The 72089-nt window shown below is 33.0% G+C and overlaps 1 protein-coding gene across 1 annotated transcript; it reads right to left on the reverse strand.

Moving 5' to 3' along the window:
* Positions 1 to 18689: 18689 nt before the first annotated feature.
* LOC107521742 (nuclear envelope pore membrane protein POM 121C-like) lies at positions 18690 to 21563 on the reverse strand. The gene is given in 9 exon segments (XM_036228335.1): positions 18690 to 18817; positions 18820 to 19009; positions 19011 to 19206; positions 19208 to 20265; positions 20268 to 20524; positions 20702 to 20815; positions 20818 to 21168; positions 21171 to 21296; positions 21299 to 21563. Coding segments are annotated over 9 exon segments (2685 nt in total).
* Positions 21564 to 72089: the final 50526 nt, after the last annotated feature.

Raw genomic sequence — 72089 nt, forward strand, 5'->3', positions numbered from 1 at the left:
TTTAACTTTTTGAGAAACCTCCAGACTGTTCTCCATGGTGCCTGCATCAATTCTCAATCCTACCAACAGCGTATGAGAGTTTCCTTTTCTCTGCATCTTCATCAATACTTGTTCTTTGATTTATTGATTATAGCCATTCTGACAGGTGTGTGGTAATATCTTTTTGTGGTTTTAATTTGCATTTCTCTGATAATTAGTGACCTTGATCATCTTTTTATTTCTATTGTCCATCTACGTTTTCTCTTTGGAGAAATGTCTGTTGAGGTCTTCTACCTATTTTTATGTTTGTTGTTGTTGTTGTTGAGTTGTATGAGTTCTTTATATATTTTGGATATTAACCTTTTATCAGATATAAGCATGTTTTTATACTTTTACAATTAGATCATTAATTAATTTAAATTTTTAGTGGCTGCTGTGAAAGGTTTTTAATATTTTATGTATGCTGAATCAATAACAAATTCTTAGGTACTACTTATGAGTCATTTTCTACTGATTTATATATATTTGTACAGTATATGTGTAATGTGAAAACACTGGGTTTTGAGTGAGGTGGTAAGCTTGTCTAATATAGAATTTAATTTTATTTAAAATAAACAGGGTTGAGGCGTTGTGATTCTTAGTATATTTTAAGGATTACACAAAACAGAATTTGCTGAGAGTTTGGCTATGGGGTAAAATCAAGAAAGAACTAATAGATGACTCCAAGGTGTTTGGTCTGAGCCAAACACACATGTAACAGAATATGGAATGTCATTTTAAATTATTGTTAATAGAAAATTTTCAATGACATTGTGATATAAACTCAATATAATTTTTAAATAACATATAGTATGACATTTATGAATACGGTTATCACCATGTTTATTATTTTGTAATAAAATAAAATGTAAAATGTAAATTTAAAAAATATTAGCAAGAGTTGTCTCTGGAATAGGGAACTGCGAATGAATTGTTTTGCTTATTTTTTATTTATTGATTGCTATTTTTAGAAGTGAAGGGCGTGGAAACTTGATATCTGAATATGCTTTTATATACATCAATATATTACTATAAAATATAAACAACAATGTGATCTTAATATGTTTCCATAGAATATACACACATGAATTTAGAAATGACATGCAAAAATACACTGAGAAATTATACTGTATACCTATCCAGTACGTTAGACAGATATGTCAATGCACGCACAAGTTTACTGTAAAAAGTATGTTTGTCTCATTGCTACTTTTTAGTATCTATTAAAGACATATTTTAATGCTATCAAAGGAAGATAAAGCTATCTCTTCACTTTTTGAAAGAAAAAATGACTACTAGTGACATTAGATACAACCTTGGAAAGAAGCAAACACAACATAACTTTTCATTAAATACAAGGAAAATGGCAATTGCAGCTTGAACTAGTTTGTGGCTTTAAGCTCTGAATTCACAAATAGTGAAAGTGACAGAATCAGAACTTTCTTTTATATTTTGAAATGAAGTGCTGAGGTATGGAAAACTTCATTCTGATAAAAAGTATATGACAACAAAATAAACCCAGAGTATCTAAAGCAATATTATACTTATTCATCTGTACCATTGACTTACACTAAATATATCCATTTAGAGTATAACTATCCTCCACATTAAATACATTATTTAAAGTATAAAATTATTTGTAATAGCACTTACTTGTTCATAGATCAGAAGCCGGCCTTAAGAAATGCTGAAAGTGAAAAATAAAATTTGTTGGGTCATGCAACTACAACAAAGGGACATTTAAGCCAGTAAGAACTTCAACACCATTAGCAGTAATGATACATGCAACCTTTATCATGTGTTTGCCATATACTATATTATATTACTCTGATTTTTCACATGTAAAATTTAATAATTAAAACAAACTTAAGGAATTGGTAGTGTCAGCATTGTTTTTAAATATTGATTTATTTATATTTCTTTATTTTATTTCTATTTTTTAAATATTTTTTAACATTTATAGTAGAACAATGTAGATGGGAATAGAACAGAAATAAAAGCAGATAATCACTGGGTTTTTCCTATGCTGTCATTTTTCTTAACTACAACATTTATTTTACAAAAAGAAAGATCTGTCAACCCCAAATATCTTCTGACTTAATAAGATATATTTCCATCATTTTAATTTCTATATGTGTATTAATAGTATAAACATATGTACCTTCTTAGAATTACTTTTTTAGCATCTTGAAAGAATGCTTGTCAATTTGCTTGATACTTATTTCAGTGGTTTTCATAGGTGAAACAGCTCACAGAACATGTGTTTCAAATGGCACACTTAACCACAGACTTGAATGCAAGTCTGTTAAACTGAGACAAAAAGAAATCAGAAAGAAAGAAAGAAAGAAAGAAAGAAAGAAAGAAAGAAAGAAAGAAAGAAAGAAAGAAAGAAAGAAAGAAAGAAGGAAGGAAGGAAGGAATGACATAAGAAGGAATTAAGCGGAAGGAATCTTCCTCCTGCCCTCCCCCTCCCTCCCTCCACTCCCCCCGCCCTCCCCCCCTCACCCTCCCTCCCTCCCCCCCTCCCTCCCAAAAGAAAAGAAAAAAGAAAGAAAGAAAGGTTTAATCCAGTATATCTAAAATGCCATACATTCTAAAACACTGAAAGCAAATGGGAGCACAATCTCCTCTGATGATATTTTTTACACACTATACCATGATATATGGGCCAAATGAAGGATACAGTAACTATCTGCACATTAGACACACATATTATATTCTTCTCTCTCTCTTTTTCTCCTTCCCTCCCTTCCTTCCTCTCCCTCCCTTTTCTCAATAATAAAAGTTTTATTACTTTATTCTCATTCACTATTGTATCACATTGTATCATCTTGGGCATATGTGGAATATGCACATTTCACGTTGCATTTCATCAATAGAAAATTGAGCTCATAGTTTATCGGGCATGAGATCAAGGTGTTTATTAAAGTGCAGATTCCTGTACCACACCCAGAGAGCTTATGATTTAGTAAAACTCTGGCATAACTTGGATTCTGAAAATTCAACAAGTCTCTCAGGGAGGCTCTGATACAGATTGTCTTTAGAATACAGGATATCAAATTCTGGGACAGAGACTCAATTTCCCACCATCCACTGGAGTTCAATGAGATCTGTTAGAATTACCATTTCCGACCCCATTTTCAACCTTTCTCTCATGCAACCCATAGTTTGTAATTCACTCACACATCAATCTCTTTCTCACCTTCCTTTGCCCTTTCTGTTTCCTCTACTGGAATATTCTTATCTTACCTACCTAGTGAACCTACTTAGTCTTCAATATCAATTCAAATGTCATCTCCTTTTTGAAGATGAATGGTAGTTCTTCACACTCAACCAGCCTTTTTACTTATATTGCTAGAATATCTTTCAAATAACATTTTATTTCTCTACAGTTTCTAATATCTATCCTTCTAGGTGAAGTCCTTTGTATTTTCACATAAACAGAAGGTACTCAATAAATGTTTGCCATCATGTTTGTAAGAAAAAGGTAAATTCTCAAACTCATATTTTGAAAATAATGGTTCAAAATGTAGAAAAATAGATGGAAAACTAGAGATTTTCAGACTCCCAAATTATTTTCTCTAAATATATTCTGTATTAAAGATATGTTTTTCTTTTGTTCTTTTGTTGTGCTTAAAGTGGAGAGTTTACCCAGCATGGATGAGCCAATCCAGAATTTGATTATATCTAGATTTTCTCAAGAGTAATGTCCTGTCTTTTCTTATCACCACCATTAGGAGTGCACAACTTCTTATTAGCCTTATCACCCATTGTTATGATAAACAAAGTGCAAAACCATTCAGCCAAAGCAGTTATCTTCAGAGTAATAGCTTCTTTATCTACCCGCAACAAGACTCCCAATTTTGGCTAGTCCAAGACTGAAATTTTAGTCTTACCACTATCAGACTAAGCAATTGCAAAGATATTCTTTAATTGGTTGCTTTTTTAAACTTCTAAATTCTCTTAGGAAAACTCATTTTGTAGAAGAAATGCTAATATTAAAAATACTGAATATTGTGGGTAGCCGAATATTAAAATATTGCCCAAATATTTAAGGCATCTACATATTGCACTTCTTTTGATCATGGTTTAGTGTGATTGATTGTGTCAAACCTTTTAATAAAGTTAATTAAAAATGAACACCCAAGAAGTGTTGTCATAAGTTGTTAAACTGAAGTTAAAGCTTTTATTTGTTGTATGCATGTTGAGTATATATTCACATATGTTAATTTTAATATATTCATTTATAATCTGATTTGTTTCAAAATAATTTTTCTAGTGGTAATATACTTTATTTTTTAAACATATTATGGTTGTGCTCGTAAAGAATCATTTCTAAAACCACAGAACAGAGATAATATATATTTAAAGATAGCATTTAAAGAAAGAAAACCCTATCAAAAATACATTGTTATAAATTACACAGCATGGCATAAAGGTGCAGAATAATTAGGTTATTGTTTTTACATGCCTAATAGTATATTTTATGATTTCCATTTGAATTAATAAAAATTTTAGCCAGCAGAAAAAAAATTATAAGCTGGAAAAAATATGAATAAGTCACAAGGCATTCTATTATATCAATGGTAACTCATATTTCTTAATAGCAACATATTTTATAATCTAGCCATATAAAACTTAAAATGTCAGAGTAATAAAATGAAGAGAAAATGTAGATGAAGAACTAGAAAATAGTCCAAAACTTTGGAAACAATGCCAGGTTTGGAAACAGAGTGTGTATTGAAATAGTATAGAATACAATTAGTGGAGGTAATAGCTTTGTACAGATAAAGGCAATATTCTCAGTGGTTAATGATGGAAAGTGGAAAAAAGTGGTTCAGTCAACAAAAAATATTTTTTAATAAATATTATTTTTCATTCATGAAACTTTCAATGATATGTTGAGAGTATATAAAGAACTTAGACTGTAACACAGGGTAGTTCTGAAGTACAAATTTATTTTTTCCTCTTCCTTTCCAGTGTTTCTGGGAGGAGCAGTTAAAAAGTAACCAGATCATTTTAAATAATATACCTCATAATTAGGCCGCTGGAAGTTTTTGTTTATTAACCTCATTAAACAAAAGATGTATTCTATTAAAGCTATAACACTTTTCCTTTTGGGGTAAGATTTTAGAACCTCTCTTTGTTTTTTACTTTTTATTTAATATTGAGCACATTTATAATTTTATGTATATCATAAATATAATATGCAAGGAAAAATAAAGTGAACATCAGTAATCCCAGAGGTGATTATTCTGAAGATATATATGTGTGTGTAGTATTTAGATATTTTTTTCTTGGTATAATGCCTGTAATTCTCATTACTTTCAATAGTACCAATAACAATTGGTTATTTCTAGTAAAAATAATGTATTCATTGTGTTCCAAACTTTTTTAAAAAAATGAAGTTAAAGCATTTTTATTTATACTATAATAGTCCATATTGGAGTTGCATAAAATAATTTATTTTTGTTTTTTTTTTTAAAAAAAAAACATACCATAAGTTATAATAAACAGTATACGACATTAGAAGTAAGGCACTGGATTTATGCTATTATTGCAATCATTCAAAATATGCAATTTCTTAATATATATAATAAATGCAACAGAAGGCATATATGTTAAAAAAGTCAGCATCTGGAATTAAAGACTGCTTGCTGATCTTCTATAATAACCACTTTGCACACTAGGGGAGTAAATTAAACTTATTTTTGACTTACATATCACACCCTGTGTATCATGTTAATATGGTCCAAGACATAATAACAAAACAAAGAAAACAAAACTCATAGGTACAGATAACAGGCTGGTGGTTCTCAGAAGGGAAGGAAGCTGGGGCATGAGCGAAATGGATGAAGGTGGTCAAGAGGTACGAACTTGCTGATGCCATCTTGCACTACATCACAGCAGGGATAAGTTCTGAGAAATGTGTTAGGTGATTTCATCATTGTGTAAATGTCACAGAGTATACTAACCCAAACCTAGATGGTATAACCTACTACACACCTAGACTATGTGGTGTAGCTTATTGCTCCCAGGCTACAGCCTATATAGCAGGCTGCTGCACCAAACAATACAAGATTAAATTGAGCACAAGAGAAAATGATTCAGTCAAGAGACTAGTAAATATGAACTCTATGAGGCCACAGCTGGTATAACATGGCATACTCTTTTACAGCAAACTTTTTTTTGATAAGTAAAAGAATACACTCTAAAATAATGGTGAAAAGTATAGTAAATACATAAAATAGTAACAGTCATTTATTATTATTATGTACTGTACACTATTATACATGCTATACTTTTATATGACTAGCAGCACAGTAGGTTTGTTTACACCAGCATCACCAAAAATGCACAAGTAGCGCATTGCACTACTACTCTAGGAAGGCTATGACAACACTAGGTGACATAATTTTTTCATATTCATGATAATCTTGTGGTACCCCCCTTATATATGCAGTTCCTCATTGACTAAAACATTGTTATGTGGCACACGACTGTGTAAAATAAATAAATCCTGGGGATGTAATGCAGAACATGGTAGTCATAGGCAATAATATTGTATTGCATATTTGAAGGTTGCCAAAAGAATAAATCTTAAAAGTTCCATCACAAGGAAGAAGAAGAAATTGTAACTGTCTATGGTGACAAAGGATAACTAGATTTATTTTGGTGGTCACTTTACAGTGTATCCAAATATTGAATTAATATGCTGTACACCTGAAACTAATATGTCATGTGTCAATTTTATTTCAATTTAAAATAATAATAACAAAAACTTCCAAATGATTTTAAGCAAAGCAAAATAATCACCTTGAAAAGCACATCCTTGGGCATTGGTTTACATACATGAAAAAGGAAAAGTGCCCCGATTTCAATGTTACTAATCTTCAGCATGTCAGAGGATGGTGATGGAGAGACAGTGCTGAAATGTGTGCCATACCTATGGAGTTCGGCGCATGAAGTCAATCTTACTTTCTTTGTGTTGGTTTTATCAGAGTCTTGCCTCAATATAACAATATTAGAAACTCAGAAGACACGTTTTTAAAAATTATATAGTTATTGTTTTCTACATTTTACCTGTGAACAATTTGATGGCTCAGGTATGTTATTTCTTTTTGTATAATTGTGTTGACAATTGACTCTTTTCTATTTTATTCTACACCTGAAAGGGACATTAAAACAACTTTACCTCTTGAAAGAGTGAGAAAGGGCCTAAGTATCATTAGTCTGAATCATTGTGTCAGCTTCAGGGATACTCTAGAAAGGCAGAAGTAAGGGTAAACAAAGTATTATTTTAAGAATTAGAATTGCCAATAGAGACAACCAAAGGAGTGATTTCAGCAGTGTCTGCTGGCATGAATCCATATTCTACTCATTTCTTTTTAGACCTGCAGGGCAAAATGGCTTTTGTAAGAGCTGACAACATTGTTTGAAGAAAATAAGGAGAGGAGTCCTGAGTCATAGAGGAGAAATATCTATTAAATTATAACTGTTAGAAAACAATATGATGGCTGTTTGTAAAAAGATGAATTGATCTCTCAGTATTTCTAAGGAGATACAGAGAGGTTTGGAAATAGCTTAATATCAACTAGTTGATGGTTAAAACTAGATATCAAGCCAAAATATATTTAGTTTTAGGAGTAAGACAGGAAAGTTAAAGAGAATTTAAAACAAGTAAAAGAAAAAAAATAAAGCATTAAGATGAACTGTATATACAAAACTATGTAAAATTTCATTTAAGAGCATGAAAACAATTTAAAGAAATACTCTGGGAATACAATGGTTCATAAATAGAACACATTAGAAGAATTGAGGCTAATTTTAAGATTATACTATTGTTTGAGTAAGTTTGTATATACAATTCAACCATTGATTTATTAGAATATGTATGTGATTGATCTATTGTTTAAAGAACTACAAGGTGATTGTGAAAATTTTCTGCCTCCAAGTATTATAAGCATTAATGTGAATACAGCTTCATCTCTTACTAGTCTGGTATTAAACTCAATCACATGTTCTCTGTCTATAAAAGTGAAATAATTTGCCTTGTGAATATGATTACTGTGAGAATAAAAAAATTGAAATAAATATAAAACACTCGGCATAGTGAATATCACTATAGGAAGCATAGTGTTTGCTATTATTCTTCTCTTATTTTATTCTTTCAATAGTAATTATAATAATTGATAACAGTTGTTAACACAGTGAGTTAATCAAATAGCATTTGCATTTACATTTGGAACTATTTCAGATGAGATTGATAAAAGTCATAGTATACAGTGAAAAATGACTTAAAATTGAAAAAAAAATGTGGTACAAGAAAATGTCACCTGTGCATTCTGTCCTAAATCTTGAAATCAAGGTGCATATCCAGAAGTAGGATCCATGCAAGTCTCTCAGGGTAATCTGTTTTTTTCATCCAGACCAATATTCTTTTTTATTTGATCTCTATGCAGTGTAAGTTCTTTGTTCCTATAACTCTAAGGTTGATTTCTGGTGCAAGAAATATGTCTTGAGGTAACCGTTGCCTGAATCTATTCCCTCTCATTCCCTCCAAAACTCACATCTAACCACAGGAACTTAACAAAGAACTTGGGTCAGGCCAATCCTACCCTAATTATGTTCTATAAAGCAAATGCAGAGCAGGAATTAAAATACCCACAAAATAAAGTAGTATGAGCAAGAGAATCACTTTTAAGATAATAATAATTGATTTTTTTCACCTTTAAGTGGCATGTGATTTGATCATAAAAAATACTTTAATAGTTTGCAGGCTCTGTTTATGATCGAGTCTTGCCTATTTCTTTCTATTTATTTTATATTTATTGAATGTTAAATATTATTCAAAAGTTTCACATTTGTTTATATTTATTGTTATTGAAACTTCTATAATATACAATAATAATTTAATATTTTTGCTTTTTAGTTAAAGAAGACTATAAAAACTAGACTGATAAGAATTTAATATTCTCTTTTAAAAATTATCCCAGTTTAAGCCATGGGAATTTCTTAGGCAACAAAACAGTGAGGTAGCTTTAGTAGAAATATAATCAGGGAAATGATATAATGATTAAATGTAACTTGCATCCCGGGTAAACAGTGATGATGCTTTTATTATCCTCAACAATAAACATGACTTTTTTTCCATATATGTATATATGTGTGTGTATGTGTATATAAATATATATATATATATATATATATAGAGAGAGAGAGAGAGAGAGACATGAATATATGAATATACTTATAATTACGAAACACACACACAAAGAACAAGAAGATTAAGACTAAGCTTTGAGCAAGAAGACCATATGTATATGGCTCCATAGTCTAAAAATGTTTGAACACTAATACACAATATATTATGTAAAGTTAAATCTACTGAAATATATGAGATCTATGTAATCACACATAAGTTACAAAAGTGTTGTTAACACTGATTGGTATTTTTATATAAGACTTTTAGAGAAAAGTGCCAGTAGAACAACCAAACAGAAATAACCTGAGGAGTTTACAAAAATAAGCATGATAGAACAATCTATACCATTTTTTTAAATTCAATATGGTGCCAACCACAATTCATAACTTTGGAGAAATATTCTTTGATAAAGATCCATTCAGTCTATAGTTCATTTATTCAAACAATATTTATAACAGCCCTGTTATATTAAGGACAAGACCAAGAAGACTGAAAGACAATCTTACATGGATGAATTTTACATTCTATTTGAAGTAAAAGAATACACTCACACACACACACACACACATGTATATGTATACATACATACATAAGCATACATTTACATATGTAAATAAGAATTGTTCAATAGTGTTAGATAATAAGAACAAAAATAAAATAAGGTAAGGACATTTTACATTGACAAGATGACTAAAATGAGGGAGCAACCAATGTAAACAACATAATGTTAATTAAAGTTTTCCTCAGATGGGAGTACACTTAGCATTATAGATGGCCTACACGGTAATAAAATGTTGTAGAAAAAATTTTAGGAAATTCTGAAGACTTTTAGGAAATTCTGTAATTTGGAGTTGAAAGACTTGAAGATAAGGCTTTAGTAAGAACAGAGATATTTTAAATTGAACCCACTTCTGCCACTATGTGTCAACAGCATTTATCACCATCACACTGGATGCAAAAGATCCAAAACAATCGCACCAAGCAAAATTTCAGGGTGTGGCAGTTTTCTCATTTGCATTCTCATATCATGGTAGGCACCTTTCACCATCAGAGGGGCCATGTAGAAGACAGCAGAGAGAGACTAAAGAGCAACTAAAATGTGTTTCACTTTGAAATAGTTTTGTGCCATGTTAGAGTCAGTTGGACTTGAAATGGGAACAAATTAAGGTCACATAAAAGCAAAAGCCTGCAATTAGAATGACTTGCCTTTGATAAAGATTCTGAACAAAGGAACGAGTTTCATTTTGGGGGATCACTTTCCTAAACACTCCTCAAATTCCAGAGCAAAAGCACTGTAATTATTCCATGTAACCAAAATAAATAGTGTTTTACAAAAATCCAGATGGAGAAAACTGTTGCTTGATACAGCAATTTTTCATATATATAGATATTTCATATATACATATACATATATAATTGGAAACACGTTCATAGTCTATTTTTAACAACAATATAAAAGTGTTGTCATAATAATACTGAAGCTTATTAACATACTTTTAAAAAATTTATTATATTTCAATTCACTTTGGGCCTCAATGAAAAATATGGGAATGCTTTTTCTGAGATAATACAAGTAGAAAAAAAACCAACAATCTATCATTATTTTTATAGTTTCCAAAAACTTGTACAGACTTTGCATCACTTAATTATAATGAAGACGTATAATGATAATATGAGATTATGAAGCTGGGAATTCTTGCAAACATAAGAGACAGTGTTCAGCATTTGGGAGCTCTCAGTGTAGACTGGGTATGAAACAAATTTATAGGTCACAGAGTTGAATAATAGATTCTTGTTGAACGATTAGAATAATCCACTCTTGCCCTAAACAAAAAAACAAAATCCTCTTTATTTTGAAAATAGTGTCCAGTTACCTCCTGTTTGTAATAGAAAGATTAAGAACTGTCATGGCATTGATGACTGATTTGTGAGTGGATGGATTCTAGCATTGCTCCATTTCCTTCATCATCCTCATCAAAATATAGTGGCATATGATGAAGAATGCAATGTAATTTTGGAAATTTTACTTGATACATATCAATTGCTTGGTAGGTTTGGAAATGATTACTATAAATCAAAAATTAGTCTTCAATTTCTTTGACAAATCTCAGTTTATGAATTTATTACAATTGCATTTTACCCAAAACCTACAATGATAATAATATTTTTGCTAAAATAGCCAAGTGTTATGAGTGTTGTGTCAAAATATTTTCAAATATATAAAACACAGAAATTTAGGAACTATTTATATTCTCATGGCCACAGGAGGGGTATGAACAAAGAAAATACCTAGGTGGAATAAAGGCATTATTTAAGATTAAATACTTAAATATTTCTTTCTTGATTACACTTGAGCTTTTTAATATTTCAGACTAACTAGGAACTTTTATTTTAATTTCCCAGGTATGTAACCTTTATCAGCAAGAATGGCAACCGCAGAACTGATAAAATACATCTGTGTAAAGATTTTGGATTAGATTGAACCAACTGAAATTTCTGATATCAAACTGCTTCCTATAAAATTGACTAAAAGGTTTAAATCAAATTATTTTTTTTAAAATTTAGCAATAGAATATATTTGTTTATGGTAGGTGAAGTTTCTTATTTAAGATGTAATAATTGAACTATTTTCTGAAAAATCAAACTGTGTGTGTGTGCATGTACACAAGTTTGGATAGTTGTCTCTTATAACTTTCATTAAAAATAAATTTGCCTCCCACTAATCTAAATAAACACACAGAACAATGTTTTTTGGTCAATAATAACATTTACATTTTTAAATATGTGTTTTAAATTTATTTCCTCCCCAGGAAATAAAATAAACCATAATATTTTTTAAAAATCAATAAATTATTCAATATTCTTTATTTTTAAATGTATTAATAAATAAATACATTCTTAAAATATGCTTAAAATATTTAAATACACAGTAAATATCTTCAAATTGTATTTCTATAAACAAGAAAACATTAAAATAAAGATGAACTAGCAAAAAGTAAAAAGAAGCCTGTTAGGGAATACTTATGTATTATTGAATAAGTTATCAAGGCAATGTAAAACCCAAGAACATAAAATATAGCTTTAATAGCTAACAGATATTTTGTTGTTTGGAAAAAAATACATATTTTCATTGAAATACAGATTATATCTTTACAAATCAAGTTTCTCTGGCATATAAAATATTAAGTGAAAACATAAAATACATGTATGTATATGTATATTTATTAATTACAAAACACAGTGTCATGATTATGTAATTAATTTATTTAACACAAAATTTGGTAAAACTAATCAAGTTAGAAGCTTTATTTTGTGGGCAGCTTTCTAGAAGCCAAGACATTAATAAAAACCAAAACTTGAAAAGATGTTTAGCTCTTGTGTTATATACAAAAATGTTTTAATGTTTTAACTATGTTTTCTATGATTTTTTTCTTGTAGAAACAAATTCTCCTGGCACTGAATTCTCTAAAAATATGTAGCACATGGGTCACTTTATGGAAGTCATAAAGTAACATAATAAACATTCTCCTTAATTTTATTTCTGTAGTGCATGCATAAAATGGACTTGCTTTATAATGAAGTCCATTGATTCAAATATATATTATGTATATGAAGTAGCAGCCATGCCAACAGATTGCTATAGAAAGCTACAGAGTATTAAACCAAATGCAGAGTTTTAAGAGATTAAACCTGATAGAAACATAATAGTTAAATACATTTAAAAGTTTAAAAATATTCCTTGCATCATCTTTTATGTCTTGTAGGTAGCTTGTAAGTAAATTTAAGAATTGTAACAATGCAATTTTAATTCTACCTTATGCATCTGCATGAGCTAATTATATTTAGCATGTTATTCTAATAGCAGTATGGATAAAATTAAAAGAAAAAAATAGATATTTACCATATTTCTTGCTCCTTATTCTTCTATTCTAAGCCACAGCCCCCAATTCTTTTATGTTCTAGTCGTGTCACCTTTAGAATGAACGTGCTTTTCAGTTTATGCATAGTTTGTTTCTATTATTAAGCCATTAATTGGTCTTGCGAATTCTTTTACAGTGTCTCCCCAGGAAATAAAATGGTTTCAATTTGATATTATGGCTTGAGCAAATCAGGACTAATGTGCTAGTTACTAATAATTCCACCTCTTATACAATGATCTTACATCTCTTACCTTTTTGTTTTGTTTTTTTTTTTTTTTAGAATAGATATACTCTTAATAGCTACTAATGTTCTTTAGTAGTTCTAAAGATAATGCAATTATGTTGGTTTGAAATATATAATTTGATCCATCATAAAAGAATAAGAGAGACCTTCTTACAATAGATTATGTTTTAAAAGATATGTTAAATAGAGAAGTGTCTGAGGTATAAATATTCTTTACTGTAGGCTGACAAATTTATATCTGCTTAAGAAATAAATGATCAAAGCTCATAATTACAATATTTTAGCAAGAGCTAAGAATGCCGATATATCTTTGTTTTGGTAGATAGTCAACATATCTCCTCCAGGATATAAACCAAATATTTCTTTAAAAATAGTAAAAATATCTGTGAATCTGCTCAAGAACATGTACTAATATCCATTTGAAACTTGCAATTAAATGGAAAGAGTAACTAACAATAATACCAATTAAGGTCTTAGTCATTAAAGACACTTACTTACAATATCAGATTTTGAATAGTATTACCACCATTTGTGGAATTGGCTGAAAGTATATTTCACCTGCTGGATGTAAATATTGTTTATTTTTTAATATAATGTTTAATAACATTTACCAAACCATAATTCATTTTTTAAGAAAATTTGTGATTATAATAACTAAAATGTTACATAATACATTTGTAGATTTATCAACCTTCTTCTAATTTATCTAATTATAGAAATAATAAATATGAAATTCATGAGCTGCATGTGTTTTAGACCCCTTCCTTGTATTAGAGAATTTGCCTAAATAACCCTAGCAAATAAATGAGACTCCTCTATAGGGTTTAATGCAAAGGAACCCTATTGAATGCACACTCTCTTAATATTATTGTTTAATGAAATGCATCGTGTCATGAACGATGTCCTTTAATACAGTGACCCTTCACATTTTTTTTATTATAAGTGGTCATTTGAAATAATTGACACAGGATGAAAAATAGGCAAGGGCTCTAACAATAATATTCAAAATAGATTTTAAGTTATCTGAAGGATTTCATGTAACCATTGAGAAAGTCAATTTTGCATCCTTTTTTGATATAATACATCCTCAGAACACTGTTTAGCTCACTATGCTAAATTTTCTCAACCTCTTAGCTTTGTGAGTTTTTAAGGGTGTTATTTGTCATTCTCTCTCTGCTATAAGTCTGTCAGCTGTTATTTTTCATTGCTGTCAGTGTGACGTCCCATTATAAACTTCCCTATTCGCATTTAACATACATGGTCTTGAAAACTGGATAGTTTGGTTTGTTAAAATTGGTGTGCGTGTGTGTATATATATGCATATATATGTACATATATATGTGTATATATATGCACACTAATAATATATGTAGGTTCTGAAGATAGCATATAAGGCCTAAGTTAAGGAATACATAATTTAGAAAAATACTTCATAAAGCATCATATACAGGGCATTATATATAAAAATGCTAAAGCAGTCCTTACACATTCTAAAATTTGACATGTTCTTACTAAATTAAATTTTAAAATACAAAAAAATTAAATGCTAATATCGGGGCTTTTATTCGTTTCTTCTTTTGTTCATCTATTAATGCCTTTTAGGATAACACACTCAAACCTAAGTAAATGGAAAATAAATGCAAAATTCTAGGGTACTTCCACTGGATGAAAGACTTTATTAAGAATATGCCTCCATCGGTATCATCTTCAAATAAATTTCTCTTCTTCTAAGATTATAATATATATCAGAGGTAGGGATAAAATGTGTAAGTTCTCAGGAAAGCTTTATGTATCAGAAAGTATACCAAATGAAAAGAAGCTATTGTTAGACCTTCAACATTCTACTGGCAAGAAATCAGTCTGAGAAAACTACTCAGGTATAAATGTGTCATATCTTCTTTGATAAAGAAAAAATAACTTAAAGATGGAAACAAATAGCCCAGAGGGTAGAAAAGAAAGCCACAGAGTAGTATTGCCAGACCTTGAGACCAAATCAAGAAGATATGGCTTGAGTTTGCCTGGCTGGATTTCAGAACTGCTTTGGACCAATGACTTTGTTTAGCCAACTTTTTTCTGCTATTTGAATCAAAAGACCTGCAACAATTAATCTATTCCTGCCCCACCACAGTATATTAGGTAGGTTGGAAATATATAACTTTAATTTCATAAGTCAAAAGATGGTGAGATATTATGTCCCAAGAGTTGCATTCAATGGATTAAATTTAGGAGTATCATCTAAAGCTGGACCTGACTTAGATAATGAGATTTTGAACTTAGAGCAGATTCTGTAATGGGATGACTTCTGGGATGGGGTGAATGTGTCTTCTATATGGTAAAGGCATGGAGAATCACTGTGATCTAGGTTGCTCACTACATTAGATATACCATAAGGTGAAACCTAATGAGTCACATCTTTCTATAATTTCCTTCCTTTGAGCACAGATAGAACACTTCTTGTAGCCATCAGATTATAGAAAAAGGTCAAAAATTTGGGCAGACATAATTAGGATCTGAAATTAGTTATTCTTGAATTAATCTAAAGGGAGATTACTATGGGTGAACCTCAATCAATCAGCAGAAAATCTTTAAATGAAGGGTCAGGTCCCTCCATGAGGTGAGAAACTCGTTTTCTTGCTGACCCAAATGAAACAAGTCAACAAGGGTTCTACAGATGCAACAAAATGTATTCTGCAAACAAGCAACAAGATCTTAGAAGCAGATCTTTCCCCAGCTGATTCACTAATGAAAACGCAGTCCAGTTGACATCTTCACTACAACTTGAGAGATCCCAAGCAGATGACCCACCAATACTGTGCTGACAGTTGACCCATAGACATTGTGAGATAATATATGGTTGTTATTTTAAATCAGTACATGTGTGGTAATTTGTTAGGTAGCAGTAGAAAACTAATGCAGTGACAATATTTTTCCTTTCTTTTACTGAGCACTTCTATTTCATTTTTATAGTTGCATTTTTATGCTGAAATGTTCTATCTTCATGTTTTAAATTTTTTTCTACTGGGACTTTTAACATATTAAGCATAGTTATTTTAATTTACCTCTTTGATAGCTCCAACATTTGCCTCACGTCTAACTGTTTCTGTTGAATCTTTTGTTTCTTAACAATGTGTTATTTGGGGGGATGGTTTTTCTATGACTCATAATTTCTGATGAAACACTGAACTTTTTGTCTAAAAGAGAACAGTAGAGAGAGAAGTAAATAATTTTTATGCTTGAAGATGAAGGTATTGCTTCTAGTGTTAGACTGTTATTGTGTGTTTTGGAAGGAGGTTTTGATAATCTCATCAAAAACTGAGATGGACCTGGGTTTAGATGTAAATTATTTTATAATAAAGGATAATTTTTTCAAATTCTTAATGACATGAGAAAAATCTCACATTTATACTAAAAATTCTAGACTCACAGGAATTAAGTCTTTATTTGTAATGGAATGTCTCAGCTTCCCATTCCTGTCCAGTGCACGTACATGCACTAATACACACACACACACACACACACACACACACACACACACATACACTCAAGGCCATGTCAGGACACCCTCTTCAAGGGGTTCCTGGACTCCTGGACCAACTATTCTGACTGTGGAACGGAGGTAAGCTTGCTCAGAGTACTAAAACTAAGAGTCTACCTTACTAAGAGAGTCTACCTTACATAAGGTATAAGTTGAAGCTTGATTTCTAGACCTGTGCCTCATCCCACCCCTCCAATCCTAAAAGGTATTTGGGACTTGAGGTTCAGGCTCCCTTCTCAACTCCACAGACAGGCAAGTATTAGAGCTCTCCTTGGGCATGATGATGAGCAGTCTCGTGACACAGAACATTCAACTTCGGTCACAAAAAAAGCGAGGGAGACCAGTTACATCTATATCATATTAGTTATAAAATAATTATTTTTTTATACAACATGTCCAGAAGAGCTCTTATCCCTTAGGAAAGCTCCTGGGACAGCATTTTAGTCTCTTCTTCACACCAGCGTAGCTTAACTATTCAGGTAATTCTTAGTCAATAATATTTACACTTAACTACCTCAATGAATCAAGCTTAAAACAATTTAAATTTAACTAAAAACATTAACAAAATGTATGTGTCAGTAATTTACGTTTTCTAACATATACTAGGGATGATCTAGCCTCCTGTGAGTTAAGGTAGGTGAGAGAGAAACAACAGTGAGAAGAGGTCTTTGCTTTGCTTTGGCCCCATCCTTCTGGGGTGCCAGCCCTAAAAGTCAAAACGCTATTTGAAAATCCAAGAGACAGAACTTATAGCCATAGAGTGGTGTTACTGTCCACGTTTGCTTAGCTAAGTCTCAGAATCTTGAAACAGTTAAGTCCAACACGTTGTTACTCATAGAATTCAATTCGTCCTCCAAACTGGATTCAAAGAGAAATAGACATGAGCATCAGAAAAAGTAACACAGGCCAAAGCATTAAACATACAATCCTGCAGAGGCAGATTTGCCCAATGAGGCCAGCAAGGGGGATGAGCAAGGAGGCAGCTGAAAGCAGCGGTGGACATCCTGCCTGCTCCAAAAGCTTCCCTCTCTGGAGCAAGGGATCACCCCTGGATCTGCCAGACTAACAGCTTGAATCACAAAGCTTTTAAGGGGCCAAATTGGCCAAGAGGGTTGGGGACAAAAACTGACTCAGACTTGGCAGGAGGAAGTAGAACAGCAGGAGCAGTACCCACTGGAGTCTCCAAGGCAAAGCTGGATTCAAACTCATTTGAGAAAGAATAGATCCTGGAAGGAACTAGTTAAGAATAAAGCTGCAAGAAATGGAGAAACAGCCTAAAGGGACCAGAAGATAATCACTTTTTATAGTGAAGCCAAGTAAGGTAAAGCTTTAAGGATAATGCATTTCCCCCAGCTCCATCAAACGCACATCAGAGAGGCAAGCGAAGAGGGTTCTATCTGCTACCCTCCAGCAAAGATGGCTCTTGTAAAAAAGTCAGGAAAGGAGGCTGCCTGTCTAAGCTTATATACTAAACAAATCAGGGAAGTGGACGATATGTACAGCTGTTTCTTTAGTTGTCTCCGGCTTTACCACCAGAACTGTTCAAGTAGAGGTATGGGGCTCTGCCTTGTCACATCCTACCTACTTCTCCTCCAAAAAGCCTGAGGTGTCTGCTGCCTGAGGAGTGGGAAATGGCCCCAGGGCTGCTACTATCTCCCTGGTGGCTGAAGCCAGAGGTCTGGGGTGGGTTCGCCTTATGGAACTAGGTCAGACGCTCTTCTTAGCAGGTGCCAGAGTCCAGGTTTGGGCAAAGGGTGGGGGTGGGGGCTACTTCCTACGAGTGTGCTGCCTTATGGCCTGCTGTCGCTGTCCAGCTCCTGGGGTCCTGGATCCTGCACTAATGGAAAACGAAGGGGTCACTGACCTCAAAGGTCCATCTCCAATAAAGCCTTGGGAGGTGTTGAGGACCCCCCAAAGGAAAGGCTGTTGCCTGATGTGCCCACCCCAGGGGCAGGGGTGCTCCGACCAAAGATGAGTGTGGAGGTGCCTCCAAATACAGGTTTGCTTTCAGGGGTGCTGGTCACACTGAAGGCAAAGGGTGTGCTCTGGCTGGGTGTGTCCAAGATGTTCTGACTCAAGCGTCCCCCCAAAAGGAATTGTGTTGCTAGTCATCCCAGAGGTGGAGGTGGTGCTTGGGGTAACCATACTGATCCCAAAGCCCCTGTTGCCAGCTTGGGCTGCTGAGCCCCTAATTGTGAAGGTCAGTGGTGTTGTGCTCCCAAACACTGAGCTACTCGTTCCACTGCTTGTGATCTGGGTTGTGGCTCCAGAGCCAGAGGTGGTGAACAGCTGTGGTGCTGCCAAAGGCTGTTTGGGTGCTGGCAGGGGTGCTGAAGGCAGAGGCTGTGGATTTCAAAACACCGAAAGCTGACTGCATTGTGCTGCCAAAGGCTGGCTGGGCTGGGGCTGGCACTGGCGTTGCAGCTGGGGCTGGGGCTGCAGAGTTTCCAAAGGCGAAAGAGCTTCCGAAGCTGGGGGTGATGGCTGGTTTGGTGGCTCCCTGCTGCTGCCCAAATGAAAGCTGGGGGTTGTTTCCTGGATGTGATGGGAGTGGGACCTTGGTGATTGAGCCAAAGGGAATGTTGAATGCTGGTGTGGCAGCACTACTAAATGTCAGCTTAGGCTGGTTGGTGGTGACCAGGACCGAGGCTGTAAGCGTGCTGCCAAAACCACTAAAGCTGGTGGCACTGCTGCTGGTGCCTGTCTGCATGGCACTGGGTAGGGACTGGCCAAAGGTGGTGACTGTTGCCAAAGTGGGCATGGCAGGAGGCTTGCCAGATTGGAATATGGAAACCATGGCTGGGGTAAAGCTGGCACCAGAGATGGGGAACGTTGCAAAGAGTAAAGGCTTGGAGGTGGAAGTGGTGGTGTTAGTCACCCTGCTCATGGTGCTGGTCACACTGCTCACACCCAAGCTGAAGGCAGGCTTTAAAGACGAGCCTGCGGAGGTATTAGCTATGGTCACGGCAGCCACTGCTGATGTGGCACTGACCTGGCCAGTGAAGAGAGGGGCGCCTGTGGTTGTGGCCGGAGTAGTTGTTTGATTGAAGAAGGGAGTTGACAAGGGCACAGATGTAGGTGGTTCCATGCTGCCAAAGATTGGCTTGAAAGTGATGGATGAAGGGCTGTTAGTCGAAGGAAGGGCAGAGCTGGAAGATGCTGAGGTTGTAACCTTGGAAAGGCTAGCTAGCAAAGGGCCCTCATTATCGTTTTTTGATGGGACCATAAAAATGAGCCTGAACATAGAAGGTGCTGAAGATACAGCAGGAGCTGCAGTGGCAGAAGGGTTAGCAGGTGGGGTTCTCAGCATTCCAAACAGAGCACCTTGCTTGGGGGTAGGGGGTAGATGAGTGTGGAGTGTGGGGCTGACAGGGCTTGGGATTTGGCAGATGTCTCAGCCTGAGAGACAAGAAGCAACTTGGTGATGTCAGTGATAGGTATCCCAGGAGAAGCAGGGGTCAATACCAAGAAAGTGACTGTGGATTTGGAGTCTGAGGAGGTGCCTGGAAGGGGCACTGTCTGTGAAGAGCCAAGAGGGCCAGGAAGGCTGGGTGTCTTCGGAGGCAAATGGGCCACAGTAGTTGTTGCTCCAACAGATTCTGGGAAGTATGGTAGGCCTGAGGAATTTGATATCTTCCTTAAGCTCTCTAAGAGTCAGTCAGTGCTTGGGGCCAGGAGTGGGGTTTAGGAGGAAGCAGTCTCAGCAGTAGGCTGGGTAAAAGTAAAAGATGGCTGAGTGGTAAGTGGGTTCTCAGTGACAGAGTTTGAGGCAGCATTAGTCTTACTCTTCAAGACCTTGTTAAACCATTGTAACAAAGCTTTCTTTTCCAAGTCTAGGTCTTTGGCAGTGATTGAATAACCAAACTGGGGAGGTAGAGGCAAGGTCAGCTGGTCCCTCTCCTGGAGGGCAGAAGCTGTATCTTCCACTTCTGCTGCCCAGAGCTGCTAAGGATAGATGGGGAATTCCACGAGTTCTCTTTCTTCCACGTGGTTGTACCTACAACCTTTTCTCCCTGGGACTCCTTGTCAGTTACTAACAGAGACAAAGAACTAGAGTGATGAAAAAATTCCTCTTTTATTTTCCTTGCTGGCCTCTTCGGTGTCTGGGAGTGAGATGAGGCTGGGCTAGGAAAGGGTGGTGAATTGGGACCACTTGTCTTCCGCAGCTGAGAGAAATCTCTAGTAGGGCTATACGAACTGGTAATGGCATTGTGGCTGGAGCTAGGAATGCCACCTGTGTACCTCTTATCATGGAGCTCATAGAAGAGATGTGGGATCTCTTATTCAGGTGGTGATCTGAGCTTCGAGAATTGAGACCTCTCTTCAGAGATTCAAGGTTAGTCACAAAAGAAGCAGGGACTCTATCAGCCACAGGGCCTCGAATACCAAAGGCCCACTCCCACTGCTATCATGGCATCTTCTTTTATTTTCTTGGCTATCAATGAATATTTGTTCTTCCTCCTTCACTGTTCTCTTCTTCCTCTCTTTGAGGGCACTCAGTATGGTCTCCTTTGCACATGGATCTGGAGCATCACTTGATGGTGAGGACAGTGTTGAGCTGATTAACTGCTCGGACATTGGAGGATGAGTCAATTTTCTATCGGGAGGAGCAATCCTCACTGATACCAGGCTGCACACCATTTTGAAATTACAAGCAGAAAGAACAGTCTTCTTGTGACAAGCATTCCAGCACACTGTGGGAAGTGCCCCCAGAAAGGAATATTCGGTCTACTGGATTGGATATCATCTTCTAGGTGTTATTACAAACCGACTTGATAAAGTCCCAAAATCCCTGTGGGAAGGCCTCCTGCAGGATGGAAGAAAAGAGCGGAAAGAGGGGTAAAAGTGGTGGACGCCAGGGGTCAAGGGAGCCCGTGGCGGGGTGTGGCCAGGCCACTCCCGCAGGTCCTTGGCCTCCCGAGGTGGGTTAGGCTGCGGGGCGGGCTTGCTCAGGTTACTTACCCATGAGGAGCAGCTCAATAGTGTCGGATCTTTCCTTCAAGGAGGGTCCTGGCTCTAGGAAGTTTCTGTTTACTGCTGACCTGGCCCAAGGCAGCAATGTTCACTGACCCTGCAAGTTCAGAAACAGCGAGAGCAGGAGGTGCGCGAACCTCGGGGCTCGTGGCTTGGTTCCCACCCGGCAGCAGTAGCCTTGGTGCCAGGTATGTTCAGCACGAGGCCGAGCCACGACAGGAGGAGGAGCGCAGCCCCAGCCTAGCCCCACCCGTCCTCTATATATGGTGGGTGGTATGCTATAGAATGTTGTGTCCCTCTCTCAAATAGATTTATGGTGGTATGAGCCCAGGATGGATTTCTTGCACTCCTCCTTAGGTAGAGGGTTTTTGTTTGTTTGTTTTGTTTTGTTTTTCCCCTTCTCCCAGACTCAGCAGGTCTTCACCTGTGCCCTGGAGGTGCAGAGACTTTCCTTAGTGGTTTTGTTCTAATTGCTTTCTGTGGCTTTCTTGCAGTGATGGCCACTTCCCTCCACCACAGATGAGATGAAAAATTGTTAGAAAGATTTGGAAAACAATTTTCCAGATTCTTATACACATCCCAAAACTTCAAATATGACCCAGTAATTCTAATCTTAAAAATTACTTGTAATTCTTATAATCTTGAATGTTTATAGCACTATAATTCATAATCATTCAAAATTAGAAACAAACCGAATGTCCTAAAAAAAATAAAACAAAAATGGTATATCCATACAATAGAATATCGCTCAGAAATACAAAGAAAGAAATACCGATACACAAAACTACATAGATGAATCTTAATCACATTATGCTAAGTGATGGAAGCCAAATTTAAAATGTAACATATTGTATAATTCCATTTTTTTGATACTCTGGAAAAAAACAAATCTATAGGGACAGAAAATAGATCATTGGTTGAAAGATGCTGAGTGTTGGGAGAGGAACTGACAATAAAAGTATATGAGAAAATTTTGGGGATGATGAAAATATTTCATGTCTTGATTTGTTAGTCATTACGTCACTATGTATTTGTCAAAATCCAAAAATATTCAATCAAAAAACAGTAATTTTTTTTCTAAATTATACCTCAATAAAACTTTAGTTAAAGGGAAAGGTTGCAAATAATTGTTTCAAGAGAAAATCAAAATAGCATATAAAAACAAATAAAAGTAGGAAATAAGATGGACATTAGTATAACTTAATTAATTGAAACTTTTATAGATGTAATTGGAAACTCATCAAGAGCCAAACTGAATTTTTAGAAATGCTTATTAAATAGACAAATGTCTGGCAAGATTATTTTAATAGAAGACTTAAATAAATATTAATAGAGCCAAAATACATGCTTTATTTATGGTTCCAGCATAAATATTAAAAGTACGACTATTATGAAAAATCATATGCCAATTCCCTTATGAGTTTGTACAAAATGAATGAAAATGAACAATTTCCAAACAAATGTTCTGTCCTTGTATATTCTCGTCATCAGTAATGGGAGAACCAGTGGTTTCTTTCTAACCAATAGAGTATGGCAAAGATGGTGGGATAACATTTCCATGGTAAAATTATGTTACATGCAAATGTAAAGGGATTTTTGAAGATATAATTAATACCTCATCAGTTGATTTTAAGTAAATAAAAATGGAAATTATTCTGCATGGATCTGTCCTAATCAAGTGAACACTTTATAAGTGGGTCCAGAGGTCTGAGATTTGCTGCAGCTAACAACTCTGGAACCAGCTTTGAAGAAGCAAGCTGTCATAAATTCTATCGCCATTAGATAAGCAAATATTTCTTTGGTTGAGTCTCCTGATGAGAATAACCTATACTTCGATTGCAGTTTTATGAAACTTTAAACAGAAATCCCAGCTAGATGTTGTCTGGTCTTCTGACCTAGAGAGAAACTGTGAGATAACAAATGGTTGTTGTTTTAAGCTACTCTGTGTATGATAATTTGCCATGCAGCAGAGAGAACTAGTATTAGTTTTGATACGGGAACCATTTCTGTTTCTCCAAGTACTCATTTCCCATAAATCCAGGTTTATTTATAACATTGAATTGAAATTAACTAGATGTATCCTAATATTTTTTTTTGGATAGGGTCTCATTATATTTCTGCTAAATATCATTATCACTTCTCTTTTTTTGCTCTGCTCTAATAATGGGATATTATTATGCTAAGACAATCCTCATTCTATAAACCCAACTTAGACATTATACCTTTTAATATACAGGGAGGTGAGGTCAAAGGCAATCATTTACCAGGGGATCCCTAAACATAATGTAAGAATCAATGTAATTACAGCAGTGTAAAATATATCTACTCACAAAAAAGCAACACCTGACACAGACAACTTTATAGGTGATTTCAAATACAATTTGAAAAATCTGTGTCCCATCATTAAAATAAATAAATAAATAAATAAATAAATAAATAAATAAAACCAGAACAAAAGTAAGGAAAGTACTGCAACTTATTTATGAAGCTAAATTTAACTCTGATATTTAAAATAGTGTGAAGACATTATAAGAAAAGAAAGTTATAAATCAATCTAAATTATGTCTATGTATCTAAAATGTAAGCAACCCAACAGTTTAGAATACATGCATTTTCTACTATGTAATGAAAAATTATAGAATTGAGGAGCCCTAGATCCCAAATTTTTCTGAATACACTGTTTACATAAATGTTCAAAAACCATCCATTAATCTAATATTCAAATTCATCTAAACTCCGGAGAATGGAACATTTTTTGGAGAGCCAAATCTGACAGATTCTGTGCTCTCCATCAGAGAATACTTTATCTCTGATTAGTTCTTACCTTTAACTTTTGAATCATTAGTAAATTTAGGGTTGGTAAAATCTGTATATTAATTTTCTATTGCTACCATAAAAAAGGTACCACAAATTTAGCAGATTAAACAATGCAAATTTTATTATTTTATAGTTTATAGGTCAGAAGTCTGACATGGGTCTAACTGGGTTGAAACCAAGCTGTTGGCAGGCTGTGTTCCATTCTGAAGGCCGTAGAGGAGAATCAATTTCTTTGCTTATTCAAGCAGTTGGTAGAATTCAGTTCCTTGCAGTTATAGGTTTGAGGTCCCATTTCCTTTCTGTCTTTCAGCTGGTTGGGAGCTGTTCCCATCTTCTAGACAGATCCCACATTTTCAAAGCCAGCTGTGGACTCCACCCTCTTTGACGCTCTACTGCCTCTTTGTCTATTGTCACATCTCTCTGACCTCTCCTTCTGCCTTCTTATTCCATTTCTAAGGGCCCATGTGATTACTTTTGTCCCATCCAGTTAATCTAGGATAATCTCCTATTGTAAAATCTATAACCTAATTTTATTTGCAGTGTTATTTTTTATGTGATATAACATGCTTGCAGACTCCAAGTGTTTGGGCATGGACATTTCTAGGGGCTATTGTTCTGTCTATCACAATCTACAGTCCAATGTGTGAACACTGCAGAAGGATTTTACATGACTGTTTTTTACCCCAGCCTTCTTATCCTACATAATCTAACCTCCCACTGCTTCTCTGAGGCATTTTTTTCATCATATTCTGTACTTCCAAAATGCGTTTATAATTCAAGGTCTTTATACTTGTTCTTCCCTCTACCATGAATATTTTGCCAAATAATATTTTCATCACTGTATAATATGGGCCAATATAAAAGGATTATCTATCAATTATGTCTAAATTAACCACTTTCCTCACTCATCCTCTGTCATATTACCCCAATTTATTGTCTTCACAACACTTATTACTTTCTAAAATGCACTAGTGAAATGAGAATTAATCTAGCAAATAACATTATTTCAGGGGGGAAAAGAAGTGCCAACAACTATGATGCATATAATTATTATTAGAATTGACTAAACAAGAAGGCTAGTTGGTATTGCAGAAAATGGAAGAGGGTTACATGGAAAAATTAATCCAGGTGAGAAAACAAAATCTCACTTAAAATGTGTTAGACTGGTAATCTATTGTAACAAATGTGCATTAAAATAATAATTCTAATGAAGTTATGTTAGAAGAGACAGGAGGCTAATCAGATGTCTGCTTTTAACGATGTCGTTGGAATAACAGGTCCATATAACCTCCCATACAGTGAGGGTTGCCATATGTGCAGAGTGGTGCAAACTTTCTACTGACACTCCTTTGCATTTTCAACTATTTGACATTATCATTTAACTAACTGAATTAGATATGTAAGATTTTATCTTTATAGAATATTTTTCCAACTGAAAAAAAATTACTTCCAAATTTGCCTCTTACATGCAAAAGAGCAGGTACATTGTGAATAAATGTTCTACCCCACCCTTGGTTAGGTGAAAATTCTCCTTGAGTCTCCCAGAGTTTCTTTGCTCCTCACACTAGGTGATATAGAGCACTGAATAATTTGTTAAAATATTCTATATATAGATATTGAGGACTACTTTATTTTAGTTCTATAAAGGAGAAAAATAAATGCTAACCGAACACTGTATTATCAATATATTAATCAATATTACTGGCTACTTAATATTCTAAAAAATAATATTGTTATTTTAATAAACATTTATAGATGCATCATTATAACATATTACTCTTTCATTTAATTATTAAAATAAACACATCCAAAATTTTCATTTTTTATATCAAATAAAAAATAATTTTACCATATAATTTAAATTTCAATTTAAATCTCCATAAAATGATTCTGATTTTTTTTGAATATTTTAAATGAACCATGCTACATCTAGTAAATATTCTTAATGACATTAAGAATATACTAACTAAGAATGATTGACATTTTCTACAACCTCAATTTTAAAAAATGATCCTCTGGTGGCATTGTTGGAATTCATACTCATATATTTAATCAACAGAAGACTGGGACATTTTTAATACTTTGATTAAATGAAATCACATCATGATTTATTTTGGTTTACTTTATTCTAATATGTAACTTCCTAGGGTTTTACATTTTTCATTTAATTTTGATGAATGATCTAAAAAATAATGTTGGAAATAGATTTTAATATTGAAATTCAATAAAGATATTTATTAAAAATAACATTTTAACATAAAAGTTCTGGTATTTAAATGTTTGAGATTTGTTTAAAAATTAGAATTAAGTAAAATGTACAAATATACAAGAATAGGAGGGACAAATATGTGGAACAAATAGCATCTGGTAATGAGTTGAAAAAAATGTTCTAATGTGACCATTAGATGCTCTCGCTTAGTGTTTAAAAGGCTGAAAATTTCAAGCATTTAAAAGGGTTGATGGTCAAATTTTCAAGATATAGTCACTGAAATTCCAGAAGATTCTCAATTCACATAATCTGGTATTTTAAAATACAATAAAATGACCACAACTAAAGTCACTGCCATCAACACAAAACCTTTTTTGGTAGACTTGGGTATTCAGTATGTGTTTCTGGTCTTTGAGATGCCTTTTTATTTCCTTGCCTTCTATGCTGAGAAGCACAGAAGCTCCAGACTATATTCTCAATGTGTTTGCTCTAGACAACTATTTTGTGCTAATTGGTTGGTCTACTGTGCCCTGCTTATATTGTTTTTAATGCCCTGTCTGTGTATTTTAAATCTTTCCATCTCAATTTAAAATGGTGTTTGTGTGTGTGTGTGTGTGTGTGTGTGTGTGTGTGTGCGTGCGTGTGTGTATGCATAATATATCCTAGATAACCAAAATTGTTTTAAGTTGCCATTACTTTTTCTAAGACCAAGCTTGAGAACAGATGCTTGGCTACCTAGGTCTTGCTTGTGAGCCCTACAAAATTTATAAGTTGTGTTTTATTTTCTATATCAGTTAGGTGTCAGAAATGATCTATGTAGTAATTTGTAGAGTAGTAGACCAAACATTGATGAGCTGACAGGTATTAGATATATACTATCTTTTTAAAGATGCTGTATCGCATCTCATTAAATTCACATTTCTGCTGTAGCAGGGTATCTGTACATACAAGGATGAAAAAGAAAATGTCTATAATGAAAATCTAAGTCTGTGTACCCTGAGGGTGTCATTGAAAAACTAGAGTAAGATTGGTTTAAAAAAAGAAATTAAAAATCTGAGTCAGATGAGAAAGGGGTAGGGGGAAGGGATTAATGTGTACAAATTACTAGATATAAAAACAGTCACAGGCATGTAAAGTACAGCATAGGGAATATAGTCAATAATATTGTACTAACTGTGGATGGTGTCAGATGCGTACTAGACTTATTGGGGTGATTACTTCGTAAGTTATATAAATGTCTAATCACTATGTTGTACACCGGAAACTAATATAATGCTGTCTGGCAACTGTAAAAAAAAAATTCAATGTGTTTCTCAGGCATCAGAGCAAAAAAAAAAAAAAAAAAAAGGAAAAATAAATAAAAATCTGAGCCTTTAATCAGCAGTGCTGTAGTTACAAAGTTTTATGCTGGAATATGTAAATCAGAACAGTATTTATTGTATTTCATGCTTCTAATCAAAATCATTGGTATCTTACTGCAAGAATTCTTTGTGAATAAAGGAGAATATGGAAGATACTCAAAGAAACTTCAGTTTATTGTGGAACACCCTCTCCTGATGCCTTCAGTTGGTGCTCTGTTAGCACAGAACTCCCTCTTCCCTGTCCAGGCATGAGGGACATACTACTTGTTATAGGATATTAAATGCTTTTATTTCCTATAGCCCAGGTTTCAGGAACTTCTCTCACATAGCTTCTGTACACAGTTTCTGTACACAGCTTTTCGTGCTGAGGACTCCTCCCATTCTGTACTTGAGATTGGAATTGTAATCTACTCACCAACATCTCCCCAATTGATATAGTCAATCTTGCAGTTATTTAGTGTGATGTAGTCTTTGACTTAACAGTCATACAGAATATGAGTAGTGGAGTTAAGACTATTAATTTAGTATAAATAATGAATACATTTATAAAAATTAATGTGAAACAAACTTTTTGAATTTTGCCTCATCAGTTGGGTATAGATTCCTTGGTGACTAATTACAATCGATGTATTTCTTTTCTATTACAAGTTTGTATTTATTAAGTTTTAAAGATTTAAGCTTTATTTTATTATGGATTTATTTACTTTTATGGATTCATGTATTTTGAAGTTTTGTCATAAAACTAGTGGTAAGGATGTGAGTAAAATATATCTTAATTGGTATCTTAACAACTATGTGTGTATATACACACACAAACACACATATAATCAGTTAATTAGAAAAACAATTGCCTACCTACAACTTCAGGTTAATCTCTGGAGTTTTCACTAGCTTTATCATAAAGTACAGCATAGGGAATATAGTCAATAATATTAACTTTTAATCTAGGTCTCAAATTTTAATAAAATTTGTCTGGAAAGCCTAACTAAACATAAATATAACTTTTTTTCCTATAGTTCACTATCTATGATCATTGTCCCCCTTTATTAAATACATATCCCGAACGATACTATTAATTCATGTAAATTACCCCCGTATGTTGTATAAGACAAACTTATTTACCTATACCATTTCATCAAATATAAAGTTTGCTTCTAATTTGTTTCAATTTTAAATATTATATAAGACTTGATAACGATATCCATTTTAGGTGTTTTCCCTATAGTTAATTTATAGCAGTAAAATTACAGAGTTGGAAATCATTTCTTTAGATTAAACTCATACAAGTGAAATTGTTTTGTTGAAAAAAAAATTGCAAAGTGTTATCCAAGAAAGTGATGGCAATCTGTACCTGTGAAAGAATATTAGAACCTTAGAATATTAATATAATTTAATGCATTTTGCAATTATTATTTTTTCAATTTTCTTTAATTTTCCTGGCAATAGTCAAATGACTTTGTTTATTGGATTGCTTTGATCTGCAGACATTTTGAATAATATGTTACTTTTGACTTTTTTCATCATATATATCCTTCTCATTTATATTTTAAACTGTTATGAAAGAACAATTCAGATCAAAAATGACATATTTTCTTCTACTTATTATATGTATAACATTATTTAATATGTAATAATATAAAAATAACAAAAATATAAAATGAGAAACTGATAATAATCTTTGTATTGATGCACAAATTCTTCTATTTCAATGTTTTAAACACAAGAAAATCCAATCCATATTATATGCAGTAATTTGCATACAGTAAAAATTTGGGTTGTATTGTATGTAGCAATTTGAGTGCAATAACAATCTACAAAAATTGAATTAATTAAAATTTTAAAATTAAATTAAATTAAAAAGGAGTGACAAAAGGAAATATGACCAATTTACAGATAAGAGAAGAGTAAGGGAAGAGGAGAGACAAAAAAGATAAGAAAGGAGTTTTAGATCATGGTCTCAGTCTCCATGATCCCAAGGGCTCTACATTTCTAGAAGGGGCTTCAACTCTTAGATGAGAGAAAGAGAAATGAGAAGAGGCCACAGATATGGAAGGAGGGTCAGGTAAATCCTCAAGGTTTTTATCTGGGGCTCAATACATAGGAAGAAAATAAGCATTTCATATAGTTAAACTCAACCAAAAGGCCCAGGTATGTGGAAGAAGCTGTTCGACTCAGAGAAGTTACCCAGAAATACCCTAGTCCTATAATACACTTAGCCACTGGTCAACTTCAGAAGCATAGACAAAATAATACAAGGAAAACTGAAAATTCACAAGTAGAGATTAATATGTCTCTAGAAGGAGACCATCTTCCATTGCCAAGCAATGAGAGATGTTTTTACTAAGTGAGGCAATATCAAAGTGAATTCTTGATTACCCATAGCCTCACTTGTGTAGATAGAAGCAGACAGAAGCCAAGGTGTGGAAGAAGAGAGGAAGCAAAGGATGACTCTGCCATTGCTGTCAAAGGACATGAAAGGAATATTTGTTATTATATTATTTTTAAGTTATCTTTTGTACTACTAAGTGGAAAAATTCTATCACATAAATTTACCATAAAATTTAAATAAATAAATAATAAATAAAAGTCTTTTTATAGATGAGAAGATGAGAATGAGGGGTCATGCAGAGAGATAGTAAGAACTAGAAAAGAAGAAAAAATCAGTCATAAAAAATGAGTTAGACAAAAATAAAAAAACTGTTGGATTCATTGGATTAATCTTGAGATATATATGTATCTCAAGATTATACATTTTTATTGACAATATCATTTACATGAATGAATGTATGTATTTAAGCATTATTTTTGCCAAAGAAAAATGAGCAAAAGTTGCAATGAGAATGAATATTATAATATAGAGGGGAAAATGTTGAACTTAAAAAGGATATTATTTCTTTTTAATGATACTATTCCTAACAAATGTATTACTTCAATGCAACTGAAATCCTTAGCATTTGTTCATCTCATTCTTTATATACATATGTAGTGTATACAGTGTGTGTGTGTGTGTGTGTATAGATATACACACACATATATATGTATACATGTGTTATATGTATATGTATGTATGGAGAGAAGGAGGGAGAGAGAGAGAGAGAGGGAGAAGGGGAGAGAGGCTGGAGGCTGGAGGTGCTTAATAATTATTCTAATCATGGCTCACAGAGTCTTTTGTAGCAATACTCCTTTTTTTCTCTCACAGCATGAGCTTCTTTGCTCATATTGAGTTGCTCTGTCTGAGACACCAGTATGATTGCATGGGAAGGTTTCACTTTTTCTCAGTAGGGAGTTATGTTATACTGCTTCCCACTGTGAGTCACTGTGTCCTAGATACTTTTCTTCAGGCTCCATGCTTACATCAGTCTCAATTCATCTTTCTGTGGTTTTGTAGTTACTCATTCATTCCCCACACCAAAGCGAGGTTAACTATTTCAAGGGCATCTTTAATACCAGTGAACTGAGTACAATAAAAAGCAATCTAAAGGTACTCCTTTATATTCATTAATAGAAATTAGCATATCTCTTTCATAAAATCTTTGGGATTTTTATAGTATCTTCAAGGGTATAATGAAAGTAAGATAAACTTAGGCTGTCATTTTATCCTAGACTATTTTCAATTCTATAAGTTTTGCTCCCTACTTTTGTTTTGCATTGGTTTCTTCCTAAAACATTTTTAAGAGGTTGTAATAGAGAATCAGAATAGGAAGAGAATGTAATCAATATTTCCTTAGAGCTATTGCATGCTAGACTTCTGCACTAACCTTGCTTCAACTTCTGTCCCACAATCTTGTCACTCTAGTTGGTCTTGATGTTTGACCAGCCTGCTCGTTTTGCATACAATATGTGTGTAAGCTGGAAAATGATTGTCTTGCTCAAGCAAGTGATATTTTACTCATCTCACTCCTCCATCACATGATAAAATTATTAATATTTCAGGTACTTTGTACTTAGATAGCTTCCATTTGTATTAAATTATTAGTTGAGCGATCTTAGATAAGTTGCTTAATTTCTTATTTTCTCGAATTTATCATTTTTTAAAATTTATTAAATAATAATAATGATGATAATAATAATATCCAATTGGTAAGATGAAAATTGAAGTAATATGTTACTTTAATAATTTAACTTAAAATTTCGACACATGAGGAGTGCTCCAGAAAGGACACTTATTGTACTTACTGTATCTTTTTCCTCCACCTATAGAATCAATATGTCCCTCTTATCTCCCAAATTCTACTTTTTTTAGTCATTCTTCCTCCTTACACCAACATCTTAGGTGTTTCAATTAATAAACATCTTGGAAAACATTCTACATTCATCTCTAAATCTGGATGTTCCTCAAAACATTTTCAAGATAGTTTCACCACACAAAACTCTTCTGAACTTTTACCTATGACCTGATAAGTTCTAAATCAAAGTTTAAAAAATCTTTGAAGCTTTGATAAGGTTTTCACCTATATTAATAAAAATACTGTAATCTCTGGCTTAATCCTTAAAGCAAATAAAAGCAGTGCATGAGAGGGCAGCCAGGAGGGGGACTTCCTCTTAGAGACCGGAGATGTTGAGCTCCCCAGCCTCTGGAATGAGATTTCACATGATATTTCACATAAAAACTATAACATGCACTGCCAGTCTGAGAATGTGTTTACATACAAATGAAACTTTCCCGCCTCCCACAACCACAACAAAACACAAAACAAACAGAAAAAAAGCAATACTGGATGGAGCAAAGGAAACCAAATGGGCTGATCTATTGAGTTGACTGAATCTGTGTTCTTTTGCATGTTACCACAGGGCAGGAACATTGAGTTACAAATAAAACAGTTTCTTTAGGATTGCAGAGCACAGGATTTACATAAGGGCAACTTCAAAAACTACTAAACATGAAGAAGTGAGGAAAGAGACAAAAATTGTGAAAGAGGAGTTTAAGTCAAGATAAATTTACAAATGGAAACAAATAGAAAAATAAAAAAAGTAAATACAAAATAAAAATATAAATGAAAAGCAAATAAAAATTAAATAAATCCACCTTGATGGATTTATTTCAGATTAAATAAATTAATTGACTAATTTACAAAATGAGTATACATAATTGCATGTAGAATATTTAAGAAGAGAAAAGAAGAAGCAATGCTCCATTTCAAAATTATTTTTAAAAGCCAGCATAAGAAGTTTTTCACCTGACTACTTGTCCCACAGATTTCAAGCTTCAGTATCAGATACAATGACAATAGCCTTTAAAACAGCCTTTATTTCCCTTCTAGTAGTTTTGCTTTTCTGATTGAGCATGAACTGATAAGAGAGTTTGCTACCAAAAATGTTTTCAGAAAACAGAACCTTGGTGAATAAGTTCTGCAAACTGATTCTTAGTTATCTGGAGTTGTTTCTCTAATCTGATTATATTTAAAGGTGTTATTGACCTTGTTTCTAGTACTAAAGGGGCATGCAGTGGCAATATATTTATGCTGATAATCACATAGTAATCATCTGGTAAAATATGTGTTTCCTATTGCTGCAATGTTGGGCTCTGGTGATGTAGTTATTAATTCTAAACCTAAGATGTTTTACCAGGGTGAACAGCAGTGATGTAAAGTTGGCATTGACACATAAACATTTTGGGTTCCTTATGTCAGTCAGTCAACAAGGAAAGACAAAGGGTGGTGGTACTGATGAATAATATTTATAACTGAGGCAGAACTGGGATTGTTACTATGCAGTAGTGGTAATGAGGTATATGTCTGGAATGTAGGAAACCTTCTAGGGGTGTTAATTAGTTCTCCCATGTCCTATGATTAAAGTCAATAAAAAACTATAATGACCCAAGTAGGCAGAGTGTGGCTCCTGCTCTAGACAACAGAGGTGCTTTCTAAAGGCAAAGATATATAGACTGGATAGTGAGATAAGGTAGTTATAAATGCCAGTGATAACTATGAGTACAGTTGCAGAAACAATACTGAAATAGTTATCAGTAGTTCTTTCTTATTTTAATATAAATACATTTGTTTGTAAGGCCCTGGGGTGTTGGATTAACAAAAGGCCACGAGAAAAACTTAAATGGAGAAGTTTATCGCTCATAGGTTTTGGAGGAAACACAGGGCAAGTTCAGGGTGGAAGGTCAAGTCAAAGCACAGGCAGAACAAGACACAAGACTTGAGGCAAACACCTTTATTAGGATCCATGGGTGCAGTGTTTTGGGGTTCTCAGGCTAACGATCGACAGAGCAATTCAAACTAAAAATAGTGGAATTTCGGAAACTCCACAGGAGTCTAATCTAATGGGCTTGTAAGAGAGAGGCTCTGGAAGTGGGGGAGACTGTTGGCTATGACAGCTGTTGGGAAAATCATCTGGAATTTACATTTGGTTGTGACTCTGCAGGTTGCTGTCTAGGGCATGCTCTTGCATAAGGGGGCTACTAACAGTTTAAGGCCCCACAGGCCACTTGGCCAAACAAAATGGATGCTAGGGCAATAATACATGGAGTAACTTAGCAGAACTCTTGATTAGTAAGCATGTATATGAATTTCCCCCTTATCTTTTTCTTACCAACTACAATAAAGTATGTTTATAATAGTTAACTTTATATCTCAATATTTAAGTTACACAGTAGTGAGGTTCAGGTAGAAAAATAATAAACATTAACTGAAGGCAGAAAAAAGCTTTAGTATCTTTTTTGGGGGGGTGGGGGATTGTAAGCTTTTCCAGTTACATGTAGGACAGTTGTATCAGGTCTGGTGGAACATGACTCCATTATTGTTTTATTTAGAAGCTACATATGGTTTTAGGAGTCCTATTTGCATGCCGAGTATATGAGCTGTACTGTGGTGGCTGTATTACATAGCCATGTGGCTTTGCTAAATTATATTTTCTAAAATTTCCTTCCTGCTATATTCTGGTTAGGGTAGGCCACAAGAGATTTTTTGTGTGCAGTTTGGAAGGTGAAAGTGAAGTGGTATCCGTATTGCTTTCATAATCAGAATCCTGTGAAGAAGAAGCACCAGGTGCTATCTCAGCTCACACATCTTGATACTTATCTGCTGGCTCACCTCACTGGCATGGGGCAGCAGCTTGCCAAAAGCGATTCCACCGTCCTCAGTTCTTGAGCTAGATGCATATTTCGGTCTATGATGAAGTTTGCCAACTTTTTCTGCAGGACACCATCATTAAATTGGGAGGTGGTGAGAGACTAACATAGTTTCCAGTTTACTGGCACTTTGTTGCAATTTGTCCTTGCTCTTCCCACTTTACATCCATCTTCCCTTCTTGACTGCTTGCCCTTTATACTTCAAGGTTCAGCATCAAATGAAAAGATAAAAGACATACAGAATCTTTTCATCCATGTCCCACTGTTATATGCAGTCAAATTTCTGCAACATTGCATATAAACATTCTGCTTCTCTGATAGAATTTTGACTGATACACAGGCCTACCAAATATTAAACTTAATTGTCAAACTTTTATACCTTAAATAGAAATTTGTTAGACATTGGAACATAATAGAAAATTGGGATACGGACTCATTTATTAGGGAAATTTAACATGGACTAAAAGTGGCATTTCAAATTAGAAACAAAAATGATCAACTAAAATATATGATGTTGAGATAACTGGACGGCTTTTTAGGCAAACTGATAAAATTAAATACATATGTCACATCAGATACAAGGCTAAGTCCAAAATGGATAGGAAATTTTTAAAAAGGGAATTATATAAATACTGGGGTGAGGAGAAGCATATAAGTACTCACTTGTTGATTTCTATCATAATATCCCAGAAATAGAAAAAACCTTGCTAACTGCAATAAAAATCTCAGAATCTGTGAAAGACTATAATAATTTTAATTACTTATTATCAACCATTTATTCTCTGAATGAATGTGAACAATTATAACCACCATATGTAACATATAATTAATATAATTATGATTAATTCACATCATGTGATACATATGAAATGTGTTATTGCATTTCAAGTGGATATGGGCATACAGCATGGCTAGAGAAAAAACAGAAAAATATAGTGCAGTTATTAGGATTGTTATTATTATTCGTAGTAGTAATAAAAGCAGCATTAACATGAGCGGGCATATAAGTACCAGTAATACATTATATTGTTAGAGGTTTAAGATAATTTTAGCCTAAAGAGAATTAAGGAATGAGGCCATGAATATGCACATAGAAAACATGGTTTAAAAATATGACTATGAAATATGTAAATATTTCTGAGTTAAAATACATCTGCTATCTGATTAGTCTGGATGGCTTGTCAAATAAAATTCAAAAGATTTAAAAGAAATTGTGATAACATTTTGAAAGACATATTGAGTAGTTTTTATGAAAAGTGATTAATTAAACTCACTCTTAATGGAAGTTTCAAAATTTTAAAAACACTGTTAAAATTCCCTAATAATAGCTCAGACACTAATTAAAACACAAGAAATATAAAAATCACTTTTGTTTTTAACACTCCTGTTTAAAAGAAGCTATGCATTATTTTCCTCTTCTAATTACAAAAGTTTCATACATCCATAACAAAACAAGTTAATTGCTTTACTGCTTTTCTTTCTAGCATAATGATATGCTTACAAATTTGAAATCATTGTACTTTCCTCAACAATCCTTAATGAAGATATATTGCTGCTAATCTCACACGAAGCTGTCTTCCATGTCATAAAATTGTGTCAAAGGCTGATATATGAGGCTCTGTGATTAAATATGCTGTACAGCTGTAGTTTGTTTCTCCTAAACACACCTATTATTATAGGAAAAAATAAACATGCTTTATTTGATAAAATAATTTACAAATTAAGTAAAATATAGTTAAGAGTAGTAAAGAAATATTGAAAAATGGCACTTTGAATTAATATCAATGTCTGGATATACAAACATTTATTCTGATGCTGAAATACAACACAGGATATTGGGCTGCATTTGTGGTGATTTGACTTTAGCTAAACATGTTTTACTTAAAGTTTTATGATTCATATTTTATTAAAAAGGAATGCATGTAATTTACTAGGGCATGCACTATTATTAGTGATTATTCTTTGAGGACATAACTTCTACCAAATATCAAACATTTCTGTGCAGCACGGAAAACTAATATGAGTGGTAGGTTCAGGTCTTTGCTGGGTTGGGATGAATCTGAATTCTTATACTGGGAGGCTTTTCTCTTTATGTCTCCTTCTTAACAATAGAAATAGCCCTGTCTGTGAGAAATGTACAGGCAGCTTGGCACCAGGTTGTCTAGAATTGGTGTGCCAGCTATCTATGGTACTGCTCTGGGAAAGTCAATACCCTGTCCTGGAGACTTTGAGAACCATAAGAAGTTGTAGTATTCCCTGATGAAGAAAGAATTTTCTCATTCTGGTAGATAATTGAGATCAGGTGTAGTCCTCCCTCTTAGAGATGGAGAAAGCAAGTGTAAAATATTGTCCAGGGAAATCTGGGTGAGTGACTTGAGTGATTTTCAGATAACCTTACTTCCCATATATTGTTGCCCCATTGTCTTTCCCAATCAACTGTGATGCATGTTGCATGCCCTTCACAGAACAGAGCAATTATTTTCCTCATACGGTGAGTGCTCTTTGTTCTACTGACCAAGTCTTACTCTTCTCTTGCTCCTGAGATCTCTGTATGCATCAAAAAGCAATGGTTCTTCCAAAGCAAGGACGCAAGGATAGAGATAGAGTGATGTGTACGACAGTCTACACAGAGGGGGTACCTGTAGTCCCTCTAATAAACGTCTGTCATTACTATGACTTTACACAATAGAAAATTGATTATCACCTAATTATACTCCTACCACAATATATAGAATAATTTTATCTTCCTAAATCATTGTTTACACACTGGTAGAAATATATTATTAACTTCTGTCTCCAAAGTGTCATCACTTTGTCTTATAAAGAATATCTTAGTTATCACCTCTCAAAAACAAGAATATTAACATTTAAGTAGAATAGAGTTTGAACTCAATAAAAAACTAGGAAGTAAAAAGTTATAAATTTAATTATAATGATTATAAATTGAATGACCAGTTGTAGAGGAAAGCAGCTAATTCATCTTTTGGTTTATTTTCAAATTTGAAAAATATTTATTGTGCTGTAATCCCATATGATATTTCTATTTTTCAGAATTGATTTGTACATTCGTTTTATGAATACAAATACTTTTCAATTAAAAATGTTATTTTTAATGCATCTCTGAACATTTTATACCCTTCAAATATTCTCATTTTACTATATCTCTCCAAATGCACATCTCATTCTCTACACAATAATTTACTTTTTTGTACCTTGTAATAAGAAGAAGCTATGTGAATTAAGATTTATATATAATTATTTAAAGTAAGAAACTGAAAGCTTTACTAATTTGTAACATCAAAACATCTTTAGATGTTTTATGTCAGATGAAAACTGTTATAAATGCTTTGCTAAATGTAGCACATCCTTGTGATTATAATAACTCCTGGAAAATATTTTTTCCAGTGTTAAAAATATAAATAAAGCAGAAAGCTAAAACATCTGAGTCATCATTTCAATTCATAAACTTTCAACTAAAAATAGTCATCTCTTTCATTTATATAAATTTAAAACAAAGATAATTTAATTAACATAATAAATATAGTTGTTAAATAATTATGTTTTATCATAATAATTTGTATAATTTTAAAAATTTATTTTTATTTATGGGTTTTAACTTTTTCTAATGTTTTTCTAATACATCCTAGATCTTTCTTAAATATATTTTTTTTATCATATCTAACACATGGCTACAAAAGTATTTCTTTTTGTTGATTTATTTTAGGACACATAAACAATCTATACTATATTGTCTCCTCTAAGTTAAAAATCTATAGATTTTTTGGAAACAGCAATAATGCAATTATAATTTTAGAGAAATACAGAAAATGATGGCTAACTTGGTGAAACTAGTGTATTTTTAGGTCATGCTAACATGAGCTGTCGATTTCCTAATATGAGCCGAATTGGCAGTTTTGGGGGGGTAGTCTTTCGGATTTATTCTGAACCCAAGAAGGCTATTCTTGCCATCTTTACCCCTGGTTCTCCTTATTAAGCTGGTTGGCTCACTTTTTAGCTTGTTGCTCAAATGAAGCTACCAGCCTCTTTGTTTGACACCAAAGTTTCTATTATTCTTGAGAGCATACTGTTCTTGAGAGGGCTGTAATTTCCCTACACTCTGTCCTGAATAAAGTCAGGTCACCTGAGGAGAGCTTCAGGACCTCTCCATTGTGATGGTCTCCATCTCCTGCCAGAAAAAATCTCTGAGCCACTACTCTAGAGCTGGGTGCAATGACAGGAGCCTAATTCACAACTGCATCAAAATGTATAACATATCTAGGCATAAACTTAATGAAGGAGCTGAAAGATCTGTACTCGGAAAACTGTAAGATGTTGAAGGAACAAATTAAAGAGAATACACATAAATAGAACATACTATACTCAGGGATTGGAAGGATTAATATTGTTAAAATGACCATACTACTCAAAGCACTTTACATATTCAATACATTTCCTATCAAAATACCAATGCCATTCTTCTCAGAAGTAGAACAAATAATCCTGAAATTTATATGGAGCCACAAAAGATGCCAAATAGCCAAGCAATCTTAAGAAAAAAGAATATAGTTGCATATATCACACTCCCTAATCTCAAACTATATTATAAATATATAATAATTAATATAGGGTACCGGCACAAAAACAGACATATAGATTAATGGAACAGAATAGAGAGCCCAGAAATAAACCCTCACTTACATTATTAAGCAATCTATGAGAAAAGAAGTAAAAATATACCCTGAAGTAATGGCAGTTTCTTCAACAAGTGGCATTGGAAAAACTGGACAGATACATGCAAAAAATAAATAAACTGGAACACTCTCTCATACCATATACAAAAATAAACTCAAAATAAGTTGAAGACTTAAATATAGGGCCTGGAACCATAAAACTTGTAGAAAAATGCATAGGAAGTAAACTATTTGACATCTGAGTAATATCTTTTGAATACATCCCCTAGAGCAAGGGAAACAAAAGCAACAATAAACAAATTGGACTATGTCAAACTAAAAAGCTTCTGCACAGCAAAAGAAACCTTTGACAAGACAAAAAGGCAACCCACTGAATGAGGGGATATATTCACAAATGATATATCTGATAAGGTGCTTATGTTCAAAATACATAAGAAACTCATGCAACTCAATAACAAAAAAAATTAACAATTTGATTGAAAAATAGGCAAAGGACAAGACATTTCTCCAAAGAAAACATACAGATGGGCAACAGATACATAAAAAGATGCTCAACATCACTAATTGTCAGGGAAATGCAAATCAAAACTATAACGAGATACCACCTCACACTAGTCATAATGACTTTTAACAAAAAGTCAACAAATAACACGTGTTGGTGAGGATGTGGAGAAAAGGGAGCCCTTGTGCACTGTTGGTGGAACTGAAAACTGGTGCAGCCACTATGGTAAACAGTATGTAGATCCCTTAGAAAATTAAAAATAAATATATCATGCAACTGAGCATTTCTACTTATGGGTATTTATCCAAAGAAAATGAAAACACTAATTTGAAAAGATATATACACACTATGTTTATTGCAGCATTATTTACAATAGCCAAGATGTGGAAGCAATCTATATATCCATTGATAGATGAATGGATAAAGAAAATGCAGTATATACACAATGGAATATTACATAGCAATAGGAAAGAATGAAATTTTGCCATTTGCACAAACATGGATGGATCTAGAGGGTATTATGTTGTAAAATAAGTCAGGCAGAGAGAAAAAAATACCATATGGTTTCACTCATATGTAGAACCTAAAAACAAAACAAAACAAACAAAACAAAACAGAATCATAGAAACAGAGACCAAAGGATGGTTACCAGAGGGAGGGATTTGGGGACTGGATGAGAAGAGGAAAGGAATATAGTCAATAATACTGTGGCAAGTTTACACAATAACAGATGACTGCTAGAATTAATGACATGATCACACCGTAAGGTATAAAAATGTCAAATCACTATATTGTACACCTGAAATTAATATAACAAATACAAGACTGTATACCAATTATACTTAAATTGAACAAAAAAAAATAAAGATTTATTTTTCTAATTTTCAACAGTTATGACTGTTTCATTGGGATGAGGGTCCACAGAGTTCTCCAAGCCACAATTCCAGAGATATCTGTCCCAAAGATTTTTTTTTGAAAACATGTATTAAGTAAACTTTAGCACTGAGGTGACATAAAGGAGACTTTAAGCACACTGTACATTCAGTAAAGAATATAAGCAAAGTTATAAATACGGAACAGATTTCAGGACCAATGGACAGTCCAGTTTTGTAGCAACATTAGATACATAGGAGAGAGAAGAAACCAAGACTGTTGAAATAATAGTTTCTGCTGAAGAGTATAGAGAGATGCATATATAATTTATAGACAATGTAGTACTATTGGTCACTTTAACATAGTAGACTAACATTTTATCAGGCAAGATTTTGATAGCTCTCATAAAAGATAGAAGAACAGATGCTTTATTATGTTTAAATATTAACATATAATCCTGAATTCTATGAATACACAATTGCTAAAATAAACCACCTTTCTGAAAGAAAGTTGAGAATTTCAGTGTTTTTTAAAGCTTGAAGTGGAGGAAGTTACAAATTTAAAACTCAAAGACAGCTCATCTTCATGGTGTAGATTAAATTCCCTAGTGAACAATATTCTTTTATTTATTTTTTTTCTCATTCACAGGTCTCACTAAACACGTATGGGTGTAGAATGGGCATGTGTGGTGGGAGGTCACTTGAGTAAAAGTATCACTGTGGGTGTCAACTTAATCCAGAAGTACATAAGCTTATTTCTATACTTTTAATCTATTCAAATTAGTGCCTTCTAGTTTTCATCAGGGGAGCCTCTAAAAAGTTAAAGTTCAAGTGGGCCTGTAAGAGAGGATGTCTGCCTTAGACCATAGCATCAGGGTCTGTGAACTGATACTGAATGAGAAACAGCAAAGGGTGCATGACAAGTCTTCAGAAAATTATAGAGGAATAAAATATCCCCATGAACAATTTTTTTCCATAGAAAAGCATCATTAACAATTAGATGCACCCAAATCAATCTATGCAGCACATAATTGAAATGTAACACTATGGTTGAGAGTGATGCAAATGGTTTCAAAAACTATTTATTCTATTCACATGCTTTTTGACATGGCCTTCATGTGTGAGAAGTGATGTCATTTCTACTGACACAAATTTAACAACTTCATATGAGAGCATAGGAAAAAAAGAACAAATAAAATGCCAGATTGTTTGCTGCGCTGTCACTGTTGTCTTTCCTTAACACGGTTGCTGACAGCCAAAATTGAAATTGCTGAGTAGCCTCAGCACCTGATGTTCGTATCTACTGCATGTCAGAGGCAGAGATCCTGTGACAGGTTAGGAGATCACGGTGAGAGAAATAGAAGGGTGCAGAAACATCTGAGGCCAAGGTCACTTGACTATTGCCAGGAAAATTGAGAAAACCGTGCTCAAGATTACTCCCCTTTGCTCTGTTATACAGCAATGTCTAAGAATCTAAGTGACTGCTACATCATGTAGGAGGAAAGTACTTTCAAAACAGAACAGGATTTATATATCTAATATAATAAGCAAATGCTGAGGAGGTATTTTATTGTAAACTGACTGCAAAAGAAAAAAAATAGCCACAGGGAGCTCTGTATAGAATATGAGTGATTCTAGATGTATAAAGGCATGGACTAGGCAAATCTTTTAATTGATATTTATTGAGACTGAACATTAATCCATATGATATTTTTGTTTATTTGAAAAAACAAATGACAATTTTTGAAGCCTTTTGTGGTACCTCTCATGAATTTCTATTAAAAACAGACAAAATAAAATACACTTAATAAGGGTAAGGGGTCTGATTATGTATTCAGTCATTAAGGAGATGGAACATCTTGGACAACAATAGAAATACTCGTTTGCTAATATACTTTATTAGGTCTTGACTGATATAAGTGGCACAAGGTATAAACATCCTTTCAAACAAAGTGATAGAATGAAGATGGAAAGGAGCAGAATTGGAAAGAATGTAATAGAAGCTAAAATAAAAGTATACTACCAATCCCATGTTCCTGAACTTTCTTAAGTCAGAAAATGCAAAGTTTTTGCAGGGTAGAGGTTGTCAGGGAAAACAAAAATCACTTAGGTAAGATCAATTACTGTCGTGGAACTGGAAATATTCTTCAATACCCAAATTTGTCTATTCAGATTGTATAGTATATTTCTGCTGATTCTTTATATATGCATACAGCTGTTTATATGTATATTCTTATTGTAAAGGTTTTTAAGGTCAGATTGAATTTTTATTAGTAAACATTACTTTTTTCTCCCTATTTTAAAATATAGAAAAGTGAACATATCTAATACCTAACTCTTCTAACATTTATATATGTAGTTCAAATTCTCTGGGCTCTATTTTAAATTCACACAAATTTTTATCCAACCCTCACATTCAGTGCTAATCCAAAAAAATTTAGTATATCTTTTCAAGAGAATCATTAACAGTTAAAAAATGAATAATTCACCTTTGATCTTATGAGACACATAATTAAAGTCAAATATTTAATGTAATTATTACTTACAGATAAGTCAATATTTATAATAAAAGTGATTCTTATCTTTTATAATATGTCTCAAGTAAACAAATACAAAAATAATATAATGGATAAAGAAATATTTTTATACAGAATAATACTAAAAAATACAATTAAAATTAAATTTATGATTGAGAAATTTGAGCCTCTTACTTTAGTAATTAACCTACCCTCACTGGATACAATAAAATTTCAAACTGTTAGGCTCTTACTCTCCATTAATCCCTTTGTTAACTTCTTACGGACTCCTAATCTTACTGTCTAGCAACTGTTTCAAACATTTATATAATGCTTGATAAGCTTAAAATCTGGGATAGGCAAATTTTAGTCCCAAGGATAAATTTGGCCAATGAGCTGTGCTTATATGGCTCTTAAGCTAAGAATTATTATTATTATTATTATTATTATTATTGTTGTTGTTGTTGTTATTAATTTTAAAACAGTGGAAATAAGAAAAAAAATACTGTATGTGGCCTACAAAACATTATCTGGTCCTTGACCAAAAGAATTTTCAACCCTTGGCATAGGCTACTCTATGTCTTTGTCACTTGATTTTCTAGCTCACGTGGAAAAATAAAAAAATAACAGTATTGAAATCTCTCAATACACACCTTGTATTCTCAAATTTCTTCAGTTACTATATCAATTTTAGGGTATTTTTTATAGCATTCATAATCTATAATGACTACATATATGCTACTATGAAATGCATAACCTATATTGAAAGTATATATACAAAGACATCTGCATATGTAATTTTAAGTAAATATATTTCTATATGGCTATGTGATAAATTTTATTGTTTTAATAGTTTGAAGACCAAAGTTCTACAGATTATTTAGTAAATGTACATGGGGTATGATCTTTTAAAATTATTCAATGTCTGCAAATGACTTCCAGTGTTTTTCACATGATAATGGTAATTCAAGACCTTATAGATTAAGGAACTCCTTACCCCATCCTCTCCTAAAGCTTTGGAAATATAATTCCTTCCTTGGTTGGTCGATGAGAAGGTGTTTGGTTTTCCCCCCCAAAAAAGTTGGGACTAGCTTATTTTCTATTTAGTACTTATATTTCTTTCATTCTGGAATTTTTCTGTCTTTATTTAGAAAAAGAAAGCAATCCAATATATTTCCTACAGTAATTTTTCTACTTAATATGTTTTTCTCAAATATGGTGGCCACTCTCAACTTTCAGAATGGTTCTTTGTAAATTTTGTAATACAAAATAGAAAAATGTAATTTTTGATTATTGTTTCTGAATAATCTGATATCCTTCCTTGTGTAGGAATGCTACTAATCAAAGTTAGGAAAATTCGTAATACTCAACATTTATTTACAGACCAATATATAGTAGACATGCCAGGTTCTTTGTAAATACTATCTCTGATCCTCAAACAATGGGTATTCAAATTCACGCAATTAATAGATTTAAAACAGACCTTTTGTTCCTAAAAGGCCATATAATCCTTTCTAGCTTTACTGAGATATAACTGACATATAATATAGTATAAATTTAATGTGTAAAATGTGTCGATTTGATCCACATATATTACCACTATAGTATTAGTTAACATCTCCAACATGTTACATAATTACCATTTATTTTCGTGGTGAGAATATTTAAGATCCATTCTTTTGTCAACATTCAAGTGTATAGCCTTCTGCTATACATTAGATCCTCAGAATTTATTCATCTTAAAACTAGAAGTTTGTACCCTTTGACCACTAATCTCATTGCCATCATTCCCCAGCTCCTGGCAACCACCATTCTGTCCTCTATTTCTATGAGTTTGGCTTATTATTTTCTTCTTTTTTAAAGATTTCACACATAAAGTGAGATCATACAGTACTTGTCTTCCTATCTGAATTATTTCATTTAGTACAATGCCCTCAAAATCCATTCATGTTGTTGCAAATGTCAGAATTTCCTTCTTTCTCACAGCTAAATAATATTCCATTGTGTGTGTGCATGTGTGTGTGTGTGTGTGTGTGTGTCTGTGTGTCTGTGTGTGTTGTGTATAAAATCATTTTCTTTGCCCATTTGTTCATATGGGGACATTTAGGTTGTTTCCATCTTAGTTATTGTGAATAATGGTGTAAAGAATATGTGACTGCAGAGATCCTGATTTCATTCCCTTTGGATATAGAACCAGAACTGGGGGTGCTGGATTATATAATAATTTTATTTTTAATTTTTTGAGGAATTTCCATACTATTTTACATAGTATTAGTCACAGTCCCATCCACAGTGTGCAAGGGTTTCTTTTCTCCACATCCTAACAGGTGCGAGGTGATATAGTGATTTTGATTTGCATTTCCTTGATGGTTAGTGATGTCGAGCATCTTTTTAAGGGCCTGTTAGCCATTTTGATACCTTCCTAAGAAAATGTTTATTCAGTTCCTCTGCCCCTCACTTTTCTTGATAGAATTGTTTGTTTTTTTTTGCTATTGAGTTGTATATATAGTTTGGATATTAACCTCTTATTAGACAGAGATATATACTTCAGAATAATATACTTTCTATTTATCAATATTACCAGATAACCAGTATTAAATTATTATTGCTACCATCTCTCTCCCCACACAAATACTTTTTTTCCTTTCACTTTTTTTTTCACTCACTCTCCCACCCTCCACAACTCTCTCCAATAAATATTCATTCACAAAGCATCTATTTCTTTATATTACAATACAGTAACTACCAATCACATGTGTCTACTGAGCACTTGAAGTGTGGCTAGTCCAAATCTTTATGTCTCATAAATGTGACATACACATTTCATTCCAGGATTTAATATGAAAAAATAGGAGGTAAAATATAACATTAATATTTTTTTAAATACTAAACTCCAAGTCAATTTTTTCAGGTGGATGTAACAAGTTTTCCTCCATCTCTCCTTTCCTTCCTCAATTCTTTCCAGCTTTTAAAAAATAAACTTCTAAGGCAGTATAAGAAATTATACAGAGAGAGCCTATGAACACTATATCTGGATCCCCATAACGGTCACATCTCAGTAAACTTTAGTACAATATCACAGTTAGGATATTGACTCTGGTAGAGTCAAGATACTGTTTCACCATAACAATTTTGTTCTTTTGTAGCCATATCTATTTCTCTTCCTACACTTCTCCAACTTAACTCCTGAGAACTACTAGACTGTTTTGTATTTCTATAATTTGTCATTTCAAGAACATTACATAAAGAGCATTATAAATTATGTAATATTTTTGGATTTTTTTTTCACTCAGCATAATTCTCTGGAGATTCTTCCAGATTGTTGTAAGTATTAATAGCTCATTCCTTTTTATTGTAAGCAGTACTCTGTGCTATGGATTTATCAGTTTATCTAACAATTCACTCATTTGGGTACATCTGAGTTACCTTTATAGTTTGTGATTACTGTAAAACTGCTATAAACTTTTGTGAGCAGTTTTTCTGCAAACATAAATCTTCATTTCTCTGAGATAAATGCGCAGGAGTATAATTGCTGTGCTATATAGTATGTGTATGTTTATTTTAATGAACAAATAAACAAAACCTATCAAATTATTTTTGAGGCGAACTGTACCATTTTACATTTCCTACGGCAAGATATGAATGACCCAGTTTCTGTACATCCTCAACACCAATGAGAGTGTCATGATTTTTAATTTTTGCCATACATATAGGTATATAAATGCTACCTTATGTGGTTCTAATTTGCATTTCCCAAATGGTTAATGATGTAAAACCTTCTATTCCTATGCCAATTTGCCATCTGTTTATCGTATTCAGTAAAATTTTTGTCTCTGTTCATTTTCAAATCAAATTCTTTTTTATTATTGGGTTTTGAGGATTATTTATCTGTTTCAGTTACAAGTGTATTGCTGGGTATGTGGTTTGAAAATATGTTCTCCCAACTCTGTAGCTTGTCTTTTCATTTTCTTAACAGCACCTTCTGAAGATCAAAACTTAAAATTTCGATGCAGTCCAATTTATTAATCTTTCCTTTTATGGAAATGTTTTTGGTACCAAGTCTGAACTCTCAGCCTATCCCTAGATTTTCTCCTACATTAGTTTTTAAAAGTTATATAATTTTACATTTTGTATTTAAGTTAATGATCCATTTTGAATTATTTTTTATATAAAGTATGAGACTTAGATCTAGGTCAAGATTTATTAATTGATAAATGGATTGATTGAAAGATTTGGGGCTCTAGATTTCTTTGGTGCATATTGCAATGTCTTCTTGGTAGATTGACCCTTTTTATCATTATATAATGTCTCTCTTTGTCTCCGATAATTTTATTTGCCCTGAAGTCTATTTTACCTGATATAATATAGGCACACTTCTATTTTCCTTTAATATTTTTGTGACATATTTTTTCCATGCTTTTACTTTCAAACTGCTTATATCACAATATTTGAAGTCAATTTCTTATAGACAACTATTGTTGGGTCATAATTTTTAATCCCCTCTACCAATTTCTGTTTTTAATTATTGTATTTAATGATCAGTATTTAATGATCTGTTAGGACTGAAGTCTGAAAATTTATTCTTTGGTTTTCTATTTGTTTTCCCTATATATTTTGGCTGTTAATTTTCTTGCTTTCCTGTGGGTTTCTCAAACATACTGAGGATTTCATTTTACTTACTTATAATGTTTTCTGTGGTTATCTTAGGTATTGAATTATACATATAACTTATCTACTGGTGTCATCATTTTATTAGTGTAAAGAACAGAAACATTATCTCATTTTACATCCCTTTGCTTCCCTCTCCCATTTTAGAATAGTTGTTTTAAATATTTTCTATACATATATTCAGAACTGTATCATACACTGTTAAATTTTTACTACAATTGTCAAACATAATTTAGAACCTCAGGAGAAGAAAATCCTGCAGTACTCATCTACATTTTTTGCTTACCATGTTCTTTTGTCCATTCTGACATTCTGATATACCTTGAAAAAAATAAGATAACAACAATAATTTCCTTTATCTTTAGATAACTTCCATAGGTTACTCTTTTAGGGTAAATCCAGTGATGACAAATTCTTCATCTTCAGATATATAGATTTCCTCTTTATTTTTGGAGTACATTTTTGCTGAGTATAAGATTCTGGAAGGATAGTTCTTATTCTTCAGCAATTAAAAACATTTTATTTTAATTCCTTATAGCTTTCTTGATTTCTAATGAGAAATCTGCTATCATTCAAAAGTTTGGTTAAAATGTGTCTTAATGTAATTTCTTTGGTTTTTCATGTTTGGGGTTCTCTTAGCTTCTTGAATCTGTAGGTTTATATCATATTTCCAAATTTGGAAAAATTTCAGCCATAGTTTCTTCAAGTATTTTTTAAACTTGCCCTCTTTATTTTCCCTTTCTAGAACTCCAATATAATAAATGTTAGGTCTTTTGTTATATACTCACAAGTTCCTGAGGCTCTACTACTCATTAATTTTCATTCTCTTGTCACTCAGTTATTCATATCGGGTAATTTCTTTTGTCCCATTTTCCCATTCACCATTTTTTCCCTCTCTAATTTCCTGTTTATCCCATCCATGAAGGGTTTTAAGAAAATATTATTTTAGTAATTATATTTTTTTAAGTTTGAAACTTTTTATTTAGTATTACTTTATATTCTTTATTTCTTTGATGGTACGTTCTAATTTTTGCTGTTTCAGGTATGTGGTTAATTTCTCATCAAATCATTTTTATTATGTCTGCTTTAATTCTAAAATCCCTGTCATCTCATGTTTTACATCTATTGATTGTTCTTTTTCATTTGCTTTGAGATCTCTCTAGTTTTTGGTATGTCAAATGATTATTATTGAAACCTGGACATTTTCCCATTATGTCATGAGACTAGATCTTAAGGCTTTTTCTTTAGCAGGTTTTCCCTGCTGCCATTTCTTCAGAGGAAAGGGGCAATGTGCTGCCTCATTACTGACAGGTAGAAGTAGAATTCTAGGTTCCCCACAAGGAATGGATGTGCTGATGGGAATTTTGGTTCCCTACATAATCTCCACTGACACTGTGATAGGGATTGCATTGTTATTCAATAGTTAGTCTTGACTATCCATTAAGATTTCTCTGAGTATAGCTCAGATAGGATAAGGAGGGCTACAGGGGGCCCTCATTATTGTCAGGTGGGGGTAAAAGTCCAGGCTATTCTTCTATCCAGGATAGCACAGAAAAAAGAAGGACTTGTTAGCAGCCAATGGCGATGAATGTGCTGACTCCTACTTGGCCTTCATAACACCAATATGACTAGGGCGTTGGAGTGAATGTGACAGCTTTGCGAAGGTTGACCCTAAATATCCCCACCTGGAATTTGCTGATGTGGTTAGGGGTAGAGCCACTAGAGTTGCTGTGGTGTGTTTGACTGCAGAAGATCATTTACTGCTTAAGAGTTTTCTGGTCTATTAAGTTTATTAAGTTTCTCTTTTCCTGGTCCTTGGGCTAGAGAGAACAGGCTTCTGTTAAGGCTTTTTTTTTTTTTTTTTTTTTTTCTTTGTCTACATCTGTCGGTGTCTCTAGGTTGCTGGCTTATTCAAATTCAGGTCTGAGATATATAATTTAAAAAACAAAAAAACAGACAATTTATCCCTGTGTTGTACTTTGAGTCCCAAGGTCCCTAGGGAGATCTCCCCATCCTTCATAGTGTCTTACATTTGTTGTATATATAGTGTCTAAAGGTTTTAATTGTATTTAGCAAAAATAATAGGGACAAGTATATCTACGCCTTCTTTGCAGAAGCAGAAGTCTCAATTTAAGTAGGTTTTTAAGATCTTGAATTAGGCAGAGGACATAACATGAAGGACATCATATTTTATATTAAAGCATTTGGCCTCTTTAATATGAGTATAATTAGAAATGTCTAGAAATATTCCCATTATACTATCTTAAGTAATGTGATATACGGTGGAACCACTTGCTGAAATGAACTTGAGGAAGCATTAAGTATGAAGGAAAATCAAGTGTTTAATATTGAATATGTATGATATACATATGATCCACTTATAGGTTTAGAGTTTAGGAAGAAGGTTTATCTGAATTAAAATAAGTCATATGTTATATTATCAACACCACTTAATGCATAAAAAAAAAAAGGAATTTATTAGGGGTAGGTTGTAGAGATAGGGAAAATGGGCCCAGGAAATTGCCTTGGGAAAAATCAAAATACAGAAGCTGGGCAATGTTGCATGGTTCAGCAAGACATTGGTGGGAATAATGAGAGCTGTGGATGGGGGGTAAACGTCGTTGAATGTCAAAGGCTAAAAGAAGGTCGATTGCAATAAATGAGAAATAGAGGTTTAAAATACAAATATTGAAGTATGGCCACTAGATTTGACAACATAGAAATTATTATTTATTTTAGAAAAAAATGGTTTTGTTTGATTGTCTTCAACAAATGAGTGGATATGATTGGAGGTGACTTGGAGACTGAAAAGCAAATTGTGAAGCATATTCATCATATGCAATAACTCTACAAATTATTGTGTGAGACGGAAAGCCCAACACAGGACAGTAGCTAGGATAAAGGAAGGTGAATTTTCAGGGAAGTTTAGAATGTGTAGAATGTGTGTTTGTTGATAGGAATGATATTGTAGAGAAGGAGAGATTATAACACACAAGAGAAAGTATTAACTGAAGGTGTTAAATATATGACAGGGTAGGAGAAATCTAATTTCAAGCACTAGAAGTATAAGCCTTTGGCAAGAAAGACCTTTTCCCTGCTTTAACAGGAAAGAATTAGAAAATAACATAGAGATGTTAGATATTTAATGATGGGGAAATACACAGTTTTCCAATTGCCATACTTTATTTTCTAAAAGAGCAATAAGAAAGTTCATTTCATGAAAGGAAGGGCAAAGGAGAGAGTATATTAAGTCTGATGGAAATAAAAAAAAGGTGTGAATTGGGGCATACAGATAAATGAAGATGAGGTTATTAAAGAATCAAAGTAAGTTATGTTGAGGCCCCATTTTTACCTCAAAGGGGAAAATTATTGACTATGATTTATCAATTTTGTATTTAGAGCTTTATATGTATTTAAACTTCTTTGTATTATATGACTTTCTTATATATCTTGCCTCTTTCTTGCTTAAGAATTTCTGGCCATATAAAGGGAGATCTAAAAATACTAAATGAATTCTGTAAAGAAATATTTAAACATAGTTACATTTTTATATGTTTGGAACAGATATATGTAAGTAGTAAAATAACTGAATGTAGATTTAAAAAAAACTATTACTTGTATTGAGATTATTGTAGTATCTGGTTCATGGTTTATAAATAGTATCAATAGAAAAATAAATACAATATACTACTTGAACTATAAATAATATTTAATGGTCCTTTAAATATCAGTTGATAAATCTGTGTACATAAAATCATACTGTCATAAACAATTTATCCTTACTCAGAGAGTAGTAATACATACTAAGATAAAAATAAAAATCTGGCTTCGATTTAGAAAGTTTGTTGTTTTAAGAACTTGCTTGACCATCTACAACATGTGTTTGTAAATCCCTGTATACAGCTTTGTGTTTTTCACGAGGCTTTCTATTCCAGTAAGAACAGCTGGTAAAATTAAGGTTGCTCTCCTAAATTTCAATTAGAAGCCATTGGTGTAAAGCTGTTTTCAGGATCATTTACTTGGATCTGGAATAAATTCCTTTTAGTTGTTAGAAATTCAATCTCACTTTACTAATGTTCAAATCACGGATGGTTATCATCGCAAAGTTCTGAAAATTTAGTTTATATTGGTGGATAAAATGTATGTACCATGCAGATTTTTAAAAATTAATTTGGTCCATAAAATTTTTGAAATACAGAATTTTGGTGATATTACTTGTTAAAATACAGATTTGTTTTGTATTATTATAATTATTTATACATTTATTCACTTCTATTTGCAGTAGAGGTTCTTGTTCTTCATTTTTATTTTTAAAAAGTGCTCCATTTAGATTTATAGAGGACTTAAGACTTTTACAAAACCTAAGGTAATCTGGTCTAACCACTTTACAAATAGTTATCAGAGACAAAATAGTCAGAGAATATAAATCCTTTGTGCCAAGTGGTAACACTACAAAATATTAGATGCACATTTTGAAATCTTTGATATTTGCCTTTTCCAATATAGTACTGCTCCTTTTATTGTTTTCCAATGTGACTATATATAGTGGGTGTACATTCTTGTAGTAGAAGGGACTACAAAGAAAGAGAACATGTTTCCTGTTCTAAAATTAAATGCCATGTTTTAGAGTTTTGAGGGTTCAATAGATAATGCCTTTCTCCTTTTCCCCACCCAGGTGAAATTGAATGATAATAAATAGAAAGGACAATGGGAAATGAAAACAGCACTTTATGATAATAAAAATATTTGAAAAATTTGTCAGGTCTGTGAGTATCTTTAAATTAAAATTATACCTAATGTCATCGGCCAATGTAATTTGGGGACTATAACCTGTGAAAATTAGAGCATGGAACTGCAAAATTGTTTGCAGGAGGCAAATCCTAAAGAGAATCCAAAGGGCTGAATGTTAGTTCTCTGTTCATCTTACCAAACTTAGCCATTGGATAATATATTTCTTCCCCAGTGGAAGTCGGGGAAGAACGGCAATGCCAAGGATAATACTCTAATGGAAGCTCCTATCCATGCAAAAATGAGGAAAAGAAAACAAACATCCCAGAAAATCACACCAGATAGTGTGAAAAAAGTGGTGTGATTAACTGAGCCCACTTAAATTCCAATATTGTACTAAGCCTGACTGTGGTTATGATTAAATATTTTGGAAGTATAATTTTATACCTCTTAATTCTATAAAACTGTTAAGCTGGAACACTGAAAATTAAGGAAACCATCGTTTCAAAAAAAACACCTAATTTGTCTCCCATCTTTGCCAAATATGGAATTTATTTTAAACATGATGGAAATTAGATTGTGATTAAAAGTCTGACAATATCTATTAACAATTTATTAAGTAATAAAAATTAGCACTTTTAAAAATAAAAATATATATATAACTAAAACTAATATTGTTATTTTAAGTTAAAAATATTCCAAACAGTCATATCATGGACTGATCTAATATCATTATAGATTAAAATTTATAACAAAATTGTACTTTATTGCCTAATTAATATAGCCAAAAAAGTTATTTTAATCATTGACCAGCTCTTTAATCAATTATTAATTATTCGTCTCAAAATAACCCTCTACCTTTCTAAAAATAATTAAAGAATCTATTACCAGAATTAATTTTGTTTTCTAAACTAGATATGTTTACTTTATATAGCCATCACTGAAGGAAACTATGACCCAACTCATACATTTCATAAGTCCATAGATTTTTCTTTCTCTCGATGTAACTAGCTTATGAATTCCATAGGTTTCCAATGATGTTTTTGGAATTATATTCATGAATACTTTTTCTTATAAAAGTAGTATGTTATAGACAAAATATCCATGTTCCCTTATCCTTCAATGTGCTGGTTTTAGGAGGTGGGGGCCTTTGAAAGGTGATTAAGATAGATGAGGTCATGAAGGTAGAGCCCTCCTGAATGGGATTAGTGCCCTTATAAGAGAGCTTGCTTCTTCTCTTGGCTTCCATCATGCAAGGACACAGAGAGAAGTACATAGTCTGTAACCTAGAAGAGGACTCTCACTAGAACTTGACTGTGTAGCACCTTGATTTAAACTCTAGTCTCCAGAACTGAAATAAACTTCTGTTGTTGATAAGACACCCAAACCATGGTACTTTGTTATAGCAGCCCAAAATAAGACATAATGACCAGAAGTTAAATAATGATATTGAATTAAAATAGGCATTTATAACTTAATTCCACATATTATTTAGAATTTTTACAAAACCTTTGTATTATCAACATCTCTTCCACTTCCCATGTTTGATGAATCACACAATTCTATTAGTACCTAATGCGTTTTCTCTTCCTGTTTCTGACAGCCACTGTCTCAGTCCAGGCCTTCATTTTCTAGGTTAATTCAATATGGCCAACAGAACTTTCTACCTGTATTGTTTCTACTCTTCGATCTATCAGACTTTTGTCTATAGTATTTCTAAAAGTTTACTGTAAGTCATGTTGACACTTGAAATCTTCAAATACTTTAATTCGAACAGTAGCCTCTAGCAACAATCAAATTGATTCAAATAATTCACTACAACTGATAACTGTGCTTTTCTGGCAACTGTAATGTTAGAGATTACCCTCCCATGTTCATGTTCATTCGAGTGAATGTTGCATATGTTAAAATTGTTTAAATTATAAATTGGAGTCAAAAAGTCATAAGGAAGTCAATAAAGAAACTTTAAACATATCGCACCATCTCCAATAATACTAAAGGTGCCAGAAAAAATATGCATTAAAAACAAAACAAAACAAAACAACTGAATTAGACCAGAAACTAAAATAAGATACTGGGAGGAAACTCTATTATCCTCAACGTATATTAAAATGGATTTATGGAGATTAGAGCAATACAAAATAAAGAAAATAAAATTATCTAATTTTACCTAATGCTACAGTAAGATCACAACTCAAAAATTCATAGTAAGGGTAAGTGAGAAAGAAGTAGTTCCTGTACCAGGAAATTAGATCCTAGTCCTTCTGAAAGCATTCAAAGGAAACAGAGTGAAGGAATGAGAGAGACAGTCATATTAGCTTTGATTTCTATCCTGGAAGATAAGTCTCCATGACAAATAGAGGTAGGATAGGAAAATAAAGGTAAAAACCTTTCAACAGAGCATGCTACAGATTTTTTATGTTTATGTTCTCCGTCAGTTCAAATTGCCTGATAATAGTGAAGTGAGATCCTAAGAAGACATTATCTTTTTCTTTTTAAGGAAGTACATCGGATAAAGGTCTCTGTAAAGTAAAAGTTTGAATGGAAGTTTTAGGCACCAATCTGACATTTGGCTCATCTGAAACTATTAAATAAAAAACCATATGGAGCGTCAGGGCAGGGTGATCCATTCAGACAAGTCATTATGAAGACCTCGAAGTTGGACCAATATTGAACATTGTAAGATGCTGCGTAAGGAGACAAATCAAACGTAAGTCATATGCTTGTTGAATTCAACACATTTCAAAGGAAAGGAAAAATAGAAATATGAATGTAAACAAATGAAAGAAAAGCACACATCTAGAAAGATTTATTGAGCAATGCAGAAGAAAATTTCACAAATCTTAAGTTTTCCATAGAATGTGAAAAATGGGTCCCTATGGAAAGGTGTATGTAGACATGAGAATGATACTCAGATAACAAAATAAGATGATAAGAAGAACATAGAGTTTAAATCAAAGTAAAATAAAAGAGAAATGGGTAAGGTATGACAGGTTTTCAAGAGAATTAAATCTGTTCTGTGTAACACTGATTCAATGAAGCAGACAGCGGATTTGATTATTTTTACAAAAACGCCAAAGGAAAAAAAAATAGATGTAAGATATTAATAGAGGTATCAGACAGCAAAAAAGCAATCAACTCCAAACTTGAAAAAGAGTAGAACAAGTAGATCAGAAGCAGTAATTACATTAAGAAAACTTCTGAGGAAAGAGGGGCCAGTGGAATGGAAAGCAATTACCGCCTTCATGGCAAAATTTAATTTTCCTAAATTCAGCCTATAATGTTTTAAGAAAAGATATCTGAATAATATTTCTACTCAATAATAAAAGTTTACTATAGAGATTTATCTAAGTTTCTTTAATTGGTGTCTACATTCCTCCCACAGCCAAAAATTCTGGCAGAGCATCTAATAGTCCGAGACACAAGGAAGATATTTAAACAACTAAGAGAGACTACAAATATTTTCATTAATTTCAAATTCGTTAACTATATTACAATCATTATATTAAGATATACATTCCATCATAGAAAACTTGTAAACAACTAAAAATATAGTTCTTTATGAACATCACTGAAATAAGAAATATGGTACCTTTAAAATAGAATACTTCTATAAGTAATTAAACTTATCAAATTAAATGAAATCAGAATATATTTTGTAGCTAGTATAAGTATAAATCTGAGTAATATTATTTTCCTGTCTGTTTTTAGGTTGCATTAAGATTATTTGTTAATTTTTTTTTTTTTCCGTTGTTCCAGGCAAGGACAGCTCACAGGCATGTGATTCATTCAATCACACAGGATTCAATCCTCTGTTGCTGCCATTGTGTAACTCTTAATAAATTGGGGCCTTGTATTTTCACTGTGCACCTGCTGGGCTTTGCAGTTTATGTATCAGTGCCAGTGCCATGTGTAGATTATACTCTAATTATGTTTATTTTACTTTCTCTTCTTCCCTCTCTCCCTTCTATATTCCCTTCTTTTCTTTAATGACAGAATTATCATTTGGGAGGTAGGATATTTCAAACAACTAGAAAGCTCAACAAATAATAAAATGAACCCTCATATACTCCCACCTCTGCAAGTGTTAAATGACCACATACTCAAATGAAGGGAATCATACCAAACTTATCCAAGAAGGTAGAAAGGTATTAAAGGGGATTATATAAGATATTCTAGTGTGAGGATTTCTTCAAAAACTGTTGTCAAAATGCTATGTATATCTACTCCCTTCACGGTGATGCAGGGAAACTCTCTCCAGCATGTCTGTGGCACATCTCAAAGGACAAAAGGTGAGAGGCTGGCTTTAATAGCTCTGTAACTATAAGCAGAGAGGAAAGCACACACTTGGGGTACATAAGAACAGGGGTTTTTCTATATGCTTAGTGATTCTTTAAAAGAATCCTACCCCACATTTTCCTATCAATGGTGAGACTACCCTACTAGCAAATAAGGCACATAAACCTGGAAAGGCATCAAAGGACACAGAAGGAAGGATGGGGTGGCTTGAATGCAGCAGGTCACTACACCAGTTACAATCTCAGCAGTGGTCCCCAGCAAATAGAGATCTTTAAGGAATCTATACATTTGCTCTGCTCTTTAGATAACATTTGACCATCTCTCTAAACGCATTTTGTTTTTGTAACTTTTTGTCAACCTACAGTGGCTAGCAATACTATTTTTTCTTATTTTTCCATATTCCTAATTCCTATTTCAATTTATACTTTTGTTGCTGTTCATGAGTTTAGGATGGAGGGGACACTGACATCCCAGCCTCTCTGACTTTGAGCTCTCATTTCTCTCTAATATGGAACAAGATAGTAAACTTCACTCTGCAGCACTAAATTCCCAGCAGCAAATGCATAATCCAGGACAGTCTCACTCAGTGTGGAAGGGGAAAGATCAAGTACCCAAACCACTGACTACAAATGAGAAAGGAAGTAATAATAATAATAATTAATAATAATAATAATAATAAAAACAGGGCATAAATGGATTTCAAATATACTGCTTTAATGTCCTAAAACCATACTATTTTTTAAAAAGTCTATAATTGAAGGGCAAGGATGTACTTTCTAGACTGCATACATGGTTATGTTGTCAAGACTGCAGACTCACTAGTCATCTCTCCTCCAAACTATGACAATGATGATGATACATGAAAAATTCAGTGGTTCCATGCCCTCTTCACCATCTCTTCCCAGAAATTATATCTTACTTTATATCTTTCAGTCTCTTTCTCAAAATTTCTGTTGTCAAGTTTCTCTTCATCACTGTATTCTCTCCATTGACTTCATTCTTCTGCTATCATTATATGACTTAGGGCCTCTCTTCTGGTGTTCCAGGGTTCTACATTTTTTGAAGGAAGGTATGCATGTAACAGTGCTTGGTCGGTTCACTAATTAAAAAAATAAATAAATAAAAATAAGAGAAAAATATCAAGTTGCTAATCCCAGTAGATTAGAATCCGAGGAAGATAATGTATACACAAATAGAGGTGAAGGAGGATATTTTTTTTCTGGACCGGACATTCTAGGTTAAAGGTTTCAATAGGGAAGCAAAGAATACCTACCAAACCGCACTTCTCAGCCTTAATTCTTTTACATATTCCTATTTTTCAAATCACAGCAACATATTACATCATATTTTCATCTTCAAAATAAACTCCTTTCCCTCTTCTCCCCAAATTCAGTTTGCTAAGGTGATATTTGCACATGTCTGAAAAATGTGTTTTATTGAAACTGGATAATGTATTTTAATAGGAATAATTTTAGTACAAATATTCTAGTTAAAAAACATTCTTCAACTCACTTTGTGGTTGGCAACCCTGGTAAAGAAAAAAATTATTCTGACATTCATTAAATACTATAAGTCAAACTCTATTCAGGCAGACTTCTACAGTTGGGTTATATAGTAGGGAAGTAGCTCCATCTCTCTCCCTCATGATAAAATCCCATTGTAGGAATTCCTATAAAGGGCAGCATAGCCACCTTGTCCTGGTAGCAAATCAGAGGAGACTTCTCAAATTAATTATCCAGGAAACTTTTGGTCCTCAATTTAAAACAAACAACAGGATTTAAGTAGAATTAGAACTCAGAACTAGAACTCCTCTGATTCTAAATAAATGAGTCTTTGTTCCTTTTCTCAGGCAGGAGGTATTCTAAAATGGATTCTGGCCTGGACTTCAAAATTTATCATGATATTATCATATTATCGTAATATTGTTTCTTTGTCCTATATCCATTATGATTTTTAAATGATTATCATAAAGATAACCTTTACTGTCTCTATTTCAGTACATAGTATTTTCTTATGCTAAAATTATTACTACTAATATTATCTAATAACACTTTATAATTATGACTACTGATAATTATCACTACTAATATTAGCTAATAATATCTATATGTGTTAGAACAATTCTATCTCATTCTTAAAAATTATCATATTTAGTTCTTAATAGTGTGTCAGTGAAATTGTCATTATTCCAAACTTTAGATTAAGAAATATGTTGGTTGGGGGCACCAAGTAATTTTTTGTCTTTCAACATCAAATTTTAGCTTGTGATCAAGCCCAGACTTGAAACTATATTGTCTGAATTAATAGCTTTTATTATTTATCAGTATGTTCTATTATTTCTTATACATAAAAATGCAAATTTAGAGGTAAAAAATTTTATATTAGTACTAAGTGTAAGACACCTCATTTGGACATTTTGTCCTTATATAAATCTAAACTAGATATGTTGATTATCAGGGGAAGAACAGAAAACCTAATAGAAACTTAGTTGTTCCTGTGTGGTAAACACATTCTAGTTACTTTGGTAAATATCATCTCAATTGTTTATTTTCACAATTAACTTTGGAGTTATGTATTATCTATCTTTTACATAAGAAAACCAAGGCACAAAGAGGTTAATTGGCAATTATCTTTTTGAAAGCCTGTGGTGCTCATCTAGAAAAGATGATGGATGACCTCTTAATGGAAGCATACAATAAAAAGATGAGAAGATAAAAGGAATTTAGTTGAATAAAAAGTTGAAAATTTTATTAAAAGTCATCTCCTATTAGGGAGTTTTATAATTAGAAATCCTGACTCCTCTGTTTTATAATGGGTCATAACAATTCATTCGGAGTCTTTGATATTTCTTCCTTATCTATTTTTTTGTCATTTTAATGCATTCCTTTAATACATAAATATTTTATCATAATGATGTTTTTCTTCCATCTATATGGTGTTCATAAAGTTTTATTTATTTATTTTTATTCTTATATTTCATGACACCATCAGGCATGTTAGATGAGAGCAGTTCCCCAAATCTGGCAATGGTTGGCAAAATGAGACAAGAATTTAAAATATTATATTTTAAATAGAAATATATTAGTATTTAATAAATTGTTACAAATTATTAATTCTGTATGTCTTCAATAAAAAGTAGAGATAGAGTGTATAGTTATTTTTCAAACCATTAGTCATCCCTCTGTTTCCGCAGGGGAATTGGTTCCAGGAGCCCCATGGATACCAAAATCTGTGATGCTCAAGTCCCTTACGTAAAATGGCATAGAACTATGCATACAGTTGGCTTTCTACATCCATGACTCCCAACCACAGATGGAAAATATTGTTTCCCCTGAATACAGAGAGCTGATTATATTTACTTCTTTACAGTAACCATAGTTTCCCTTCAATGCACTAATGAAAGTGTTTGACAATATTAGTTATAGGTTTTTGACTCATTGCACATGAAAGTAAACTGATGTATTTTACTAAAGACAGAAACAACCAATGATTTCCTTTTAGTTTACGTATTGCTGTATAAACTAGGACTGCTTTTTCATAGACTATAAATATTTACCTAATGTGTAGTGACAGGAAGTAGAAAAAGGTCAGCTGATCTGCAGCTTTATCTAAATGTAACACCTAGAACTATAAAGCTTCTAGAAGAAAACAATAGAAAATTAATTAAATATCTATGTAATAAAGGTAATAAAGCTAAGATATATTTACATAATGGTATAATTTACTTTTTTTCAGATAAATACATGTATGTAAATGTGGAGCTAAATGTATCATCACAGATAGATCTCAAAAACATAATATTGAGTAAAAACAAGCTAATTAACAGGTCAAATAATGATAGTACATACCGTATGGCACCATAACCTCAAAATTTAAAAATACATAAAAAAATGTGTATTTAGTTGGAGAAAATACATAGTTGGCAGTTGTCAAAAATATGCACAAAGATGGTAAACACTAACCTGAGTTACACTGGTTAATGCTGGACAGCTACATGGATTGCAAATATAAACATTGATAGGTGTAAATTAGTTTCATAACCTAATCATGCACTCACTTTCCTGGATAGACTTTAGAACTCTTTATAATTCTTTGAACAGGCTGTGTTTATGTATCTGAGAATTTATACTTAATTTCACCCAGCCTAGAATCACATCCACAGTCTTGCCCATCTGATGAACATAACTTCAACTGTTAATAGTTCCAAAGACTTTGCTGAATAGATCCTCCATTTTCTGTGCTCTCATAGCACCTGTAATACTTGGTACATTCTAATTACTCAGATTTCCCACTAAAACCTGAAATCATTGAGAGAACAATTGTGACATACTCATCCTTATGAGCCAGCCCAATATGTGGAACATAGAAGTCTATTGATAAATAATAAATTACAGTTTTTTTAAATAAGTCTGCTACTGCTATAGATCTAAGATTTGACGTATGTCTCAATTACTAGATTCTAGTAAAATGAGGTTGTTAGTATTAGAAAAACACCAAAATTGTGCTTAAACATACTGGTAATTTCCTGTAGATAATGTTCCTCAAGTAAACTGCAAATTAGCTGTCAATGTTTATGTCATTGTGCAACTTATAATACTGTTACACATAATATTTCATATAAAGGATTAGTGTTAAAAAGAGGATCCACAATGTTCAGATAAGGCAACAAAGAAAGCATGTTCTATAAATCTGAAGGAAAAAAAAAACAGTTTCTTTCAAAATATGTAAAACTTTAGTTTTCAGAAAATGGTTTTTTTACTCATCCTTACAATAACTTCATAAATAGAGCTTATTCCAAATTTTAATTATTTTCTTAAATACTGGAGGTGATTTTAAGTGTTATTTCTCATGTTATAGGTGTAGAAAATGAGGTCCAGAAAGATTAAGACATGACCCAACTCACATATTAAACAGATGTAGATGAGATTAAGAAACAAGGTGAGTGGCTTTAATGACATTCAGTTTGCATTTCAAATATGTAACATTGCTTCTATTTCTTTAACATAGTACATGCAAATGTGTACAAGATAGTTTATATAAACGCTTAAAAACTGAAGAATAACACCATTGGCTAGGCATTTATTGAGCAATTGCCATATGGCAGATAGTATACATACATTTAATTCTTTCTAAAGTTTTATGATACATAGATGTAAATATAAATATGCAATTTAACCAAGAGCTACTGTCAGCTACTCTTTTCTAAGTTGCCGATTTTTTTTTTTTTTTTTGCTGAAGCTCATATGGTCTAATTTCTAGTTCCCTGATTTTATTTATTAGAAAAGAGAATAGGTGAGGGCTTATTTGGCTTCTGTATGAGATCAGAAAGATACACGTATGGGAAATTCCTGTCATCCCATGGAATTTAGAGTTTTTACTTTATTTTTACTTTGGCTTTTTTGGCCAGCATGACCTCGAAACATAAGGAGCACAGGGGTATTGGTAGGGATCATCTGTGGAAGGCAGCTCAGTAAGAGAAAGCCAAATAGCAGTTTGGAGATATTGCTAATGTTTCCTGTCTAAGTACATGCCCTATTGCTAATTATCATGGTAGCCTTGCCTTACAATTTCACAGTGTAGTAATTTCTTCTTTGTCTATAAGAGGGGATCATTATTGCATCTGCTTTGCCTACACATTTTCCTAATGCGAAATTTGTGCTGTTTCAGGTTCAAGTTGCTCAAATAGGAGAAATGGAAAGCTCCCAAGAGTCAGTGTTGTACTTCTGCTGATATGGCAAGTAGTGTCTTCACTACAGTTCGGTTGGGAATTTTACTGTTCTGACAGCATAAGTTAAGTAACTCAAAGTATATAAAACAGCTACTGAATGTGCTTCATCTAATATATATATTTATTGATAAATGAAGCTAAATGCGTGTAAAGCAAACCTAATAGCTATAAATTATGAAATGGGTATAATTATTTATACAACACTAGATGTACGGAGAAGATTACACAAGCATCAACAGTTCTATACTCTAGGATCACAGTAAAATGTTGTAAAGCAAATACAAGCAAAAAACTCTAAAATTAGTAAAATAACAAAAACAAAAGCAAAATTTCATGAGCTTTCAGAGAAAACAAATTGTTCACCTTCGAATGAACTTAAATTTGATTTATTTCAACCTTCTCAACAATAATACTAGGGGACAGAAGTTAACAGATTAAAAATTGTTTTCCATATTGAAGATCAAAACACTTGAATCTAAAATTTTAATCTAGCCAAATTTTCATTTAAAAGAAAGTATAATTTTTTAAGCATATAATGCCTAAGAAATATTGTACCTCAAAAATATGCCTTGAAAACATTCTTTACAAGAAAAAAAAATATCTAGACAGATGATGCAAGAGATATGGGAAGCAAGAGTGACTAAATAATTTAATGTAAAAATAAAGATCTGAAAAAGGGAGAAGGAAATATACCATAACTACTGAGAATTAAAATTCTAAAGAAAACTATCCCAGTTTATGTGTTTATGGTTATAACATACCAATGAAAAAACAGAGACTCGCAGATTTAATTAAAACACACACACACACACACACACACACACACACACACACCCAACACAGTCAACAGAATGAGTCCTACAAAAAGTATACCTAAAATAAAAAAGACAGTGAAAAGTTGTAACTCAAAGGCTGGGAAGATACGCCAGGCAAATATAAAACATAAGATGGCTGAAGTAGAAATGTTATCTAGCAACAACAAAACAAACAAACAAAAAAGCAAAATATTTAAACCAGAAAATATCAAGGAAACAGAGTAGAATGTTTATCTATGTATACAAAAAACAATAGAATGGGAAGCTATAATTCATCAGAAACATAGATGTTCCTGTTTTTATAACCTCAAAATCAACAACTGACAAAAGTACTGGGAGAAACATGTACATCCACTGAGTGCACACACAACAGGTCAACATTTGTGGGACACATTAAAACCATGACTTAAATACAATGATCGCAATATAAGAAGTGCTGAAAAATAAATAAATCTTCAACACAATAAAAGTGAGTAGTCACAAAGAAAATCAAAAAATGATAAGGAAGCAAATAATAAGGGCAGAATTATAAAACAGGATGTAGAAAATCAAAATTTTTAAAACTATTAGGATAGGTAGTCTTTTAAGACTGGCTAAGAAAAGAATGCACAAACTAAATATAGAATAAAAATGTTAATTTTTACAAATAATTTTTAAATATTATTTAAAAACTATGCTTAAATTTGAAAAGCTAAATTAAATTCATAAATTTCTAGAAAAATATAAAACATTTAAAAGTGAATAAGTATTAAATAAATGGTTATGATAAGTAAAGATGTCCATCACCAAAAATGATACATGATACAGTCATGATGATTTGTCAGGTGAGTTCTATCAAACTTTCAAGAAACAGTTCATATTATGTTAGTCATCTTAGAATGTAGAAAGAGTAAAAGACTTGTTTTATGAGGTTAATATTATCTAGACCCCAAAATTAATTAAAGACATCATAAGAAAAAATAATATTATGCATTTAAATACGAATGAAAAATAAAAGTTATACACTCTGGGACTTTCCACACTTATATTTTAGTAAATATTATTTTTTAATATTTTTCATTGACATCATGATAGATAAGTGTTGTAATAGTAAAATATCTGTATATATGTAATTTTCATAATATTTTAAATCTAGGTACTCGACTCCTGAGAAAAATACCACCTACCTTTTAATCACCATCAACTGCCTCAGCTTATATATAATTGATTCAAATATTCTCCTACCCAAACTTTCCAGACTCCTTGGTTTCTCATGCCTTTCTTTAAGAAGCTCTGGAACTGAAATAACATTTCTGAGTTGTTCAAAATTAGGCAAAGAAGTTGGTCTTTATATCGCAGCATTAGCTAATGTTTGGGTTAAAGACACGTGAAAGCTTAACCTTAAGTAAGACAATTGCCTGTGGCCAAGAACAAGTCTCAGAGAGAGAGATGGCTGTGAATCATTTACAGATTATAGGCCCAGCAACTGCGACATGAGCACATTAGCCCAGAGAAAGGGATCTGGGCCTGACACTACCCACTATAATTTCCATTCGGCCTCACTCATATGTCTTTGCTTCTCATATTAAATTGTCCCCATCTGTAAATAAGATTCTTGTTGGTCCTGTTTCTAAATAACTTACAGATAACAGTAAATGGAAAAAAAAAATGACTACAAGGCAATAACTCGTTTATCATGCTCTTATTCCATTATCTTCTAGATTTCTCATACCCTTAGCTAGCACTTATATTGCTCTAGGTGAAATATCATATAGGAAGATTCAGGCATACAACCTTGAGGACTGTAAGCCTCTGGATATGTTTATTTCCTCTCACCATGGTTATTGCATTTGCATGTAAATTTACAGTTAAAATTGGGCATGTGAGGTCAAAATACACCCCAGCGAAACACCTGAGCAAAACATCTCTCTCTTCCCTAATTATGTAGCAGCAGTCCTGTTTTTTGCTGATGATGACAGTCATTACCCTTGCCATTATGTTGATTCCATTTCTTCCTGGTGGTCTCCTGGCAGGAGGAGATTGAAGTGATAGCTTATAGTTAAGTGATACTCTTAATATGCTTTCCAGGAAGAACATTCTCCTTCTGGAAAGTAGGACATCTAGAACTATACAGCCTAGAATTTCAGAATGATGTCTTAGTCTGTGCAGGCTGTTACAACAAAGATATCATAAACAGGGTGGCTTATAAATAATGGATATTTTGGAGGGTGGCAAGTCCAAGACCAAAGCACTAGGAGATTCAATGTCTGGTGAGTAACTGCTTCCTCACTGAGTCACTATAACCTAATAAGAGGGAAGGGGCAAGTGAGCTTCCTCTATCTGCTTTCATAAGGACATTAACCTCCTTCATGAGGGTTCCACCCTCATGGCTTAGTCATCTCCAAGACTCAGCTCCTAATAGGCTAGGATTTCAACATATGGATATTGGGTAGGACACAGACATTCGAATGGGAAGCACATTCCCCAATGAGTCACCAGATGGATGGCGACCCATTAGGGAATATTTCTACCCAACTGGTTTCTGAACCTAGGTTTAGGATTTAAATTTATAAGTGGTGGACATGCACATAAAGTTGAATTCTAAGTCATGCCAGGTATTTTCAGCCAAGGTAAGCAGGTCAGTGAAGACAGATGGGATCTTCAGTCTTGTAATTAATATGCTAGGGTACTCTGAACCTGCTGAACCTGAGGAGGTCCATGCTGTATTGATAGAATGTGGTGGCTCCTAATACTGAAATATACGCAGGCCTCAAATAAGGCAAATGCCTCATAAGAAAATCTTCTCAACCTCCACTCCTACTAAGCAGATAAATGATAAAGGTCAAATCTTAGTATTGTTTGACTGGGGTGTGCAAATTTATATACCAAAATAGCTGCTAAATCTCTATGTACCAGAAGCATCTGAGAAAGCAAGGAAGGGACTTTGCCTGAGGGTGCTGGATTAAGAAATAAAGAGTATAAACTTGGATGAGGAGGATTTTAACAATGGGAGAGCACTCTTTTTTTGTGATAAAAAAGTTAACACCCTGGAAAGGGCCTTGGGAGATAGTGTTAATATATTGCTGAGATAGTGATCAGGATCTTGGGAGATAAATGATGGTCACACTAAATGGGGTCGAAATGCTAGACTTGCCTAGTACATAGGGAAAGAGGGCTCCAAAGGGACACAACAAAATGTTACGCTAGTGTAAATATTCTACTAAATGCCAGAAAACAGCCTACAGATTTCCATTGATGGGCCAAGAATGTATCTCACTTATCAAAATAATAAGGAATTCACTGATGTGAAAGTAAGAGCTTTATTACAAAATTGAGTTATGATTGTTTTTTATAGTCCAATGCTGATGGTAGGGGGTGCTATTACAGAATTTGGGCTTCTGAATCCAAGTGAAATAACAGAATCCTGAAGTAAATAAGACTAAATGGTGAGACTTAACTCTCAGAAGCGAGGTAGGCAAAATTATTGCAATCGATGGCAAAATCTAAGAGACGGTCAGAGTCCCAAATACATAAAAATTTATAGAGATAATTAAAAGAACACAGTCTTCTCAAATATATGATAAATGAGTAGTCACCAAGGATATTACTTAATTTATGCAATTAAAAAATCACAGAGGATAATTAGGAATTTTAGACGTTATAACACCTCAAATGGTTTCCAGATCTGAGTCATTTTTCATGTTCTAACTTATCTGAAGATTGGAACTCCATCTGCCTATCTTCTGGCTAGAGAAGGTTAGAATTTCCTGAAATCCTGCCAGGGATGCTTTCTGCTTTTGAATTTTTTTCCCTTAAATTGATGAATAATCATCTTGAACCTGACATTCTCCCTTTTCAATGGATCCAAAGTGCCCACCAAAAGGCACCTAGTTACATAGTCATAATTACCGTTTCTTCATATCTACCTATTCTTAGAGATGTTTCACCAGCCAGTATTTATCCTTCCCCTGGTGAAAATGTTAACAATTGTACTGCTGGAGCATTACAAAAACACCAATACATACTCTAGTTACCATCAATGATTGAAGAGGTCCAGCTAGCCAGCAAATAATTAATTCCCAAAATCCCACTGTAAGATTTGCTTCCTAAGATCATCTCGAATCTGGTACCAATTATTTTAAAATACATTCCCGGAAATTTACCCAAAATAATGTGGAGAATACGATGCAGGTACTTTATTGAATAGTACTCTTAGGAAATGCAGGATGAGAGAAGCAGGAGCTGTCACATAGTGCAATCCTAAGTGAAACTGTGAAGCTTTGAAGTATCTTCCCAAGTTGACCCAAATTGAGGAAAAGGGACAGATCTTTGTGTCTGTCATTGGCTTCTGGCTGTCTCCAGAAACCAAGAGATGGGTTTGTCAGCGATGACTGAATAGGGCATTTCATTACCCCTTACAATAGTGATATTTTGATTTTACTTTGGATTTCCATAATGAGCTATGGATTTTAGTACCTTATCAGGAATTTTAATTGTGTTTTTAAGATTCTCTACATGTTAATTGGTTTGTTAAGCTCTTTTTCTATTAGCTATTTTAGAAATGTTATACAAGTATTAAGCTATGATTATGGATTTGCTTATTTTTCCTTAATTCTGTTACTTTTTTCTTTATATAATTTCAAGCTATGTTTGAATCATACATTTTCAAGATTGTTAATATTCTGTTGTACTGATGCTTTTTAAATTAATTAATGTCATATAGCTACACTTATCCATGGCCACGATTTGCTTTTTTCTTTACTATATGAATGATTCCAATTATGTTATAGTTTGAAGCAAAAACAGAATGATAAACACTGGTCATCATCGATAAGACCCTGGAAATGAGTCAATTATTTAAGGTGCTTTAAATTATAGTTGACAATGAGAGAAGGCATTCATAAAAATTAAATAAAAAGATGCGCTCCGCCTTTTCCACAATTGTGAAGAAATATACTCATGTAAACCTCTCACATTGCTTCAGTTTTCAAATATATTTAGAAGTAACTTGAATCTTCTCTATTTCTGAATATTCCTAAGACAACTAGGTTTATGATTTGATCACCTCAGTGTTTAAAAATAAAGTAAAAGTTAACTTTAGTAATTAAATATATCTATTTCTTTTTTTTTTAATTGGGAGTTTTAAGAAACTTAATAATCCTAACTAAATAAAAAAATAATATACTGGCTATTTCAGAAGAACATAGAAAAGCAACAGAATATGGTAAATCTCAAAGATATCCGTTTCGACATTTTCTTCTATTTTGCAGAAGATAGCCAGAAATACTGAGTACATATCCTCAGGTAGAGAGTTAATTGAGTGGCAAAAATAGGTCCAAGACCCAATGCCATGTGATCTCAACCCACTAAACAGTCAAGTAAAACTGTATTTGATTTTGATTTCTTGTACTCATCAACACTAAATTTGTTTCTCTAAAGAGAGATTAGGTATTGATATATTATTCAATAATAAATATCCAGTGTGTGTTTTTAATATAATTAAATAACTCATTGAACATCAAATTACTGAAACATATTATATAGTGATCATTTAAAGTACTTTGATTTGGAAATGTTTATTACTTATATTAAACAGTAGCTGAGACTAATCTGAATTTATTTTTTGAACTACATTTTACTCTGTAGAGCTTTAGTACATGTACAGAGAAAAGTGAAGCTGGGTGGGCTTCATGTTAATTTGAACAGGGAGATATAATTTGGGAAGCGTAAATGTGAATTTTATATCTAGTTCAAGCAATTCCATCACTAAATATAACACTGGTAGTAAGGGGGCAATATGCAATCTCAACAGTTAAATGTAAGTGATGTAAAAACACGAGGGAGAAAGGGAGAGAGATACTCCCTTTTGCTTTCTGCCAGCAGCTAAGCTTAAATTGCCATAAGTTAAAAAAGAATGCAGTAAAGGGAATATAAAGTTGACTGAAGAAAAATAAATAAGAAACAGTTCTATGCTTAATTTGGAAACTTTTTAAATGTCTTTATCTGAATTTTAGCAATGGGTACATACTGATTCTAAGGAAATAATTTTGTATTCTGTAGGTGAAAAACCAGTGAAGGAAGATATAGACTAGAAATGTTTACTCAGTATTCAAATTAAAATGGAGGAGGTAGAACTATGACTTTTATCAGTGTTCATTTGAATTATTATCTTGTTCAAAGAAATCAGTACTATACTTCAAATGTTTCATCTTTTTTCCTGTTAGAAATGCATCAGAAAATATTTTTTCTATTCTCAATACCTTTTGTAATTAGATTCCGCACATAAAAACAAGATCTTAATAACTACAGTGGAACCTCTGGCATTAAATAAGTTAGAATTCCAAATAGCTGGTTATATAATATATTTCATAAAAATTGATACCAAATTACCTTAATTTAAATATCTCCATCTCAAATATTTATTATGTTTAATACAATTGATACATGTTGTGTCCTTACAAAAGTAATAGAAGAAAATTATAAAATATTAAATTCTTAGCTCTGTTTGAAAACCATATTAACAGTCTATAACATTACAAAAATTTCTAAAATGTACTGTGGCAGAGACTTGGGAGTATATTGTTCAGATCTTCCTTTAAGAGAGAAGCTGCTGTATGAAGCAGAATTAGCTGGCACTTCCAGCTGCTATGCTTTCAGGATTCTCTGTGGTATTTGAGGTAGGCTGCTCCGGGCCAGTGACTGAGAATGGTAGAGGTTGTAGAGCTGAGCCCTTCCTGTCCAATGCAGGTCTCTTCTGACAGGCAATCTTTGTTCTGGGCCTCTCCATTAGCCTGGCCAAACTTTCTCAGAGCTACACTGTGGTCTGAGGCTTTCCATAATCTCTCCTGCTTCCTTCCCGATTTCTGTTTGATGGTGCCAGAACTGAACCACGTTCAGAGGCTCTCCCTGCCTAGTTCTAACTTCCCCTTTTACGATTCTGATTCAGTCTTGGTACCTGTTTTCTGGAGAACCCACACTCTTTCTCTCTCACACATACGCGCACATATAGATTTAAATAAAAATTGGAAAATCCTGAAAAAAACTCACAATGAATTCAGACATAAGATGGAACCAACAAAAAGATAACTCATATGGAAGCGGTGAGTAAGGAAAACAAATCAGGGTCGGACATGGCTATGAATAAATATTGTTAACAGTAATTGCAAGACTAATTAGCTTTTAAAAAAAATAGGTTATTCTCATGTGTCAATTCCTTATGTGAAAATTATTTGGCTCATGCATTTAAACCTAGTTTAAATAAATAGGATGATTGTTCTCATTGCTCTATAGTGAACTATGATAGTGTCCTAAGTACAAATTTGGCTGCCATGATGGACAAGCCAAAACTATAGTTCCATATTAAAGTAAAACAAAGCATGCCCAGCTTCATTTCCCTTTGAATTCTCATTTTTGATCAGACATATTGAAACATAATTATCTTCCAAGAGAACAGTGATTTTTCACTTAAACTGACAACTAAGAATTTAAAAAAAAATTTCAGAAAATTTACAACATGAAAAAAGACAATCTTGGTAAACAGGAAAATAAAGATAGAGACAAGGCAAATTATGTGTCCATGTACATGTAAGTATAGACATGTGTATTACATAAATTATTATCTGATATGATTAACAGTATCTTTATAGAGGTACTAAGAGATATAAGATATTGTATCTATTAACCCTGATTATTTTGGGTAAAAAAACCCTAGAAGCTAAAATACCCACTGTTATATATAATAAGATGAAGACTGGAATGGGCTCAAAAATGAAATTATTTCTCTTTCCTAATCTTAGATTTCCCTACAATCTCTAAATGATTCTCAAATTAAGTAGTTTCCAGGCAAGAATCACATTCAGCCTGCTGTCAGGAAACAGGGTATAAAGATAAACTCCAAGACTGTGACTCTAAAATCTTTGGTTAAGGTCTC

The sequence above is a fragment of the Rousettus aegyptiacus genome, unplaced genomic scaffold (assembly GCF_014176215.1).
Source record: "Rousettus aegyptiacus isolate mRouAeg1 unplaced genomic scaffold, mRouAeg1.p scaffold_m13_p_11, whole genome shotgun sequence".
Taxonomy (NCBI): Eukaryota; Metazoa; Chordata; class Mammalia; order Chiroptera; family Pteropodidae; genus Rousettus; species Rousettus aegyptiacus.